Source organism: Symsagittifera roscoffensis, chromosome 7 (assembly GCF_963678635.1).
Source record: "Symsagittifera roscoffensis chromosome 7, txSymRosc1.1, whole genome shotgun sequence".
Lineage (NCBI taxonomy): Eukaryota > Metazoa > Xenacoelomorpha > Acoela > Convolutidae > Symsagittifera > Symsagittifera roscoffensis.
In genome coordinates, this window is record NC_087068.1 from 1,682,160 (window position 1) to 1,754,248 (window position 72,089).

The following is a 72,089-nucleotide window of genomic DNA, read 5'->3' on the forward strand; positions in this document are numbered from 1 at the left end:
GCATTATGACAATGTTAAATAGACTTTTCAGTATTGAATTTGAAAGGGGGGGGGGAAACTGGAAAAGAGCCTTGGCTCTTTTCCAGTTTCCCCCCCCACCTTTCAAATTCAATTTTGAAAAGCTTATTTAACGTTGTCATAATGCAATGAAATTTGGCGTGGTGAACAAATCGACAATTCTGAACAGATTTGTTCTTCATACTTAACAGCGTAACATCACGCATTTAGCCGTAATAACACGTAAAACAAACATAAAACTCGGTAATTTGAAAGGGGGAACTGGAAAAGAGCCGCTTTTTTCTACCCCCCACATTTCAAAATGTCCATTTTCTCAGTTGTCTTAAGTGTTCTTATGGCTGAATGCATAATGTAACGAGGTAAAGTTTGAAAAACAAATGTGTTCACAATAACTAGTTTGTTCAACATGCAAAACTTTATTACATTTTAACATTTTAATAATATAAAATTAGTTTGGCTCTTTTCCAGTCCACTCCATTTCACAATACCGAGTTTTGTGTTTGTTTTACGTGATATTACGGCTAAATGCGTGATGTTAATCTGTAAAGTATGAAGAACAAATCTGTTCACAGTTGTCGATTTGCTTACCTCGCCAAAATTCATTGCATTATGACAACATTAAATGGACTTTTCAAAATTGAATTTGAAAAGGGCGAAAATGGAAAAGAGCCATGAGTTTTTAAATGTGAAATTCAAATTGTGGGGGGTGGGAGGAAAGGATGAGCCTATTATGGAAAGGGCTGCAATCGAACCCTGATCGAACCCGAATTTTGATTCGTTTTTTTTGTTCGCAATTGTTGAAATTCACCAACTCTAGTGGTCGACTACTTTCTCACACACTTCTGCTGTGACGTCACTACAATAGCAACAAAAGTAGAAGTAAGAGTTTTATAATGGGTGGGGAGGCTGTGAGTGTGCGGGTGATTGCGAGGATCAGACCCATCAACAAAAACGAGCAGAAGAAGGGAGAGAAGAGCGTCATCATCTTCAAAGGTCACTTCAGCTACGCTGAAAATATAATATCTACTATCTAGATCTAAGTAGATTAATTAGTTCCCGGGTCGAGGTCAGCGACTTGTGTCCAGAGCTTCGCGAGTTATTTTGGACATGTCCAGACTTTCGCGATTTCCTGTCCCGATTTAGACTCTCGGCGCAACTGTACAATTTGAGTCCGGACTCGGATATGGGGCGATTTTCTTACAAAGTCTGGACTTGAGTTTGGGACCTCGACCCGGGTTATCCTATTGATGTTCAGATCATTCAGATATTATTAACTGATTTAGGCTTCTTTTCCTGAGCCTTTGCTATGTAAAACTAGGATTCGTTAGCAACAGCAACCCCTCCTTCGCTAATTTTGCCAAAGAAATTCGCCATGCAGGGTAATTTTCATTAAAAAAATTGCAGATGGGCGGATTGGAAACGAGCCAAAAACAGGAAATCTAACTTTTTTCCAGTTTCCCCCTGTCAAAATACGCAGTTTTATGTTTTTTTACGTGTTATTACGGCTGAATGCGTGATGTTGCGCTGTAAAGTATGAAGAACAAATCTGTTCACAGTTGTCGATTTGTTCACCACGCCAAATTTCATTGCATTATGACAACGTTAAATAAGCTTTTCAAAATTGAATTTGAAAGGGGCGAAAAGGGAAAATAAGCCGGAAACTCAGCGACAGACGATGAATGAGCGAGTTTGAGCTTGAAATTATTGAAGAGGAAAGTCGACAAAAGCTTGCAAAAGCAGACAGGCTCCTTTTCTTTTGCTGCTCCACCTGCGAAATTTTGCGAGTAAATATTTCGTTCACATGGTTCGATTTTTTTATAAAAAGTTGCCATACTACTACGTTAGCATTGCTTATGAACGTCGGAAAAAACGCTTGCTAGTAATATAAGAACTTTCTACTTTCTATCTTAGAAAATAAATCTAAAATTCAGTGGAAAAACTTTTATTAGTAAAAAAAAATTAGTATGAATTTACTACAAATTGCCTCGATATTTTTTAAGAGTTGGCTTTGAGATGTTTTTTCGTTGAGATTGGTTAGTATTTTTAGAGAGAATGGTTAGAGTGGCTTAAGAGAAAATTGTTGGAATGAACCTCCATATTTACTTTAGTTTCTATTTATACTTCATTGGAAAATCTCCCAATTTACCGTAGCAAATAAGAAGTTAATTTTTAACTTCGTTATCCCTCGTAATAGTCATTCGTACATTCGTATTTTACGAGAAGAGTAGTTCTTATTCCCATTACTTTAAACGTTATACGAGTTATTCCAAATACTTTAAGCATTAATTTATATTCATTTTGCAAAGGGATATAAACAGGTTGATTTTATGGTGGCGGCAGCGTCACGCTTTGTGAGCACAACAAATTTTGGCTCTTTTCCAGTCCCCCCCCACCTTTCAAATTCAATTTTGAAAAGCTTATTTAACGTTGTCATAATGCAATGAAATTTGGCGTGGTGAACAAATCTGAACAAATCGACAATTCCGAACAGATTTGTTCTTCATACTCTACAGCGTAACATCACGCATTTAGCCGTAATAACACGTAAAACAAACATAAAACTCGGTAATTTGAAAGGGGGGAACTGGAAAAGAGCCCAAATTTGGCTCTTTTTCCTTTTCCCCCCACCTGCAATTTTTTTCATGGAAATTTGTTGACCACATTGTCCGATCGTAATGAAAATTTTCATACAGACTAATAAGGCCACGACAAACATATTTGGTCTTCATACTCAACCCCGTAAAACCACTCGTTACACTAATATATTGAAGCTCGTGAGGTGGGGGGGGGGGGGGGGGGAAGGAAAAAGAGCGCCAAATTTTTTGTTTCTGTTTCAATATGAAATCAGAACAAAAACGACTTATAAAGCCATGACGAACATAGTTCGTCTTCATAACCTTGTAAAAATATTCGAATCACCATAAATGCATGTGCATCCACAAGCATAATTGATGCTTGTGCCAGGTGTGAGGCAAAAGAGCCCAGGCGAACCTCAGTGTCTGCTTATCGAACTCAATTTAATATATTAAATTCTTACTGACTGTAACAGCTCCTTTTATTTTTTGAAAAACAGTTTGAATGAAAAAGATAACGTTGTTGCTTATAAAATTGAAACGCTTAAAAAGTTAAAAAGTACGCGATGCTTTTATTTGGCTGGATTGGTTTCAGTGTCAGCTCAAGTTGATGCTCTGCAAATTTTGTAAACAAAAAAGCACAATAATCTCTTCGATGTGCGCTCAAACTGACCACACACACTGATAGTTGATGGATGTTTTTAACTATTTTCTCCCAATGGCGCAACTATTTAAGAATTGCAAACCCTGCGAACAACTAATTCACAGTACACTAAGAGGCCAAACTGCGCATTCTGTACATTGTAAGTGTTCTAGATTGAGGTTCTATTCAAATCGTATCCTGATGTTGTGATTCTAATTTTAGACTACACGTATTTAATTAATCATTGACAGGTTTTAACATGACCTTCACCATCACCATGTGTCCACTCTTCTAACGAGTGGTTTTACAAGGTTGATTACGAAGACCAACTATGTGTGTAATTTATCTGCATGTCAATTTTCATAACAATCGGAAATTGTTAACAGTAATTTTAATTATAAAAAATTGCAGGTGGGGGGAAAGGAAAAAAAGCCAATAATTGAGTCTCACTTTTTGCATAGTGACCTCTTCGTTCAATCAGTGATATCTAAAGGCCTATGAGGAGAACTGTGTCTAGGGTCACTCCTATTAACTTGATGAGGTTTCTTCATTAAATCGATCAAAATAGATTTCATCAATTTCGAAATTTGCAAGTTGTTGGCATTTTTCGAGTTTTGCCTACTCCCATGAGTTCGGTCTTGTCTTTCTTGAGGTGTATGTATTCGACCTTGCGACTCATTAAATGGTGCGACCGGCGCGACCAAACTCAGCCATTTTCACACTTTCTAGATCGAGATGGAGACGGCGCAACCAAGAGTCAATTCTAAGCATGCTACTATCTTTGAATAGTAACTATTAAACAGCATGAATGTGAAATTTGACCGAAATCAAATCCAGCCAAATTGATTCTACCCAATGCAAAAAACAGTTGTACAGAAAATATCAGTTTGCTTTAGTGGTTTCAAATTTTGGACGCTATTACCGAATAAATTAGAATCGAAAACTCAAAAAAAAGTTTTAAAATTAGTTCAGGGCTAAATCTAAATCTTTTTTTTTGAGTCTTAGATTCTAATTTATTCGGTAATAGCGTCCAAAAATTGAAACCACTAAAGCAAAGTGATCTTTTCTGTACAAGTTTTTTTTTGCATTAGGTAGAATCACTTTGGCTGGACTTCTTTGACTGGATTTGATTTCGGAAACAATATAAGCTGGCACTTCATCTGGTGAGTAAATAATTTTTCACAGATTCTAAATTAATTGAAAAGGCATGCTCTCTTCAACTAGAAGCTTGAAAAGGGTAAACTGGCGTATATGCTAATGGATTAGTCAATTTGTGATGAACCATAGCAATTATTTTACTGCTCTCAAAAATCAAAAATTTTTGCAATTTTTATAGTGTTCTTAAATGATTGTAAAAGCTTCTGCAGAAAAATTTATCTAAAGGCTCATGCAGAGAACTGTGTCTAGGGCCACTCCCATTAACTTGATGAAGTTTCTTCATTAAATCGATCATAATAGATTTCATCAATTTCGAAATTTGTAAGTTGTTGGCAATTTTCGAGTACTGCCTACTGCCATGAGTTCGGTCCTGTCTTTCTTGAGATTGACAACCAGGAACTACTAGCCAGTTCACTATTTTCTTATATTGTTTTTTATATTGTCACTGTTTCTGTCTGATTTAAGTAGGACAACCTAGAGCAACGAATCGTCAGTAAAAGTAGGCGGTTCTTTTTCCTTTTTCCCCACCTCACATAAGCATCGATTTCAAATTTAACGAGTGGTTTTACAAGGTTGAGTATCGAGACCAAGTAAGTTTGCCATGGCCTAATTAGTCCTTATGCCAAATTTTATTTAAAAAAAATCCGATGATGTGAAAAGAAAAATTACGGATTTGTAGGAAAAAGAGTCAAGAAGGCGATAGAGGAGCGAGCCCTGAGGTATTCCGCATTTTAGAGTTACTTTCGATAAATGGGAGTTGTTTGTTTTGACCCTCTGGGTTCTGTTACTTATGTAAAACTTTATCAGTTTGTCTCATTTGACTCATCAGAAAATGCATCAAAATTGTATGGTTCAACAAATCAAAAGCTGCCAATCTAGTGCAATAACTACCATGAATACATTTTGTTCATTGCTTTCATGACGTCAAATAATTTGTTTAAAAGCGCTGTTTCGTCAATAATTTTTTCCTGTACGCAATTTGTCTATCGAATAAGGGTTGATCTTTCATTAGATGCCCGAGTAGACCAAAACTTTTTATCATACAATTTCCATATATGAGAAACTTCTTGTCATGCAATTCCATACGTACAGAAAATTGTAAGAAAACTCAATGATAAAAATTTTTCCATATATGGAAATTGTATGACTAAAACTTTGTCATTTATGAAAATTGTATGACCAACAGTTTTCGGGAAAAAAAGCAGATCTAATAAGCCGTGCAATCTACGAACAGAGAAGAAAACCTGAGAAAAAACTTTTCTTAGAAGTTGCAACCTCAGTTTCATAATTTTCTGCAGGATAACTTCTCAACTCTTTAGATAGCAGCAAGGTCCTAATCTGATTCTATGGGGACAATACTGAGGAGGGTGTTAGTGGTACCTCAATTTTTTTTTTTTAAAAACCTGTATTTCTTGGGGGGAGGTAGGGACAATATCCGGCAAACTCTGTGACTCCAATAGCTCTGACATCCACAAATGCATTTCCTATAAAGAACCTTATAAACTGTATAAAAAACAGTCATCATCGAATAAATATAATCATCGATTAAATTTAGAGTCGTTTGTTGTGCGTTGGGTGAAGAGTGAACTATACCAGCACGGAAAACGTTAGTGAATATGACATAATCGACAACTGTTCAACTTAAAAAATGAAAAACCAATAATAAAATTTTTAAACCAATTTCAAAATTTGTTCTTGAACTAAACTTAGTACATTATTTAGATTTTAAACACTCTCAACAAATGAAACATTTTTTAAACTCTTTTAAACTAAATGAAAAACGTTGAAAGACTCTCGAAAAGAAATGCTCGTCATACAAAAATCATAAATGGAAATTGTAAGATAAGCATTTTTAGATCCAAACTTTTTTTCGAAACAAAAAAGCTCTCAGTGTAGCGAAAAATGCTCTTAACGAATTAAAACTTGATTACAAACGATCTTCTTAAGTTTTTAAAAGTTTTAATTTTAATGGAAAAACGCTTATCAAACAATTTTCCAGAATGGAAATTGTATGATGAAAATTTTTGTCCAAAGAAAAATCTAGCTTTCTTAATCGTCAGACTGTTTTAATTGGTTCACATAGCCGCAGAAATTAGTTTAAAAAAATTTCCAATGATTTTTCAAAATTGTCTGAAAATTGTATGACTATCATTTTTCCATACATTCGGTGTATGCAATTGTATGATGACCATTTTCGGTGTATAGAGGTCAACCCGGGTGCTCAATTAACTGTTGATTATCTTTACGAAAAACCATGAGAAAATATTTGAATTTGAAACTGAGCGATTTGAGAAATTACCAGAGTCGATTGTTTCAGTTGTGATATAATGATTGCTTGCTTAAAACAACTAGAAAAAATTTGCGTTTGCGCAAAATGGGTGGGTAATAGTTAAAAAAGTTTTGATGGATTCACAAGGGACAGTTTATTTGCAAAAGTTCCAAGGTGGTTGCCAAAGACAAGCAACGCTAATCAGCCGTTTCAGGTGAGAACGGAGTTACAACGAACTCCCATCCAAAGAAGTGTTTCAACTTTGATGCGGTGTGTCAGCCAGAAGCTACACAAAAAGAGGTTTTCGACGAGGGCATGAAACCCATCATAGAACATGTGCTCAAAGGTAAGTGTTGAAAAAAAAATTTGGTTGTGAGAAAAAGAAACCTTTTTTCAAAAATTTGCCAATGTTTTGGTGCATCAGTTATTGATATGATTTTTTTTTCCATTTCATACTCGTCAAAAATACAAACATTAAACAATCAGAATCGAAATAAGATAAAAACTCACGCTAAAAAATTTCTTTCACACTTTTTGTTTCTTATCTTAATTTTTTTTTTGGTTGAATTTTTCAACTTTCTCCTTCAAATGTTCTAAGTTTTAGTTTGTTACGTGTTATATAACTAAATTAGGGTTTGAAAATTGGGGGGCAGAGAAGTAGAAAATAACCCAAATTGCTTCTAGTTTACAAAAATCAACAGTTTTTCACTCATGTTACAATTGATGTCATCACTTCTCATGCAGGCTACAATGCGACAGTGTTTGCATATGGACAGACTGCTTCTGGGAAGACATTTACCATGGAGGGCGCACTCAACGACGAGGAGGGAAAAGGTATCACTTTTTTAATTACGCCCATCTAGTTAAGCTCATTTTTGCAAGTTGCAGGAAAAGCAGCGCAATTTAAAATATGTGTTGATTATTCGAATAAACAAAAAAAAACAACTGAAAAGACTTTATTTCGTTAAAAGTATAAAACTTGGACTATTTCGGTTGAAATACAAACTTCGTTGAGAAATAATTAATGACATGATAGAACAAAAACTGTTTTTATTCAGGAAATAGGAAGAAAAAATATTGGTCTAAGAATTGCGTTCAAAATTTTTACTTTAGTTGTCGATATCTAAAATTAATTTAGAAACTATAAGATAAAAACTCTAATCTAAGATAATTAAAAACTATTCTTTAAACTTTAACAAGACTGCTGGTATCAGGGCCTTATCCTGAATCATCAGTCTGCCCTTTTATTCATCCCGACCTCTTTTTGGTTATTGAAACTATGATAAATTAAAAGTTCTGAAAGTTTGTATTTACTTTTTCCTCCCCTAACAGCTAATATCAACTTATAGGTAAAGCAATATGAAACTCGTTTTAGGATCTCAGACAAAAAAATAACTCACTTCATTTCAGTTTGGGTTAATTTTAAGTGCGGGATAATTCGTCAAAGCATAAATATTAGAAAGCGCGCATAAATTATACCAAAATATGGCAAATATGGCAATTATAAAATCATCAGAATTCTATCAAAACGAATCGCCGCTAAGTTATCTCGAAAAGAAAAAATATCAAGGAATCATTTTTTTGGGGTGAACAATCGTTTGCTGAAGACTTTTCTATTGATTGCTAAAAATGGTCGAAATAAAAAACACACCAAGCATAAAAATTCCCGTACTTAGAAAATTCGAAAAACAAAAAGTTTCTAAAATTTTGGACTCTAAGCACTCACGTGGAGCTATTGTAGGACTAGCTGCATGTTTTTAAGCAATAAAAACTCTGTTTGTAGAAAGTCTCAAAATGCCTTTTTTCTAATCAAAATTCGCAATCCCAAAAAACTAGTTACAATAAGGCAAAAAATTGTTTAAGCCAAAACCCAAAAATGCCCAAATGGTATCAACTTGCACTCAAAACGTCGAAAATTTTCAATTTTTATTTGGAGGTTGATCTTTTTAAGTGTTTTTTTCTTCATTTCCGAAAAAAAAATTCCAAATTTATTTTGAAAGTTGTTTTGGAATAGATGTGTTTGATTTAAACTGAAAGTTTTTATTTTTTTTGCTGTTTATTTGTCATTTTTAATTTTGTTGCATATTGGTTGATACTGATTTAAATACTTTTTGGTCAATATAATTTTGGTTTTTCAAAAAAAAACAATTTTCAAGTTTTCCAATCACATGTTGAACTAAAAAATATTTTTTAAGATAAAAAAATTTATATTATATAGCGAGGTCTGAAATTTGAAAACTGAAATAAATATATATTTGATAACTTTTTATCAATCTTGATTGGTTTTATCCAAACAATGTAAACAATATTTGGTTCTAGGAAAAAAGGGAGCTGTAGTTTAAGAGGTGTTTTTAGCTCCCTAAAGCTCAAAAACTTGAAAATTTTGTAAAAATCAAATAAGTTGAGTCAGTTTCCTAAAGATCATTAACATTTTTTTATATAAATATAATATATACAAAATGATCTTTTTGAGATTTTCGTCCTGTATGATTATGTACGTTTATTAAAATTAGTGTATGTATATCTTCAATTATTCAGCTGAAACTAAATATACTTCTGTGGAGTTTGTTCCTCTCTCTTTCAGGAGTGATTCCGCGAATTGTGGATTCTCTCTTCAGCAGTGTGGATGACGCTAAAGAGAAGACTGAACTGTGCATTAAGTTGTCCTACTTTGAGATCTACAATGAGAAGTTGCAGGATCTTTTGAAGCCAGAGAATGACAACCTCCCAGTACACGAGAAAAAAGGATCTCCTTACGTCAAGGTAAGATTTAATTTTTTCTGGTTTTTTCTTCATTTATCATCCGGCGTACGGATGATAGAATTACAATGATTTTGAAAAAAAAGAAAAAGTCCAAATGAAAAAAGAAAAAGCTTATGAAAAAATCCAAAAATGTTCTTCAGTTTTCTGTTTTTTTTTAAAAAAAAACTAATTTATTAAAAGTTGTCTGAATTAGGTGACAAAATAATGAAATAAGATGTAATAATAAAAAAACAAGATTAAAACATTACGAGGCCAAACTGTGCACTGGATAGGCCCAATATTTTGTGTTTGCATTGTCCTGGATTCCAGAGACAAGTCTTAAAACATGATAAAAAGTTGTCGGAACGATCAAAGAGAATGAAAGAACAAAAAAAGAACAAAGGGAGTGTCCTTGTTGCAGAATCCGCTTACAAAGATCAAAATGCACAGTTTGGCCTCGTAATGAAATCTAGTAGACTTAAGTTGTCGGAGGTTAGCCTCAAGTTTTGTCAATTTAGTCTGAAAACGGAAACACTGACCAGTTTTTCTCGACAACGAGACAATTTTTTTGGCATCTGAGTCAAGACCATTGGAACTTTAAAATGAAACCCTTTGAGGTTACAAAGTTCTGGAAGAACAAAAGGGCATTGGTGCGAATTATAAACATTTGATTAACACTGATATCAGAAAAAAGATCTAGTTATTTGCATGGAATGAGTGCTGTTATTAATATCAATTGTATATGAACAACAGGAAAAAAATCACATTTTTTGTTTTAATCAAATTGGGCCTGAACGAGATGATGGGTTTTCAAAGTTTTTTGGAAAGATTTGTCAAACTTTTAGTTTTTCGACTTCATTTTTACAAAGTTGGTTTTCTGAATTAAAAAATGACCAAAAATTCCGTTTTCTTTTTGCGCGTGTTCCCTCTCACAGTTATAAAAATTGACACTGAGGGTCAGTCGATCGGAAATATTGTCGTAAATAGTAGCAAAGGGTTGAATATCTCTGAGGGATTGGAATCTCTGAGGATTTAGCATTTAGGTTTGTCTTCTGACCATTGAAAATGGGAAGGAACTTTGTATTTCGGTGTGTTTTAGTTTTTTCTTTTTTGTTTTCCGTGGTGAGGGGTTGGAATCTCTGAGGATTTAGCATTTAGGTTTGTCTTCTGACCATTGAAAATGGGAAGGAACTTTGTATTTCGGTGTGTTTTAGTTTTTCTTTTTTTTTGTTTTCCGCACAAAATCAGGTACCACAATTTTCTATTAAATTGGGCAAATAATTATCGGAATGCTATCATATTAAAAATCATTTAGTCGTGATTCGAACGGCATTAAAAAACTATTTTGATTTTTGGTCAAACTTCGAGCGAATTAGTTGAGCGAATTAACGAGTTTAAAAAACTTTCGAGACATTTTTTTTGAAAGTTTTTAATTTTTTTTGCAATTTGTTTATTTTGAAATGACTGTTGAATATGCCTAGGCTCTAGTTTTTCGTTTTAGAGAAAAAATGTTGGTATTTTTCTAAGACTATGGTCGGAACATTCTGTGCTACTTGCACAGTAACCGGCTATCCTTGTTTGAGTTTGTTTTCTATAAGCAAAACAATAATTTTTTTGAGGAATTGAAACGACGGGTGGAATGGCGTGTATATGTTTTTGTTTATATTTGAATGGTTGCCTGGTATGTGATTGTATTTAGGGTCTGCATGAAGAGTCTTTGGGCTCACCGAAGGAGGTGATGAAGTGCATTGAGAAGGGCAAGAAAAACAGACACACGGGCAAAACAAACATGAACGAACACTCCTCAAGGTCACACAGTGTAGTACAACTCAAGGTTGAACAGGTACGTGCTTCTATCTTTGGAACTATTTATTCATGGGTTGTATTCAAAATCTAAAATTGATCTACTAATGTACAGTCCTGTCTCTGAAATAGAGATAGGAGCTGCGACGCTCACCCTGATCGATAATTTTGTAAGCAGTTCGTCAGTTTCTTTGTATTTATTAAAAATTTACGCTTATCTGAATCCCAAATCACATCAAAACAATAAAATCATGATTAAAAAAATTGAAGTAATTCTAATACTAAAGTTGAGAAAAGGACATAATTTATTAATATTTAACATTTGTGTTTGTAGTCGACGATGAAAGGGAAAAGCAACAGTCTCCTCTTCCTGGTGGACTTGGCCGGGTCAGAGAAGGTGGCGAAGACGGGGGCCACTGGAGACCGTCTGCACGAGGCGAAGAACATTAACAAATCCCTCTCCTGTCTGGGAAATGTGATCAACGCCCTCACGGAGAAGAAGAAGGCACATGTGCCATACAGAGACAGCAAACTAACTCGTATTCTACAGGTGATCAGCCTTCTTCTCATCAAGTCTACCATTATATCCTGGTAGCTTTCTTTCATTCTGAACCAGACTATTCTATCAATTTTTTGAACTTTTTTATCAAAAATTTCTGTAAAATATTCATTCAAACACAGGAAGAAATTTGTAAATTTTTATTTTTCTATCTAAATTCTTCATACGCCTCAAAAACCTATTTTAATTGTCGAATTGATATCAATGCAAGCGACAAAATGAAAAAATCTTCAGTTTTTTGGCAATATTTTGCCTTTCTTGAAATCTTATCTGTCAAAAATGTAAAAACATTGATCGAAGCTATCCCAGCTAAGCTAGTCAAACGCAACATTACCTACCCATCCAATATTTTTAGGAGAGTTTGGGAGGCAACGCTAGGACCACCATGGTCATCTGCTGTTCTCCCGCCAAAATGAACGAACAGGAGACACACTCAACACTCATGTTCGGCCAGCGAGTGAAGACTATTAAAAATAATGTGAAGGCCAACACTGAGAAGTCCAGTGAGTACTGGATGAAGATGTACAACAATGAGTGCAACAAAGGAGCCAAGGTGAAGAAACTGGTGCTCAAGTTGATCAAAGAAGCCGAAGAACATCGAAAAGGTAACTTGATTCTATGCCGAAGTCAAGTCATGCTCGCGATTGTCACTCAGTAAAAACCATGGTTTTTTTTCGACTGATAATCAGGTTAATAAGTTAAGAACAAAGAGCGTTCAGATGATATAGGTAAAGATGGGACTTTTAGCCGTATTTTCATTTTAAAGTGATTTTCATTGAAACTGATTTTCCAAGCTTTCATAGAGAGACAAAGTTTTCAAAAACTCGGCACTGCTCAATTATTGCTCAATTATTTTTTCAAACTGTACTCAGAAGAGGTTTGCAGGTTCGCAATGTCTGTAGAGTTTCACAGTTATAGTGAGTTTTTGCATTTTTTGAGAAACAATGCCAAAAATGATTTTTTTTTTGCAATATTCCAGGTGGTAAGCCGAAACCAGACGTGGACCTGAAAGAGCTGAAGAAACTGCTGGACGACTTCGGAAAGGGAGACGCGGATGCCAAAATAGAGAAGATGGGCGACGACGATGGAGACTGTTAGTCTTTTTCACTTCCCGTCAACCATTAGTTTCATTGTCCTTTTTGAGCAAATACCGAAATATTTTGAATACAGAAATGACCCAAAAGACCGATATTAAACTGCAACATCTTGGTGCAACCTTTTACGACTATATGCTTCGACTGCTTAGTTAATACTTTTTTGATAACATCTTTAAGAAACGTGTCCAAACTTTTTTCGATTCTTTTTCGGCCGCTTAAGATTATTGAAAGTTAATTAAAGAAAAGAAGAACTTTTTGAAAGAAAAAATTTTGATTCAGCGGGCTGATCTCCATAAAAAACGAAAAACTTCTGCTCATTATGTTATAATAGGATTTTCGTCAATATTACTTAGAGAAAAAGTTGTTTCGACTTGTTATGCAAGATCACATAAGGATACAAATTGGAAGCCAAGCGGTAGAATTGCAGTTCCGCTACTAAATCCATCTAGCATATCTAGGCTATATAGAACTAGTAGTTCAAGTTGTTCTTCTGTTGCAGCACCTGATACGCCAGCTGGACAGAAGAATAAGGACTCGGAGAGACTGGGCAGCAAACTGAGCAAGACCTCGGCCGCCAAAGGCAGCAAAGCAGGCAGCAAGGCCGTGAGTAGACTATACTACATGCACACTACCTGACTTGACACATACACACACTACAAATGCTAGCGATACAAGATTGTGAATGGAGCCTATGGAAAGAAAACATTATCATACAATTTACGTTTTCATCAAAACTGTATGATAAGCATTTTTACTAATGCAAAAAGTCCAAAATTGAAGAAACAAAAGTTTTAGTTTTCATTTTTGTCGCTAAATCAGTTCCACTCTCAAACAAACAGTTTTTCGCCTTTTTAGCTATCAAAGTTTCAAAGGTTCGCTCAATACGTAGACCAGACACATTCTTTTTTACAGAAAAAAATGAATTGCATTTAATTGTCTGCGACTTGACTTTGTTCTTCCGCGGCTAGACTTTTTTCGTCACTCACTGTGCTGGAAACTAAGAGCTTTTTGGGCAGACCAACTTATTTTTGATAGGTGCTTTTTCTTGAGAAACAAGTCGGTAGTTTTTTCTGTTTCTTTGCCTTCTTTGAAATGGCGGTGTATCGACTGGCATGAAGCTCGACTAGCATAAAACCTTCAAAACTTAAAATGGATTGACAAGCATAAAAATCGAAATACAAACTTGAAATGTTGAATACAAATAAAATCATTAGGATCTTGTTAACTATTTCCCCCTATTGGAACTTGCTAACTATTCCCTCTATTTTTGACAAAGCAATTATGTATCAAATATAGATGCCAATTGTAGGTTCGATCAGCAAGAAATGGAGGACGCTAAATAGTACCAAAGTGTGGACTATTTATGCGGCTATGGGGTCAAATACTGGGGACAATGTGTTGGGTCATATGCTTTCTCTTTAAATCTTTTACCGGTTCGAAATGTGACCAATCAGAATTTATCCCCTACTGGTCCCAATATTTGATACAAAATTTGGATAAAGTTAACATCCTATAAAACACCCAAAATTAAGCAAGTTAACATCCTCTCCCTAAACAGAATGGGGCGGGTTGAGGATGTTAACTTGGTCTCAAAATGTCATCGCTTGTTTGCCTAATTTCACATTTCTGTTTCTTTATGCTAGACAATACATTTTTCATATTTGAAAAATTTTATGCTAGTCGAGCCTTATTCTAGTCGAGCGATAACCATTGACACTTTTCGAACCATCTGTTAATATTTTATTTTTTTATTGAAAAATAGGTCAGTAATTTTTTCTGTTTCCTTACCTTCATTGAAACTTTTGCATACTTAGAATTGCCCAAACATCAGGCCACGGTTATCAACCTCTAAATTTTTTGAGTTTTTTTTGTAAGAGTTTTAGGTTTTTCAATCAGAAAGAAATTTCGCATGAAATAATTTAGGTCAAAGTAAATGCCTTTTGTAAAGACAAAACAGCACTAGTTAAAGCGAGCTCTTTTTTTATTGGAACGAAAACGGAACTGCCAGCGTGAAAATGATTACTGCATCAATATTTCAACAGTACTGCTAGATTTCAACAAAAATTATCGAATCTAAATTACTTCTACTTTTTGTAAGAAACCACCTCAAATCTACAGGAGGTGTAAATATATAACATGTTATTCAAAAAAAAAAATGAAAAACAAACTTCTAAAGCGTTTTCTCTATTTGAACCTTGACCCGATGATGTCAAATTCCTACTCACCATTAACGCAATATGGTGAAATTAGTTAAGTTAGAAAAAATGAACATAGTTGGCTCAGAGTTTCTCTCTCTGATCGATTACAAATCTGCACTCCAAGGTATTGCTGGCCTTTTTATGGCCTTCAAAATTTGCATGAGGATAAATGCGGTTTTCAAAAAAGCTACCTTCAAAAAAAGTCTCTTCTCAGGTTTTTTTTGAGAAAAACTTCATTTGTTTTAAAAACCTTCTAAGATATCAACAAAAAAGTTAATTAAATTATGAAACTATTAGTTTTTTTTTCGAAGTGCCCGATTTCGGCTCTTTTGCCTGATGCCATCTTCAACTATATTCTAACTTAACTGTTGAGTATGTTTTTGAAAGAGCCCGGAAAAGTGCGCGAAACTATGCAAATGATTCCTTTTTTCAATCATGCGTTCTAATATTTCATTTTTGATTCATGCCTTGCCGTGAAAGAACATATGTGAAAGAGCAAAAACATACTCTTCTTCAGAATCACAAATAAGTTTGAGAAAAAGTACTTTATCTTTTTATAAAGAAGAACCAGTCACTGTTAGAAGTCATTGCAAAACATTTTTTTCTTTTGCTGACTTATGTTAAAAATAAGTAACAGCTATATATTGCATCGAGAAATTTTGTGAAAAATCGAGACACGCAGTGTCGAGAAGTGAACCATTTTCGAGATGCAATATAAGTTGTTGCTTATCTGGTATGAAACACGCGAAAAAATTGAACACGACGCACGCATTTGAAAAAATTGTCACGCTAACACTTGATTTTTTTCTTCTAAATTGTTTTGGTTGATTTTTCTAAGAAAGATTTTGCACTATTGTTTCAAATATTGCATTTGTTTTAAGTTTTGTTCTATTTTTTTAAAGTATTGCACTACTGTTCTTAATAATGCACTAGTGTATCGAATATTGCACTACTTTTTTGAATAATGCACCGAAATATAGTAAACACCTGTGTTTTATAGCCAAATAACTGAACCACAGGCTGGTTTGTTGGTCTCAGTAGAAGCCAACTTGTAACGCCACAAAATGTTTGTTTTGTCGATACGAGCGACTGACAATAGCGAAAACCTTTGATTTAAACAAAGAGCGCAACAATTTAGGCTTTTTTTGCCGCTACCTGCATCCGATATAATCCTCATTTTTATGGTCTAACTGTTGGCTTTACAGGGTCGTATGAGACGAAAATTGTATTTACAAATGATTATTATACTCTCATGCCAATTTTCTTGACAATTGTAGAAATTGAACAAAAAACTTATTGCAGGTATAGGTGGTGGCGGGGGGTAGGGGGGTTTGATTATGGAAGAGCTCATAGTTCTAGGTGAAAAAAGTGCGAGAAAGAGCTTTTGTTTTAGTCACATTGGCTGATAACATTTAATTGGGAAGGTAAATTGAGCCAATATTCATCAATCAACTTAATTCGAGTTCCGTTTTCTGATAACTAAATTTTCAACAGGTAGATGTTTGCAACTATAATTCGTTTTATGCAAATTCTTATAATACTCATTTCAATACTTGTAATAACTATTTTGCGTGGCAGGACTTTGTTTCAGTTGAATTGATAATAGGGATTTCATTTCAGGGCAAAGACGGAAAGAGCAAAGGTGGCAAGGGGTCCAAAATGAGTGGGATCGAAGAGGGGGATGAGGGGGAGGAAGGGGAGGATGGAGAAGGGGGCAAGAGTGGCGATGGAAGCAAGGGGGGAGATGGTGGGGAGTCAGGTGACGATGGGGAGGGAGGGGAGGACGGGGAAGGGGGCGAGGGTGGGAAGGGAGAAGTGCCGGAAGATGTGAAGGCAGTTCTGGAACAGGAGGTCAAGCTGAAGACAGAAGAGTATGAACAGGTAAACTGCGAAGTGTTTTTTTTTGTTTAATTGAGAGAAGATTAAAGCAGAGCGTACATTGACTCTTTTTTGGCTTTGCACTATTCTCCTGCGAGTTCTCATGTAGATAAGAGATCAATTTTGCTACGTTCTGCTAAATATTTACCATTTGTGTGGCATTTATTTGCTCCATCCTCAAATGTCTTACAGTTTGCCAATATGTTAAGTATTTTACTTGAAATTTGCTGAGATGTCAAGGGGGGGGGCGAAGTTTTTGTGGATATCGGAAATTGATTTTGTTAGAATTAAAAAAATGACAATAATTAGAAAGTTCCTCACGCTTTAGATTTTGGCACGGGGAGCGCGCAAATTTTCTTGATATTTTTGTAGATCTAACAAATTCGAAATCCAAAACCCTCAAAACACTTCACGATCCCCAATTTACCAAAAACATCATTATTAAAACAAAAAAAAAACAACCATGGTTTAGAAAAAATCTTTTTTAAATGTTTTCACTCATAGAATGAAAACTCTCAATTATGAACCAAAAGCAGAATTTTGCTGCAAGAATTTTGTCCAGTTGACGGGAGAGAAGACGTATAAAGTTAAGCCTTTTTGCATGTTTCAGGAAAGAAACAAGATGGTGAAAGAGATGGACGCTAAAGACGACAAGATAGCAAAACTCACCCAAGAAAACAACACCTTGAAAGCACAGATGGAGGAACACGGGAACAAGTACAAGTCGGCCGCCCAGGACGGAAGAAAAGCCATGGAACAAGTCACAGAGTTAAACAGGCAGGGACAGTCTCTTGCTGAAGAATATGACAAAATTCACCCTTCTTACTTCCTTTATTTAAGTTTAACGATCAATTTGCCTCTAAGTTTCAGCATAGAAAGACTCTTAGGGCGTGAGGCCGAGTTGAGCTCATATCAAAATCAGCGCTGAGTCAGTGTTTTAATTTTTACAATAGTAAAAACTTGTTTGGTATAGACTACTTTTCATGCTTGTTTCTAGCAACTTGGTCGTGTTTATGTGTAGAAATGTGGACCAGTACAAAGAGCGGAACAGAAGACTGGAGCAGGAGTCGAAGCAGCACCAAGGAGAGGTTGAGAATGCGAAGGCCATGGTGAAGCAGAAGGAGGAGGAGTCCAGGGGCAAGGACAAGCAAGTGGAGGAGGCCAAAGCGGTGAGAGGATTACTAATAGCAAGTCGTAGAAATGTCTGGACCTGTCGTTAATAGACTATCAAACAGTTTTAAGGTTTCAACCATAACAAGGGGCTTCTATGATGAAGGAGTTTTTTCAATGGCTTTCTTATTGTTCTCCTGAATTTTTCTTATTTACATGTCTAAATGAAAGAATCTTTTCTGCCTTTGGTTAATTAAGTGATTGAGTTTTCTATTATGGTGGTTTTCACGAAAATTGTTTGTATGTTTTCCGATGAGAAATTGCGATGGCCAATAAAGAAGCTCTTCAATTAGCTAACATGCAAAATTTGTTTTGTGTGTAGCAAATAGACTCGATGAAGCAAGAGATGGAGAATGTGCAGCAGAAGATGCAGACACTCTCCACGAAATATGGAGAACAATTGTGTGTTCTAGCAGAGGACATCTCTATGGTTGGTTTATTTTGGTTAATATTTTGCAAAAATAGACAAAAAAGTACAATGAGCCTGAAAATAGGTGTAAAAATTGACAACTTCAATTCCCGATTTCGGAGCAATCAGTTGAATTACAGTTCACATTACGAGGCCAAACCTTGTATTTTATGAATTGTGATCCCATTCCGCCACAGGCTGAAAATAGTTTTTGTCATGGAATTTGCAGAATGGCTTGCTTCCTTCGATTTTTCTGCTCTTGTGGAACCCACTGACCAATAGTTTAAATTTTATATGGCTCAAAATTTCTCTTAAAGGCAGCTAAACTTGCGGAATCTTGAACAAATTTGCCTATTTAGAGTATTTTGCGGAACCCACAAACAAATAATCGTACATATGTGTTGTGGATTGCGTTTTCGCCAAATCCGTTTTTGTAAAAAGATCCGCATATTGTAAGCAGAGCTCACATTTTGAAATCGTATTCCGCATTTTCGCGGAATTCATATTTTAATTGCGGAATGCGGTGACCTATGGCTACAATTTTATCATGGCTACAAATTTTATCATATACAACATATAATAAGAAAACATAAATACATTCGTTTTCAAAAAGGGAACAGACTCGGTTGTGTGAACTTTTTTAAGACTTATATCTATAGTAATCAGCAATCCAGTAAAAAATTCAATCAAACGTTCAATTTGAATTAAAAAAATATACATTAATTAGAAAGTGGTTAGGGAAAAGGAGCGTTTATGCCAAAAACTGAAAAAACCGATTCTCAACCCTCCTCTCCTTCTCTAAATGTTTTTTATAGGGATATATTTATGTACGCCCATGATTTGAGTTAAGCCTATTAGTCTTAAGGTTCCACAAACAATGGTAAAGTCCTCGCGCACTTAGTTTTCTCTAGTCATAGCTCTTAATAGTTTACGCTCGCTCTATACTTGTCCTAATTTTTCGAATATCTTTGGTTGAATACGTTTGCGGAACCTGCTTACAATTACGATTTCACAACATCTTGCCATTTTCACTCCTTGTGGGTTCCGCGACACAACTAATGTTTCGACAAATTTAAGTCTTATGTTTTCCCAAACAAATTCGATGGGTTCCACTACTTACAATTTGGGACACAATAAGCGGGCTGACTCCGAATTTTAAAGAATGAACGAAAAATAATTCAAAACCAACAATTCGTTTCGGCATTAAACTTTTTCGATTTTTTTTTGTAATTTGTATAATGGCTGATTCCAGGTCGGCAAGAACTTCGTGGGTGAGTCAAATGCAGCTCAGTTTGAGTACAGGAAGCCAGACCCTCAAAGACCCAATGAGGGCTTCGCTGCTTCCAGGGCACTACTGGCCAAGGCCAAACATTATGCTGTGGGCGGTGGTCGAAAACAACGAGAGTTAGAAGAAGAATTGAGAGTTCGTACTTTTAGTTTATTTGGTCAAATTTACAGGTGTTGACAATTTACTGAGTTAAGTTTTCTGATCCACTCCTTCCCGGGGTTAAAATCAGAACCTGTTTGAGAATAGTTAGTCTTTGAAAAATAGCTGCCTCAAAAGATTTTCGAAACAAGTCTGAAAACGGACTTAGTTTGTTCAATCAAGATCTCTCAAATGATTTTTTTTTCACCAGTTAATCATAAATGAATTAGAAAACTTGAAAATAGACCTGCACTGCGAAAAAGTTGCGATAATAGTTATGTCTAGGTGCAGCTTTCTTTTTGTACTGTAGCGTCTTCGTAATGACAAGGAGCAGCGGGAGGCGGCCCAGATGGAACAGGTGATGATGTTGAGTCAGGCTAAACAGCAGATGGACCAGATGAAGGAGGCCGCCCAGGACCTCAAGGACGACAACGCCAGACTACAAGCCAACATCCAGAAGAGAAATGCACAGATTGCTGCCATGGGTAGGAACTGTCAAGTAAAACATAGGGTCCAAAACAGAAAGCCATAGCTTAATAATTAACAAGTTCCTGCAAAACTATATTTGCAATAAAAAGTGGGCAAAAGTTTTATTAAGTTTTAAAATAATTGTCCCCTATTTGCTGAACTATCAGACCCCTTCACCTGGTTGCTCATCGAAAGGATAAAAGAATTGAGAGACAAGGAATGTTAAATATCCACAACAGGTTTTCTCGACACAGAGCTTTTTTGAAATATATTTTGGCATCTGAATTTTAGCTGAAACGGATATTAGCTTCTCTACTCTCTAAGATTTGTCCAAGAGGTGAGCAGGTTATTATTATTATTATTATTATTATTATTATTATTATTATTATTATTATTATTATTATTATTATTATTATTATTATTATTATTATTATTATTATTATTATTATTATTATTATTATTATTATTAATTACCATTCCAAGGGTGGTCCGAGCAATTATTCATTCAAGGAGTTTTTTGACGGGCCTGCTTTTGTTAGAGGTTCTAGTGAAACCCTAGAATGATAACACTTGGCAAAAATTTCTGCTCCACAGGCAGTTTTGTGGAATAGGACGATGTTTTGAACCTTTTTCAGCATATTTATAAAATTCCAGATTGCATTTTCAGGGAAATCAGGTGCGGATGACATTGATGACCCCGATCTGAAGATGTTGAACGACGAACATCAGGGCCAAGTGAGTGCACAGTTTCCAGAGAACTAAGATTTCATTTTGTAAATTTTTTGAAATCCTTCCGAGTAAATTAAATACTTACCTGAGTTTTAGTACAGAGTGTGAATTAGTAGTTTTCATCCATCTGCACAATTGTTTATATCCAAAAACCCTGACTCAAAATGAACCTCAACAGGTCTGTTCTAAATTCTAAGAGATTGTTGAATCCATAGTACTGCAAACTCGAACTGAAAAATGTGTCCAACTGACCATTCCATTCAACTTTAATTTCTCGAAACTACTTCATTAGATTGCTTTTTCCCAGAAACTTTCGTGAGCAAAACATCTGCAACCATTTATTATTTGTTGAAATGTATGTGTGTGTGTGTGTGTGTGTGTGTGTATGTGTGTGTGTGTGTGTGTGTGTTTGTGTGTGTTTGTGTGTGTGTGTTTGTTTGTTTAGATAGGGAAGATGAGGGCGCAGCTGCAGGAGGAGAATCGGAAGGCGGAGAGGGCGGGCAAGGAGAGGGATGACGTCATGCAGCAGGTGGAGCGACTGAAGAGTGAGATGCAGGCCCAGAAGGAGAAGTTCGCCAGGGAGAAGGCGGAGGTCAGTACACACTTCAATTACAAGGTTGATGGTGAATAGCATACTAGGGTTAAAACTGGCATTGAAAACAGTTAAGTTTGCTGTTCTCTGTTGGAAGGAAGGGAGGTTCTTTTAATCCATTTTAGAGGAAATTGTTCACACGGGACTGAAACAGGATTTGGAATTTTTTCTATCTGTTTTGTAAAATTTCATTTTGTTTGTAGCTGGAGGCCGGAAACTCAGTGCTGCAAGGCTACGACAACGACATGAAGGAGTTTGAGAAGAACCCGCAGGACACTCTCACGGGGCCGACGGGGGAGGGGGAGACAGACATCGGACCCACTGCCCAGAAACAGATCAAGACGCTGGAGGGACAGTTGGAACAGGCCAATGCGAGGAACAAGAGTCTGGAGGAGGAGAACCAGCAGCTCAAGTCACAGGTGCAGAACTTAAATGGAGAGGTCAGTTGGTTCCAGTCCTACACGCTCGTCTTCAGGGCTCTTTAAAACCCAACTCCACCACCCCACCCCCCCCCCCCCGTACTCGCCAGATTTAAACAATCATTTTACAGTCATTAGTTTTACAGAATTGAATGTGCAGACAAATAGTTTTTTTAGCTATATAAAATCAACTGGAAAAATGACATTTGGACAAATTGAACAAAAGATCAAGACTATATAACGTCGGAAGGCTAACAATATGCAAAAGCATTTTCGATCTCAATTTGTTTTTCTCAAAACCTGATGTGTAATTGTGCTCTAAATTGTCACACCAAGAATTCTCTAGCCTTCAAGTTGGTCTTTATTCATAGAAGTAATGATTGGAAAGAGTATGAAATAAAAAAGTTGTTATCAGCTAGCTAACACAAAAAAGGTTTCACGAATCTAGTCGGACGAACTTTCATTACAATTTGAATTTTAGTTTTATAATTTTAGTTTTATAAAGTTTTATGCTAAAAATTTAAACTTATTTGGGGTTTTGTTTTAGTGGAAAACATGAAAGAAAGAACTTGTCAAAAAATATTACAATTGATTTTGACTTATTATATGCAATAAGTTATAGAGTAGTGTAGTGATTGAGGGACTGCATGAACAGAGTGTCTGTTCAGGTGTCTGTGGCGAAGCAGAGTGCAGATGCAGCAGACTCCAAGTTCAGGAAGGCCACTGAAGACCACCTGAAGGAGAGGGCATCTCTCAGGAACTCCATCGACAAGGTCCATACATTCATACATCCATGTATCATTCCAACCCGCCTTTTCCATTCATGTTTTAAATATCTATTGGAGGTAAGACCAGTCAATGCTATATCATGCACGTTGATAAAGCTTCTTTCAACTGTTTTGTAGCAACCACTCTCAGAAAGTGAGAAGGGACTGACTTGAAATGTGAACCTAACTTGAACAAAAATGATTTTCATGTAAGGAAAAATGGTGGTCATGCAGTTACAATGTATTTCGGTAGGTGCACAAAGTAACATGAATCTCTATGAGTACTTCGTGTTATTCCCACTTTCGTAACGAAATTAACGGAATATTTGTGCTCGGGGTGGGTTTTTTTTTCTTCAGACAAATTTCGACTTTTTAACTAGTCATTTTTGACGGAATTTTTTTTATATCATCCAGAAGTATTGTTGTATTGAGCTTAAATTTGAAAAGATATTTCACCTGTGATAATTTTTCGTAAAGTTATGGGGGTTTAAAGGCTGCCATTTTGGCCCATTTGGTACAAATAAGCGCGATTTTTTTTCGCGATAGTAACGCGTAAGCGGAGATTCAATCCATCTTAGAAATCGTTCCAACAAATTGATTGAAGGAAGTTTATTTGCCAAAATTGATTAAAAACTAGTGGCGAAATTTATCACTTCGTTCTTTATATTGCATATGGGGGGATGATTCTTACAAAAAATTTCAAATAAAAAAAAAACACTTTTTTGTTACATTTGATTTTTTTATGTTATTACTGCTCCATAGACCTTAAAAGGCAGTCGAAACATTTAACGAGCAGTCTTGTTCTTGTTTGGAAAACGTTGGACTAAAAATTTTCCCAAGAACGAGCTGAAAGAGAGGCTCAGATTCATGCTTCACCGTTGACATAGTGCAAAAGTATCCAAGAATCAAATGATTTTAGAGCAAGAAATACAGCGGTGCAAAATAAGCCAATATTGCAATGGGACTGGTACATGAATTGAGGGCTTGCTAGAGCCGGAACACGAACTGTTTATGATATCGCCTGGCACTTATCGACCCAAGGTGATCTCATAGCCAGGCCTCATCTAATAAGTCGACCATTTAACGATTGTTAACGGTTCTCATTCGCTAAAAGAGTTCCACCATCCGAACCCTCAATCATGAGAATAGCCTCTGAGACTTGCCGCCTGACTTATTACGTCATACAATCATATTATAACCGTTGAATGTAGATGACCATTAGACAGATGTTTTTCTTTCCAAGGCTTTACCCGGTAAACTTTCCAGTTTTCCTTCATTCAGTCAGTCCATCATAAGGGATTTCCGCTCAAAACTCCAACCGAAAACTATATCAAACAGGATTATGCATAACTTTTCATCAGAAATCAGCTATCATTTGTGTTTGTATAAGTATTGAAGTGGGTTGATCTTGCAGTTATAATCATCCCTGATCCAGCGGTAAGTCAAGATAGTGTAAGTTGCTGCACTGAGTCATAAATAATCCGATGACAAAACAGCGATGCATCACTGAAAGCCCAGTTATTGATAATCCAGCAGAAAAACTTTTTGAAATTGAGTTCAAGATTTTCTAGTAGATTCTTTATTTCCAAACTAAAGTCTATTTGAGCACGTCTGAGAGCAATTTGACTAAAATTTGCTTTTGTCTTATAAATGGCAGATATTTATGTGGAAAGCATTTTAGGAAAGTTGGAAGAATAGTCATCCAGAAATTGCCCGTGTAAAAAGTTGATAGAGTTTTAATAATGACTACGGTAGGATAAAAACACTCGTAAGGAAACAACGTTTAAAAAATGGATATCGTACAAAAGCACCAGAGCAAAAAATGGGCCAGCAAAACTAACATAGTAAGCAAAAAGCAAAACGAATAACTGTATACGATATTTTTCTGCAAGTAGATCTAGTTTATTACCAAAAAAATTGGACTAAACTAGCTAAAAAAAAAGTGTGCGATAACAGCTTTTTCTGAATTATTGAAAGCGTATGAGTCTATTGATCATCAATTTTTTCAAAAATTTATGAAATGGGTTTTAATGATACTTTGCTAGACTTGAAAAAACCTTTCTAGGCCCTCGATTTTTTGAAAAGCTGGTTAATGAATTTAGATCAATAACTGATGGTACTTTTTTGGTTTTTTTCTGTTTAAGACTAAGATTTTTTGATTTTTTCCTGCGCGAATGCTTTTCTGGAATGTTTCAAAATCACGAAAGACAAATCTTACAATAAATTAACGACATTAATAGTTAAAAAAATACTTTTGTGTTAACTTTGGTGTAATACATGATGGTATGTTAACAACAATTCTCGAAAAATAAATAGATTAATTAAGGCTTAAATTTAATTGAAGGATGAGTTCTTGGCGGGAATGAAGTGAATGCTTATCAATGCCTTCGTACTAAACCATTTACAAAACTTATGTGTGTTTCTTTGAACAGTAACCTCATTGTTAAAGCCTGCCTTCAAATGGGCCGTCAAAGCCTGCTTTCAAAAATTACATTTTGGTTGTTTAGCAGATTTTGAACTAAAAGTTGTCATTTTCCCAATAAGAGTTCTTCTAAATTACAGAAATTATACATACTGTACACAAATATTGCATTAACAAAAACCCGTTAATCTGAACAAAGGCCTGAATTTTATCAATTTTGTTTCAAAAAATTATGCTCCAATGAAACACAGTCGGATTCTCAGTCGGATTTTTGATAAAAGTGTAGAATAAAAAACATGTTTGCTCATGACAATATTCCTTTCAAACATGTATCTGAGTTTAGTGAAAACACAACCAGAAAATGAAGATGAAAAAAAACTTTCCTTTTTACTTTAGGATGAACCGAGTTCAAATTGCATATTGCAAAAAAAGTTTCTGCTCTTTTTAGGATGACTGAGTTCAAGTTACATATGGCAAATATTGAAAATAATTTTAGCTCAACTATTTTTACCGTAAATAGGTATATTTAACACCTTATAGGAGAGTTCGTATTTCTTCCGACAATTTAAAAAATGGGAAGGAACTTAAGGTGGTTTTTTTGGTGTGTTTTAGTTTTTTCCTTTTTATCTTTTTTTAGTTGGTTTCCACGCAAAATTTGCTAGAACAAATAACCATCAGGGAGAGATGAATGAGATATCATTATAAAATTCATTCAGTCACAATTGGAACAGCAATAAAAAGTTCAAACCATTTTCCCAGTCTCGAGAAAAACCGGTTTGAAATTTTTTTTATTTTTCCTCTTAATCCGAGTGAAAAAGCGAGCAAGCAGGCTTGCAAAAAATTCCATTTTGATAGTTTAAACGCTTACAATAGCTTAATTTAGGCTATGTAAATTTAGTTTCATTCAAACAAAAGTAGATAAAATTTTCATGAGAGTTTTAGCGATTTTGCGACGCAAATAAAAAAAGAGTATAAATGCATATAAAATAAGCACAGTTGGCCTAGCGGCCTAATCCAAATGTACTACATACAAACTTGCCAGTAGGCGTAGGTTGGAGTCCCCCAACTGATCATGAATCAATCTACTAAAAAAGGGGGTTACATCCTATTTTAACTGATTTTTGGTTCTAGATCGGTTCAGCCATGATTAAGGCTGACCGCCAAAAAAAAAACAATTTGTCTCAAGGACATTACTGAAAGGTTTTTCTGGCTAGCTTGCGCCAATTTGATTCGTTCGGAGCTGATTTTTGGTGAACTTATGAACTTGCTTAACAACAAATTTTGGATGAAATTATCAGTAATGCCGATGAGTTTTGTATTGCCGAGAATACGAATTTATTATTGATTTTTCGGATTCAAATTCATCCTACGGAGATTGAGCGCGCATATTTCGTCCCCCCACAAGGGACACGATAGTTTCCCCGAAACGAGTGCAAATAGAATTTGCAGTTGTTCCAATTGGCAGTCAGTCAAAAGAATTTGCAGTTGGCAGTCAGCAGTCGGCCAATAGAGTTTGCAGTTGGCAGAGTTGTTTCTCGGACAATTGCCCCGACACGGGTGCAGTTGGCAGAGTTGTTCAGTTCGCAGAGGAGCCCGCAAAAATTGTTCCCGAGTTGTACGAAAGCAGTTGGCCAAAAGAGAAGGCAGTTGGCCGGAATTGGTCTGTTGCAGATCGCTGAGTTGCAGATACTGTAGTGCAGAGTTGCAGATATTGCGTAGCAGACAGGACAGAGGCCTTCATACAGGTGTCGAGTCAAATACAACGGAGGCCTTCATACGGGTGTCGAGTCAGACACAACACAACATAGGCCTTCATACAGGTGTCGAGTGCAACTGAAACGCTTTGTGTGCGCGGACGTCAACTGCAGACGTTTTGTGTGAGCTAGAGAAGTGGTTGCTGAAAAATTTCGCTGCAACTGACCAAAATTGCTTTTTTTTCGACAATACAAAATTTTGAGACTCGGCTAGTCTTACAACTTTACCTTCGTGTTATAACTTTATATATGATGTCATACATGTTGAAATATTTCCCGCTAAATAGCACCCGGTAGTTTTTCTCAATACTCAAAATTTTTGGACAGTTCCGTTGAACTGAAAAATCTTTACAATCGGAACATAGACAAACAAATTATGCGCGCTGAATCTCCGTAGGATGAATACAAAACCAAAAAAATCAATAATTTATTCGTATTTTCGACAATACAAAATTTATCGGCAATACTGATAATTTCATCCAAAATTTGTTGTTAAACAATTCATAAGTTCACCAATAATCAGATCCAAACGAAACAAATTTGCGCAAGCTAGCCACAAAAACCGGTCAGTTATGTCCTTGAGACAAATTGCTTTTTTTTGACGGTCAGCCTTTATCAAGGCTGAACCGAATTAGAACCAAAAAAGAGTTAACATAGGATGTAACCCCTTTTCTGGTATATTATTTAATGGTCAGGTGGAGGACTCGAACCTACGCCAACTTGCAAGTCTGTACATTTGGATAAGGCCGCTAGGCTAATTGTGCTTATTTTATATGCATTCATACTCTTGTTATGTTTGCGTTGCAACATCCTCCCCCTGAAGAAGGGAGAACCGGAGCGAGGTTATCCTTCGGCCGCGTCACTTCACGGGTTGCGGTCGTAACAAGAGCGGATCGGGCGCAACCGTCCTGTCCGTAGTTTAGCTTGACGATTCGGGCGAGGGGGTAGTACCCACGCGGACTATCGGGCTCAATCACCTATACGAGATCACCTGTCTTAAGAGTGAAGTCAGAATGAGTGTGCCACTTGACACGTTTATTTAGTGAGGAAACATATTCTCGAAGCCAACGAGACCAAATAGCGTTAGCATACGACTGCGCTCGCACGTACTTTTTCTTGTGGTCTAAGTGCTCCCCAGGTGAAAGTGAAGGGAAGCTTGTGGCATGTTTTCCAATCACAAAGTGGTTTGGAGTTAACAGTTCTAGCTCTCGTGAATCAGTACTAACGGGAGTGATTGGCCTCAAATTCAAAGCCTGCTCAACTAAGCAGAGTGTTGCTCCTAACACCTCTTCGGTGACTCGCCTACTGCCTAGTATATTATGAAGCAAGCGCTACACGATTCGGACGAGGCGCTCCCAGGAGCCGCCATGAGGGGGTGCGCCTGGCGGGTTAAGTTTTCTTTGTGTGCAAAAATGGTCCGAGCCATGCTGTTCCAACTCTTAATTCCTTTTCCGCACCAACAAAGTTCGTGCCGTTATCCGACTAGATCGTGCTTGGTGTACCACGACGTTCAATGCCCATGATACAAGAACTATGTCCAGAGATGGTACGAGGCAAGTGAAAGCCCTGGTGGTGAGGCAAGTGAAAAGGAATTCGCATCTTTTTTCAGTGCTTCTGCGAACCGGAACGTAAAGCGGTCCAAAGTAACCCACACACATATGATTAAAGGGTGGTTGCTTATAGCGAGTGGTTCGAAATGTAAGTCGGACATAATTGCCTGGATGGTACTTGCTTTGCGTTTACGGCATTTTTCACATTGATTTTTGCTAGATCGAAATAGTCGACGCAACCCAAGTATTGTATGTTTCATATTTAAAACGGAGCGCATGTAATCTAAGACTTGATGAAAAAGCTTATGGTGGAGGCTGCGGGCCAACAAACGAACTAGGGTATGTCGGTCGTCGAGTAAATTTGGGTGCTTAGTATCAAACTCGGTATTCACTAAGCGAACAATCCGGCCGGGATACGTTAGTGTGACACCTCCTCGAGTGGTGTAGTTTTTTGCGGTGGGGTCCGCAGTAATCGGATCTACCCCGGTGTATTCTGGGGATTTGGTCTGAGCTTTTGGGCTGTCGGGCAGGTATTTGTACTTCCTATTACCTGCGCGATGTATTGGATCACGTGCTTCCAATATGTCACCGACGGTTCATCAAACGAGGCCATTTCTGCAAACGTCACACGCCGCATTGCCCAGTGCTCAAAGACGTAAGTGCGAACCTTGGGGAGCCTTGCTTCCGCAAACGCAAGCCTTGGGGTCACTCGAAACTTTTGTGTTGCGCATGCCCCGGCTGGATCCGGCCTTGTAAGCCACCAGAACAAGTACCATTAGTTGTCTCGCATGTCCTCGGATAGAGTCGACTTTTGGTACAACTTTCTGTGTTAGTGGAGACCAGAAACGGGGGACTGTGTTCTACAGATCCCCTGATGTTGAGAAAGCTATTTGTGGAAAAAGGGCTTTACCGAAGTTGCCATGAATGGTAACCGCCACAATGCTTTTAGCACTGTGGATCCTATGATGTAATCTTAGAAAGGGTTCATACCCGGTGATTTTAAAAAGCTCGAATTCGTAAGGTGGGTAGCTAGGCAACTTGTTACCTTCTAAAAATAGTGCATCTTGGTGAAACTAACTCTCAGTGATGGTCATTTATGACTATGAGAAGACTGAGGACTGGCGGGACCGATAAATGGAGAGTATGTGGCAATTTTACTACTATTCTTAATAGGTTTGAAAGCGGTGAGTGTTCTCAACTCAACGGGAAGGGTTTCATCTGAGCAAGATGATTTAGTTAGTTTTCGATAGTATCAAGTTCAGTGGGGTCGGTGATCTGTCAGTCCTTACCGCGAAAATGCTTATGTGAAGGCAGCATCCTCAACTTAAAGGCGACTACTCTTTTATATCTCGTAAAGGAACTAAACTTTTCCCAAATGAACCCGTATTCGTGATATTTGATGGATTTGACATCGGTGACGAGGGAAGATGATGTTTCCAATCAATTATCGACATCAAAAGAAGGGACCTTCAAACAAGTTTTATTGATCACACGTTCGTCGGGTATAAACGGCCAATCAGTAGTCTGGAGAATGCTCGGAGCAATAACCCAGCTGCTATCCTTGAGGGTTTCCAAAGGAATCCCCCACTTACCGGTATCAGCTGGATTATCGCCGCTCAGAACATGGTGCCACTCATCAACTGTGGTCATTTCGAGGATTTCGTCGACACGATTAGCGACGAATACAGGTAAATTGTCACTGGAGTTTAGGTACTGCAAAACTGTATTATTATCTGTCCACATGTAGACATGATTAATGCTGACAGCATATTATCTGTCAGTCATTTGGCGAGCAGATCAGCTTGAAGCTCTAGCTTTGGTATAGAAAGCGCTTTCATGGGCGCAACGCGAGCTTAACTAAAGATGAAGGGTATTTGAGTTTTGTGCGAACTCGAGAGTGGCGCACGCAAAAACCCAACCGCATATAAAACATCCTGCGCGCTATCACCGAACATGTGGAGCTCAACTTGATCCACAGGTTCTATGAAATAACAGCGGGGAATAGTCAATTGGTCTAAGAGAGGGATACAGGAGTGCCCACGAGAAATTTACTTCTCATGTCTTCCGGCAATTCGTCGTCCCAACTTTGATCACTGATTTTCGAAATATTCTTAAGCAAAAGACGGGCTCTAACTGTGTATGGAGCTACTACCCCAACAGGGTCCAACACAGAAGAAACGAAACTCAAGACGATTCGTTGAGTTATTGTTTTATCGAGAGGACGATTCACGCCTCTGCTAGCAACCAATGTGTCTTTCACATGGTCCCACTTAAGACCTAAGTCGTGTAATGATTGTTCGGTACTGTTGCATAATTCTTTGATGGGTGAAGACGAGGTTTCGCAATGCTCGGGGTTCATTGCTAAAGTAATTTCATCAGCACTACTGCCACATTTAGTCAAATTAAATCCTCCCAACTTGAGTAACGAAACGAAATCACGGCTAATTTTAATTGCATGGGTAACGTACTCGGACAAAATCAAGTAACCGTCCATGTAAAATTTTTTGCTTACAATTGATGCGGCCTCAGTGTATCAGGACATATTACCAGTGTCTGTTTTTCGCAACGCGAAAATGGCGCACGTTGGCGAATCCCGTGCGCCGAATATATGGCGAGTGTACTGATGAACTACCACATCGGAAAAGGTATCCTCCCGCCACAAAAAACGGAGCAAAATTTTATCGCGGGCGGGGACTCCTACCTGGAGGAACATACCCTCCATATCCGCGGAGACGGCGCTCTTGTGTTGAAGGAATCGCAAAAGTACACAAATTAAATTTTGGAGTAGGAAAGGACCCACCAATAAGGACTTATTTAAGGATGTGCCGTGAAACTTAGAAGCCCCATTAAAAACTTGGCGCACCTTACCCGACTTGTTCGGATTCACGACGGGATGGTGCGGAAAATACCACTCGCGATCGGAACGTTTACGTGGATCAGGCGGTTCGACAGTAACTACATAGCCTTTCCTAATGTCCTCTCTAATTGGGTCTGCGTATCTTTCGCGCAGTTAAGGGTCCTTACTTAATCTTCTCTCCAATGTTGTAAATTGGACGAATGACGAGTAATAATTGTTTGGTAGACTGACATTACTATCAATCCAAGGCACAATGTATACTTCGCCAAAGCAATCCAAGGCACATTGTATGAAGGCGAACGGAACACGGTGAGTTATTATCATCTCCCAAGAGGAAATCAATGGGTCTAACGGCGTGGTAGTAGTCTTGTCCTATAATTACTTCAATGTCCATATAAGTATTTTGAGTAGGCTTAATAGGTGCTAATTATGGATATTTGTTCTGCAAATCAGCAACATTGATTAATTTGGAACCAATCTGAATATTGTCTTTAAGATATGCACACAGAGTGAATACGAAATCACTATCATTCGGATCGGAGGAAACTGTAAACTTGACCCTCTGAGTCTCAACAACGGTAGTTGCATTGAAACCACTAATTGACAAGTTAACGGCTCCCCTACTAAGCCGAGACGGTTAATGAGTGACGAAGACACCCAAGAGTGTAAGAATGTGCCAATGCACTATCACAAAGAACCAACGTCAGGAGACTGGTTACATCCGAGGACACACCAAGTGTTGCAATTGGCAACAACCCTTTAGACGATTCAATGTCATGTACATCACTAACGGCGGCGTTGGTGGAAGTGTTTGTATTCTCCTTGGACTTGTTTGCTCCAGCCTTATTTGAGACATTCAAATTTTCCTTCGAAGGAACTTTTTTCTCGGCTCCATGGAGCAAGACATTATGTGTGCTATCTCACTGTGGCTTCGGGCATTTCTTAGCTCTAGAACATTGCCGGAAACTATGATTGCCATTGAGGCAAGAGAAGCAAAACATCTGTTCAGTTACGTGTTTTGCTCGCTGAGTAGCATTATTTTCCCTGAATTACCCTTTCCAAGGCAATACTACCATTACACAAAAAGCACGGCGGATACTTAGACTTATCCTTGGTATTTCACTAGTTACCTTGGTATTTGCTGTAAAAACTATGGTTGTTTTTGGCATAACTGGTTCCTCGTTTTTTGCCTAAGAGTTAAGTGCACGTAATCTCTCATACCCCTCGAACTTTTCTTTCAACCAGTTTTTAAAATCTTAGAGTGTTGGGCGCTGCCAATTATGCCTAACAGTATGCATTGACCAAGCTTCCTTGAGGTTAGGCGGAAGCTTACTAAGAGCTTGGTTTAACAGGTTAAGACTCTTTAGATCATCGTTGAATGGCAATGATTTGAAAATTGCTAAGTGGCCAGATAAAGCAGAGGAGAAATTAATGACATTTTCTGACTTGTGCATCTTAAGTGGAGGAGTAGTATTTAGCTGATCAAGATGCGCATGTCAAAAAAAGCATGCGGCTGCCAAAGTTTCCGTTGCAAGGTGGCCAGTACATCTTTGTACTTAATAAATAAACTCCGCAATTGCGGTTTCTTGCTTTGCTTGTGACGAGTGCTTTTAAGTATGTCAGTTTCGTATCATCTGTGAGAACAGTGGAGTCAACGGTGGACTTTAACTGACCAAACCATACGTGCCAGCTTAACATGTTGCCGTCAAACTGGGCTAATTTCGACTCAAGAAGATGATCTTTGCGGCTATGCATTACTATTTCCGCCAATTTACGAGCAGAGAGAGGTCGATCCGATAAAAAAACTTTGGTGCGTAGCCTTCGTTGACTGGCTGATAATCAGTATTGATATTATTGACAAAATGGGGAACAAGCTGAGGATTAACTGTTGGAGTATTAAAATACACAGTCCCACCACTAGTTACGGGACGGCTGTGTTACACGGTGGGACAACAGTTGTCACATCAGAAAAATTGTTTCGTGCATTACAACACTAAACAGGCTTGACGATTGGAGTTTTAGCTGCTAATCGCCATAAGTTTGAATCACTTGTGTAGTAGTCGTTGATATTGGGTGACACAGTATAAGGTACAAAGGGAATATTATGTTGCGTCTGAACTGGCACCGCATGGCAATGAGGTGCCGAAAGAAAGACCTGCGTTGGGTTTACTTCTATACATGAGAAGCCACCACCAGCAAATGCAGGTGACAAAGAAACAAAACCAGTACCGCGTTTTTGCCGGTAACGATTCCGGTTGCCCGTTGGCAAAACCACCATAAGTTATGTTTGAACTCATCGTCTGTAAAGGAAGAGCAGATGGCGGTGGTAATATGTGTGCATTAAAATGCATATTGCTAACTGGGAATGAAACAGATGGAGCAGAAGCTTGCAATGGCAAAAGGCTTGCACTGCCAAATTAAGGCATAACCCGATGTCCATGACTATGGATTCCAGCATCACTCAATGCTGTGTGCCCGTGATTATGACCATTACTGGTGATAATTGCATGAGCGAGGTTGGCGGAAGTCGTCGATTCTAACGAAATTGGTACATGAGTGAAGGCCAACAAAGCTACCGCACTAGCACCGTCAGGGGGTGCGTGTGAACTAACAGAGTCTACCCAAGCGTTAGTCCGATCGGTGCAACTTTTGAAATAGGTTGACTTACTCCGGTCGAGTTTCTTTTCGCTACCTTCCTACTAACCTCAGATGAATTGTCCTCAAATTCCAATGCTTTCATTTCCCTTTCTATTATTTGCTTTTTATGACTTTCAGCCAAATGCTCTAGTTCCAGCTGACTTTGTTCAAACTTAAGACAGTTCACTTGCTCTCTAAGCCCTATAGATACTTGATACTGCCTTTCCAGCTCCTCGTGGCGTCGTTTCAACAAAGCTAACTTACTTGATGACATAGTGTGAACAATCGAAGTATTACGAGCAGAACTTTACGAGCGGATTTATCAGACTTATGTGACCCATGTTTCCTACTTTCCTTAGACATATTAAAGACCTTAGACCTGTTTTCGGATACTCGTGCTTCTGAATCTCTTGTTTTGTGCAAGCGTGAGGATGTCTCTGACCTAGTTAGTGTAAAGATCCCTTGCTCCATGTAATGCTGTCTTGCTGAGCAATAATTTGTTCAGGGTTTTACGTTTTTCCCACTAACCTAAACAGTCAACAGCTTTTTTCAACGCAATTTAACATTTGTAAACAGCATTATCAATTTTTGCGGTTCGACTATTATTCTCAATATACTCAAGTAATAATGAGTGAAGTTTAAGCAGCTTTAGACGGGTTTCAATTATCTTGCGTAACTTGTTTTGGAATTTTTCGTTCATGTTTTTTACAAAGTGACAATATTTTAAGGATGCTCACTAAATTGGAAACAATTATTGAATTGACATACTGTTTTGCTAATATTGTTGTAATTAAACTTACATTAATGTATCAACTTTAGTTCGCAAGATGGGGGAACTTGACGTCTCAAAGATTCTGCCTGAAGCCTATTTTTTACAGCTTTTCGCGCTTTGAATAGTAAGCGGTTCCGATTCTTACCCGTCTTACGGATGCTAAGAATACCGCTATGACGTCTTAGAAAGAGGAGATTTTTTAACACAAGGGAAGGAGGCTGGTGAAACTCTTCGTATTTTTCAATTAGTACCTAGTCCTTAGCCTTACGCTTAGAGAAAAAGTCTTTGACGACGTTCAGAACGAGAATACCTGTTGAAACTAAATTTTCCTCTATATCCTCGGTATCTCGGTTCCTCGGTTCGTCGTCTCCTCTATATCCGCGGTGGCTACGTTTTGAGTAATTAATGGCGTCGCGCCAAACTACAAGGTCGTTGCGGTGAGACAAGTAGTGATGAAGGTAGTAGCGTATTGTTTTCTGAAATTCCCTAGCGTTGAAGTTCAAACTTAAACCGGGCTTTGTAAAGCAAGTATCTTTGAGGCGCTTCTGGGACGGAGCCGGAAAATTTCCGAAGTGCGTGATCCAAGAAATTAGCTCGCGGAAGTACTACCATACACTTAAGGAACCTATGCGACAGCTATGTTAAGCATAAGTACCAGTGAGGTTGGGAAATTAAGTAGGTTGGTTGAACTCCAACAACACACACGGAGTAAACCTTAGGATGAAAGAATTCAACTTAACCCACTTAATATCACCGTACCTGACCACCTAACTTATACGGTCACGCAACGAAGTCAATATTTGGACGGGCAAAATCGGCTACACTTGAAAAATGGCTTTCATTTTCACCAAAGGTGGGTGGGGGATCAGGCAAATTGGTTAAGTTCCAACAACACACGCGGAAAGGAACCTGAGGATGAAAAAACTCAACTTAATTTGCCTGATATTTTGCTACCAGAGCACTTAATATAAGGTTGGTGTCATCTTACAGCACAGTTTCGCAGAATTCTTGGGACGTTTTTAGAATTTTTTGACTATTTTTTATTTTGTCACAACTTTTTTCGGAAAATTTTGATCAACGGGTTCGAGTCATAAACCAATCAAAAAACTAGTCCAGTACCTCTTGTCTTCGATCCAATTTCTTAACGGTACCTTTTCAATAAAAAAAATTCTAAAAAAATTCAAAAAACTACAAAAAAAAACATTTCAAAATGTTTTTGTTCCTTTTTCTGTCATGTTTCCATAAAATTTGATTTGCAGTTTGCTTATTTTGCTATGACTGTTGAATATGCCCAAGCTCTAGTTTTACTTCAGATAAAAAACGCCATAAAACGACCCTAATTTGAAAAAAAAACTACTTTGTTGTATTTTTTAAGACCATAGTCGGAATATTCTGTACTACTTTGCAGAGTAACTGGTTATCCTTGATTGTTTTTTTTTTGCTTTTAATTGATCCACTAGTTTCAAAACCTGATATAGTTTGTCTTAATGAAGCAACCTCAGTAGTGACTCATGATTATAGGCGAGCCAGTTGAGCAAGCAGCCGTCGATGGGGAGCATCAAGCAGGTCACCACCAAGGGTAGTCTCAAGCGATCAGCACCTGGCGACTTCTCGGAAGAAGACGACAGCAAATTGACAGGAGACGGCAGTGCATTGACTGGAGATGCCAGCAAGCCAGGAGATGCCAGCGCGCTTTCAGGAGATGCCAGCAAACTAGGAGATGCCAGCGCACTGTCAGGAGATGCCAGCAAGCCAGGAGACGACAGCGCATTGACAGGAGATGCCAGCAAGCCAGGAGACGACAGCGCATTGACAGGAGATGCCAGCAAGCCAGGAGATGACAGCGCATTGACAGGAGACGACAGCGCATTGACAGGAGACGACAGCGCATTGACAGGAGACGACAGCGCATTGACAGGAGATGACAGCGCGTTGTCAGGAGATGACAGCAAACTAACCGAAGATGACGACGACAGCACCAAGGCCAAATAGACGAACTAGGGAAGAGAAGAATCTTAGAATGATGTTATTGTTGTTTTTGATATTTGTTTTAGGAGAACGAAAAAAATATATATTTCGATTGCTTTGTTTCAAAATGATTTTCAGAAAAAAATGAAAACACAAAAATTGTCGCAATTTACTGTTTTGAGTAGGAATAGCTGTCAGTAGCGGAGCAAGCAGTCGCCAAACAAGCAAATTAGGACAGTGTCTACTTCACAGAGTTCACAAAGAGGAATGGTCTACAAAGATTATTTTTTTGGGACTCAGTTAATGTAGATTTCGGGGATTGCTTCTCTAGGTTCGCTCTCACTTTCTAATTTAAAGGCACGGCAAAGTGGTCTCTTTGGTATAGAAATTCAGCGGGGCAATCGAGATTCACTACTATCCACAATCCCGAAAGGGTTAAGTTGGTGGCAACTATTCTGTACTGTATTCTGTTACTTGCCCCCTTTTTGTGCTGCTCTTGAGGCTGTCTCGCCCACTTTAACCCATCGCAAGAATTTCCACCTCTAGTAATTAAATTCAGATAAGTTTTAGTCCAAATACAGAAGGCGCTAGACGGCCCGAATATAATCTAGTAATCTAATCAAAAGGAAAGGGTCCGCGATCAATCAACACAATTGCCTGATTGCAATTCCAATTCCAACTAACTTAGCTAACAATTCTCTGTCTTCTAGAGAATCCTAATAGTAATTCCGCTGAATCGTTCAGTCTGACCTGCTAACATTAATAGTGTCTCGATGGATCACTATTCCTTTGAGGTTCTTTGACTGATCTCTTAACTTCGCGATTCCCGGTCTCTATTTCGGAGAGCTCACTAGACTGTAAATCTTTATCAATTGCTCTCTAACTATTGAGAACCCAGCTCCTCTCACTTGTAGCTATCACTATTCTCTAACTAACTGAGAACCAACTACTCTTGATAGTAGCTCCAACTGTTCTGCCTAAGAAGAGGCTATTTGTTGATCCCTATATGTTTTTCTATATGAGTTTTAGTTATAGTTAGAGTTACACCGTGCTTACAAGTCCTGACATTTACTTTGGTACCCTTTTCGTAAAGTTTTAACCGAATTCTTCCTCTGACGACACCATTCCTAAATTCCAAGTTCATTAAGGGTAACTAGTTGTGCAAATATCAAGTCCACTTCCACCTCTAAACCAAGTTATGTTTAATTAACAATCTTCCCAAGGTTTTTTGTTTAAATATCCCATTAACGTTCCAACCTCTCAGGGGTAGGGGAAGAACCTTTTTCTGAATTGCTAACTCTTTCTAAGCATCTAAAATGCCGATGTATACTCTATTCCAATCCCAACCTTCTAACTATCAGAGGAACGTAATTCGCTTATTAGGGGTCAAATCGTGCCAAAAAGCCACCTCTAGGGAGCTAAGTAAAAATCTCGTCCCTTCATGTTATTTAGTAGTCCTATTTCCCATGCTATTCCTCTGTTATCGCTAATTTCCTCTGGGACTACTTTTCTTTTACCCTGATTAATATTCTATTAATAGCGCATTCACCAAATTAAATTGAACCCAATGTCTGCCAAGTTCACTTTAATTGATTCCACTAATTCAATCATACAATGTATAAGCTATATCTTTTTCAGCTTCTCATTTATTAACCAATAGGTAAGTTCCCTCCCAAATGTTAGTAAGGTGACCAATTCTCATTCCCAAGGGTTGGGGTCGAATGAATACGCCACTTTCCGGTGTTAATCCCGAGGTTTTCTATACAAGTTTGGTCCTAAACGCCCAAAGGTCAATTTGGGGTCACCCGGAGTCAATCTTCTATATTCAGTTTTAGAATCCCGTAGGGTCCTACCTAACAAGCGTCGTCCATCCCGTTAATACTGCCCAAATTATCCCATTTCTAAAATCCATTATCACTTTTCCCGGGAAAAGCTATTAACACCGGAAGGAGCCGTCGAGGGGTTTTAAACACCAGAGTTTATTTTTCGGGGTTGAGTTGTAGTGTCTGATACCGCCATGAAATCGATATGCCACCGCTCATTGTTTTGCGCAAATTGCCCATTTCCGGTTTTTGGGGTGGTTTCCCAAAGTGCTAAAAACTTACGGTTCAACCACTGGATTTGGCTCAAATTATGATACCTGATGTACCTCGGCTCTACCTATGCTTTATTAGAGCTTTAGCTCCCTGCGTTCAGTGGGGCCCGAGAATCGATCCCGGAAATAGGGGTGGGGTCCATTTGCATAGGTAATGGCACCGGAAGAAGGGGTCCAGGGTGTCTGGGGTTGTAAATTTAAGCTTCCCTCGACTGGGTCTACAACATACTATGTTTTGGTTCCATTCCAACCGCTAGTTAGTGAGTTCTGATAGGGCTATTTGCACTTCCGGAAACCGTCATCACTTGGGGCCAGGGTGTCCGATGGGTCTTGATTTTTGCATGCCCGGGTCAAATCATCTCTTGTATCCGTCCTATGAGTTTCATAAAGTTAGCGCCGGTAGTTTCCATGTGGGAGGGTTTGCAAAACCGTTACCATTTTAAAATCCTGCTTAGTGTTTGTTTGGGTCGGTTTTGCAACTTAACCAATTGTTTACTTTTCTCCTTATCTGATTGACTAAACAATCTTCATAGCACGCCTTCCCCAATTGCTTTACAATACTGCATGCACTTGCCACAGTAAAGCTCCCACTTGAACTCTAAGTTAAGCAAAAAATGTTAGGATCACCAATCCTACAGATAAAAAAAAAACTGCTTATCGCCAGAATGAGCAATGTCAACATTTGCGACAGCAAGTCTCTTGTAACTGGGTACTAGATTTTTCCGATAAACAACTTTTCTTAGAAAACTTGCTTTATTATTGGATCTTAATAACGCTCTGGCTGTTTACCTTTTGATCTTGAGGTAGTGCAATTGTTTTTGCACCTTAAGACCTGGGGTTTCAGTCGTTGTCGGACCTTGTGTTTTTTCATTAAATATGAAAACGAACTTTTTTCCTGGAAAAATCAAACAAGATATTTGCAATTTTTTCGACCTTATTTTTTTCGTCACATTTTCTATTCGCTAGCTTGCCATATAACGCTTGTGTTTTATTGCAAGTGATGAGAAGCTGCAATTTACCCCTGTTTCAACTTAGTTGATCACAATCAGACCCTTTGAAAACCATATTAAATGGTTTTCAAAATTTAGAAAAAATGAAATGAGTTAAAAGCATATTCTCCTTAAAACAGTTTTTCGGTCAATAAAATATTTGTTCTATTCGATTTAAAATTAACTAGGTTGCAAGTTTTTTTACCTATAAGTGAGAATTTTGAGCCCATCACATTTAATCAAAGAATTAAAACCCCATACATTGAACGTTAAAGAATCATAGATGAAGTAACGCTATTTTTTATTATGTCAAAAATATTTCACAATTCATTAAATCAAAAGAATTATAGTTCCTAAACAGGTTCAATCGGCCTACCGCTTGCTAAAAATTTGATGATACTCTCTCATTATCATAACGTCATTATTGAATGAAAGCTTATCATTGTGGAAAACAAAAATCAGCTATCTTGATCACCAGTGGGTATATTTAAACTAATTATAGTCTTTCTTTGTTTGTATTTGGTTTCATGTCAAGTCATTAAAATCTAAACATTCTAAAATAACAGTTAAAATCAAAACATTCTAAAATAACGTTTAAATTTTTCTTTAATAAACACTCGAAACATTGAAAAACCGAAACATTTTAAAGTAACAGTTAAAAGTTTCTGGAATAAAAACTTTTCTGAAAACATGAAATGAGTTGAAAGAATGTTCTCAATAGAACAGTTTTTTGGTCATCAAAAAATTGGCTCAATTCGATCTAAATTAAATTAACTTGTAGATCAAAGTCAACAAAATAAATGAAACATCATATATGGAACGTTACAGAATCATACATGAATCATTGCTTTTTTGTATTATCAGAAGTAATTAATAATTCACAAGGAGAGAAAAATGTAGTTCCTAAACAGGTTCAATCGGCCCTACGCTCGCTACAAAACGAAGTAATTCTCATTATCATAACTTCATTTATTAATTAAAGTTAATCATTGTGAAGAACAAATATCAGCTATCTTGAACGCGTTAATTTCTTCCAGTGGGTATATTTAAAACAATAAAAAACTTTCTTTGTTTTCATTTGATTTTGCACCAAATCATTGAAATCGAGACGTTAGTCATCAATAATCCAGTATGTTTCAATCTCCTTACATACAAAGCTCAGAGAGTTCATTTTTGGTCCCCAATTTGGCACATTCTAGGACATCCTTTTTTTGCTGACCAGATTTAAATTTTAGCTAAGGCGCTTTTGGCCCTAAAATATTCTAAGTTCTAGGGAGGGGTGGCGAGCCTTATCTGATTTTGAGATGGGGATGAGGGTCTGCGCCTCAAATTTCGGGATGAGGGTTTACTAAATTTGAGTTGAGAGCAGTAGGGTTCGCTGATGAGGGTCTTGCAGACCATCCGTAAAATTTTACGTAATTTGCCTATGCACGGCACCAATATATACACAAAATTTGGTTTGGTGGTGAGGGTTTTTTGGTAAAAGGTTTACAATAATTTATAAATTCCCCTCCCCCCACTTTCTCTTTTTCTAGTTGTTTTACGCGTTATTTGGTTAAATGCACGTTTTGTTACGATTTAAATTTTGAAAAAAAACTTTAAGAAATTTTAGTTTAAGTTAATGCAGAATTTGCATATAGAAAAAAAACTTTGATTTGGTTTTTTTTCTGCAGAGATTAGTTTGAGTATTTCTTCTTTGTTGCCTTATCTAAAGTAAAGCAAGCTGATCTGAAGACCTCTGGGAGGCTGAAATCTAGTCTCCCAAAGGTTGCAAAAACGACTGGTTTCTAATATCCCTTCTATTTCGTCTTTTTTGCAGTTGTTTTCTCGTCAAATGTGACTACTTCAGGTTTCCAGGTTTTCAAAGACCAAATCCAGGTTTCTCTGTAATATTAAAAAGTGTAAGATCACATCTCTATATTGAGACTTTCTGTGGATTTTGTAAGTTGGTATCGTTCTGCCGAACAAATTGGAACTGACATGTCCACTCAAATTTTGTCTCAAAAACGCCGAAAATATGACCGATTGGTACAGATGTTTACTTGGCTCAATTATTGATAAAACTTCTTACTAGTACTCATCAATTATTGTTTTTGAAACATTTTACTCATCAATTATTGTTTTTGAAACATTTTTTAAACCTCTTGTCTACATGTCATCAACACATATTTCTTGTTGCTGTTTTTGCATTTACGTTTTGAAAAATTCACTGGACAAAAATAAAAGAAATTTTTATACGGTATGAAAGCGTTGACTAGCTCGTACAAATTGTTTTCACTCGCTGTTGTTCGAAATTAGGGCTCACTCGAAAGTTTTAAGGATTACACTGGTTCCTTCTAAAATGTTGCTTTATAAATGTTTTTGTTCCCCTGTGATAGAGAAACAGCTCAGCTTAAAAGATCAAATTGACAAAGTTCAATTTCACTTCGTGATCTACCGGAAACAACAGTTTTTTCTCTGAAAACCTGCATTTTAAAGTTAAGAGACTGATTTATGGACACTTATTAATTTGCAAGGTTTTGTTGCATTCAGCTCCACTATATCTTAAAATTGTTTGAATAGATTTTCTGCCTACAAAAAATATTTAAAATCGGTAATTTCGAACAATTTTTTCCATTTTTTTTGGATAACCTAAGAAACGTGATCTGCCGACAATTCAGGCACCTGAAGACACCTTGTTGTTTCTTTTAACATGTCAAAAGTGCCTAAGGCCTCATCTTTCATAACTAAAATTATTAGGTTTCCCAAAAAAAATTATTGGAATATCAACAAGGCTACGTTTGAAGTTGAATTTCAACTTTTCGTTATTTTGAGGCCATGTTTTTGGGAAACAACGAAAATTTACGAAGTAGTGCTTTTATCCACTAAGCAGGTTAGCAAAACCTGATCATACAATTTTTTCTATAGCAAAAATCTTGAGTTGAAGGAACGCGATACGCATTGTTCGCTATTATGGATCAATAGGACTAACATTTTTTCCATATTTGACTATTTATATGACTATGAAAAATAGCCAATCATTTTTGGGCCGTCGCTTTTTTGGGTTTCGCTATAAGCTCTTGATTTTGATCTTCAGATAAATTATAGGTTATCTTAGATTAAATGCATTGTAATCAACTTCTCGCAAAAACATGTCAAGCAAATCGTTATGTTATGCTAATGGCTAGAAAATTTTCAACTTAAAAGTTCGCTACTCGTTTTTCGTTATCTAAAATTACGAGGCCAATCTGTGCATTTTGTGAATTGTTAGCGGATTTTGTTCTTCTGTAATCTTTCTTTTTTTGTGATTATTCTGAAAAAATTTTAAAATGTTCAAAGACATGTCTCTGGAATCCCGGAACAGACAGACACAAAACTTTGCGCTTATTCAATGCATAGTTTGGCCTCGTAATGCAATCTCTTTTTGATGAATTAATTGAATAATTATTTTTCAATTTAAAAAAAACAAGAGAGGCTTACAATAAACTTTTTCATTAGCATATTTGCAAGGAAAATAATTTTGCTGATAAATCTTGTTTTTGGCTCCGAATTTTGTTCAATTTACGAAATACCGCGTTAAACTAATTCAAGAAAATTGAAAGAGCTTTATAGCATTTTTTGAAGAAAAAAACACAGAAAGTTTTTTTTTGCGATTTGCAAACCATCTTAATCCAATTTTGAGATTGACTAGAAAATTTTCATTCTTGTGAAAGCACAAAAATTGTTTTAAAAAAATCAAAAAGAGATTCTTAGAAAATGTAAGCTGTTCAAGTTGCATCGTAAGAAGAAGAAAAATTAATAAATCCAAGGGTTTTAGTTAGAAATCATCATAATAAGTTTAAAAAGCCCTCTCAAATGGTAGATAGTGAGATCAACTAGATTGCTCGTTGTTTTTTACTTTTGTAAAAGCCAATCAACTGACGTCCTTTTGTAAGATGACAAAGCGTGCAATTTATACAACCGTTTTTCAGAAAATAATGAATTTGAAACGACAACCTGTAATTCATCAGAAATCTAAAATATTTGCGAATAGGTTCATTTTTAAGACTCAAATTCATCTGTAAGTTTGAATTTTGCGAGTTTTCAGCGTTTTGTTAACCGGGTCTTTTTACTTATTCCGCCAAAAAAATCAATATTTCAACATCTTGAACTAAACCTATTTTGTTTCAATCTGATTGTCTAGAATTAGCCAATCAAGTTTCAGTACCATCTCAGAATTTTTTGCTCAAAATTTTAATTCTAACTATAAATGAGTCGTAGACCCAAAGATGAAGACTGTTTAAAAGACAAAATTATTTCAAATACGCTCCAGAGTTTAGCCCATATAAGAGCAAAAAACATAGAAAACAACTCTTATCAAGAAAAATTGATAACCTTTATATCTGCTCAAAGCGCAGCCTTGTCAGAAGTCGGCTTAGGAGTATAGTGATTTGTTTTAACCAAATCAAGCAGTGCTCTCATAATGTTGTTCTCAGCATTTATACAATGAATATTACATATCGCAAAACAAAGAAACATGGGCGGAATAAAAAAGAAAACTCTGTTAACCAAACAGAAATTTTCACACTACTTCTTTTTTTTTGACGAGGCCGTCATGTTTGCGCGGCGATCAATTGCATGAAAAAGTAATTTTTGAAACTAAAGTGTTTTTTTTTATTGATTATCATTCAAAAAAAAGAAGTCACAAACATCATCTGGATAGTTGCTTGCTATTGGAATCAAAATTAGTCTAATTGAGATTGGTCCCGTTCACTAAACTTTTGATGTTGCAAATATCTGCGTTAATGGGTTATAAATTTTGACATTGAAATGATTGATGAAAGTACCAGAGTGATCAACCAGACGATTTGATTATTTCAGTACCAGCTCAAAACTGTTCGACTCTATTGCAGCTTTATTGGGAGTAGATTTTTGCAATATCAAGATTTCAATATCCCACTAAAAGCGCAAGACTTTTAGTGCTCATGTTTTCAAGAAAACTTCATGAGCGCCTAATGAATTCAACTTTCAGTTTTATGAATTGTTCTAAGAACTGTACAAGAACTGCTATGTTGGCTTAACTCTCCCCTTAACGCTCCTGTCATTTGTCTTCTGCTTTAGTTGATCTCTGTTTGACAATCGTAAACTCTCACTCTATTAGATCATTATCCCACCTCTTTTGCAGCATGCGAGATTTCTTTTTTTTTCACAAAAAGAATTGAGATAAGCACATTTTATATTTCGTTTTTTTTGTTCCGACTTTCGATACGAAAGTGACGGAATGATTGTGCTCGGGGTGGGTTTTTTTTTCTTCAGACAAATTTCGACTTTTTAACTAGCCATTTTCGACAAAATTTCTTAAATCATTCGAAAGCTATTGTTGTCCTGAGCTTGAATATGAAAAAATATTTAACCTGTGATTATTTTTCGTAAAGTTATAGGGGTTTAAAGGTTGCCATTTTGGCCATTTTGACCAATTTAGGACAATTAACGCGCGATATATTTCGCGCTTTTAACGGGTCAGCGGAGATTTAATCCGTCTTAGAAATCGTTCCAAATTGGTTGAAGAAGCTTATTTGCCATTATTGAATTCTTACAAGGAGCGGCATCTATTGTTTTGTACTTTACATGGCGTGTGGGGTGATGATTTTCATAGAAAAATTTTCAAATTTTAGAAAAAAAAAGCTTTTCATTTTGTTTTATTTTGGTTCATTTTTTATGTTGTGTATGTTATTACTGCTCCATAAACGTTAAACGGCAGTCGGAATTTTCAGGGCTTTGCCCTGATACGAGCAGTCTTGTTGTTCCGACTTTCGATACGAAAGTAACGGAATATTTGTGCTCGGGGTGGGTTTTTTTTCTTCAGACAAATTTCGACTTTTTAACTAGCCATTTTTGACAAAATTTTTTTACATCATTCGAAAGCTATTGTTATCTTGAGCTTAAATTTGAAAAAATATTTTACCTGTGATCTTTTTTCGTACAGTTATGGGGGTTTAAAGGTTGCCATTTTGGCCATTTTGACCAATTTGGGACAATTAACGAGCGATATATTTCGCGCTTTTAACGCGTAAGCGGAGATTTAATCCGTCTTAGTAATCGTTCCAAATTAGTTGAAGGAAGCCTATTTGCCATAATTGAATTCTTACAAGGAGCGGAATCTATTGTTTTGTACTTTACATGGCGTGTGGGGTGATGATTTTCATTAAAAAATTCTCAAATTATAGAAAAAAAGCTTCTCATTTTGTTTTATTTTCGTTCATTTTTTATGTTGTTTATGTTATTACTGCTCCATAAACGTTAAAAAACAGTCGGAACTTTCAGGGCTTCGCCCTGATACGAGCAGTCTTGTTGTTCCGACTTTCGATACGAAAGTAACGGAATATTTGTGCTCGGGTGGCTTTTTTTTCTTCAGACAAATTTCGACTTTTTAACTAGCCATTTTTGAAGGATTTTTTTTATCATTCAAAAATTATTGCTGCCCTGAGCTTAAATTTGGAAATATATTTTACCTTTGAGCATTTTTAGTAAAGTTATGGGGGTTTATAGATTGCTATTTTGGCCAATTTGGGACAATTCACGCGCGATAATTTCGCGCTATTAACGCGTAAGCGGAGAGTTAATCCGTCTTAAAATTGTTCCAAATTGGTTGAAAGAAACTTGTTTGCCATAATGGACTTGTTACAAGGAGCTAGATCTATCTTTTTGTACTTTAAATGGCGTGTGGGGGGATAATTTTCATGAAAATTTCAAATTAAAAAATTTTTTTTCGTAGTATTTAATTAAATTTAATTTTTTAATGTTATTACTGCTCTATAAAACCTTAAAACGCGGTTGGAACATTCAGGGATTCGCCCTGATACGAGCAGTCTTGTTGTTCCGACTTTAGATACGAAAGTAACGGAATATTTGTGCTCGGGGTGGGTTTTTTTTCTTCAGACAAATTTCGACTTTTTAACTAGCCATTTTTGACGGAATTTTTTATATCATTCGAAAACTATTGTTGTCCTGGGCTTAAATTTGAAAAGATATTTCACCTGTGATCATTTTTCGTGAAGTTATGAGGGTTTAAAAGTTGCCATTTTGGCCATTTTGACCAATTTAGGACAATTAACGCGCGATGTAATTCGCGCTATTAACGCGTAAGCGGAGATTTAATCCGTCGTAGAAATCGTTCCAAATTAGTTGGAAGCAGCTTATTTGCCATAATTGATTTGTTACAAGAAGCGAAATCTATCCTTTTGTACTTTATATGGCGTGTGGGGTGATGATTTTCATAAAAAATTTCAAATTTTAGATTTTTCTTTTTCATTTTTATTACGTTTTTTTTATAGGTTATTACTGCTCCTTAAATATTAAAAGTCAGTCGAAACATTCGAGGCTTTGCCCTGATACGAGCAGTTTTGTTGTTCCGACTTTTGATACGAAAGTAACGGAATATTTGTGCTCGCGTGGCTTTTTTTTCTTCAGACTAATTTCGATTTTTTAACTAGCCATTTTTGAGGGATTTTTTTTATCATTCGAAGGGTATTGCTGCCTTGAGCTTAAATTTGAAAAGATATTTTACCTTTGAGCTTTTTTAGTAAAGATATGGGGGTTTATCGATTGCTATTTTGGCCAATTTGGGACAATTCACGCGCGATAATTTCGCGCTATTAACGCGTAAGCGGAGAGTTAATCCGTCTTAAAATCGTTCCAAATTGGTTGAACGAAGCTTGTTTGCCATAATTGATTTTTCACAAGGAGCTAAATCTATCTTTTTGTACTTTAAATGGCGTGTGGGGGGATAATTTTCATGAAAATTTCAAATTAAAAAAAAATTTTCGTAGTATTTAATTACATTTAATTTTTTAATGTTATTACTGCTCTATAAAACCTTAAAACGCGGTAGGAACATTCAGGGATTCGCCCTGATACGAGCAGTTTTGTTGTTCCGACTTTCGATATGAAAGTAACGGAATATTTGTGCTCGGGGTGGGTTTTTTTTCTTCAGACAAATTTCGACTTTTTAACTAGCCATTTTTGACGGAATTTTTTTATATCATTCGAAAACTATTGTTGTCCTGGGCTTAAATTTGAAAAGATATTTCACCTGTGATCATTTTTCGTGAAGTTATGAGGGTTTAAAAGTTGTCATTTTGGCCATTTTGACCAATTTGGGACAATTAACGCGCGATGTAATTCGCGCTATTAACGCGTAAGCGGAGATTTAATCCGTCGTAGAAATCGTTCCAAATTAGTTGGAAGCAGCTTATTTGCCATAATTGATTTGTTACAAGAAGCGAAATCTATCCTTTTGTACTTTATATGGCGTGTGGGGTGATGATTTTCATAAAAAATTTCAAATTTTAGATTTTTCTTTTTCATTTTTATTACGTTTTTTTATAGGTTATTACTGCTCCTTAAATATTAAAAGTCAGTCGAAACATTCGGGGCTTTGCCCTGATACGAGCAGTTTTGTTGTTCCGACTTTTGATACGAAAGTAACGAAATATTTGTGCTCGCGTGGCTTTTTTTTCTTCAGACTAATTTCGATTTTTTAACTAGCCATTTTTGAGGGATTTTTTTTATCATTCGAAGGGTATTGCTGCCTTGAGCTTAAATTTGAAAAGATATTTTACCTTTGAGCTTTTTTAGTAAGAATATGGGGGTTTATCGATTGCTATTTTGGCCAATTTGGGACAATTCACGCGCGATAATTTCGCGCTATTAACGCGTAAGCGGAGAGTTAATCCGTCTTAAAATCGTTCCAAATTGGTTGAACGAAGCTTGTTTGCCATAATTGATTTTTCACAAGGAGCTAAATCTATCTTTTTGTACTTTAAATGGCGTGTGGGGGGATAATTTTCATAAAAATTTCAAATAAAAAAAAAATTTCATAGTATTTAATTACATTTAATTTTTAATGTTAATACTGCTCTATAAAACCTTGAAACACGGTCGGAACATTCAGGGATTCGCCCTGATACGAGCAGTCTTGTTGTTCCGACTTTCGATACGAAAGTATAGGAATATTTGTGCTCGGGGTGGGTTTTTTTTTTCTTCAGACAAATTTCGAATTTTAACTAGCCATTTTTGACGGATATTTTTTATATCATTCGAAAACTATTGTTGTCCTGAGCTTAAATATGAAAAGATTTTTTACCTTTGATTTTTTTTCGAAAAGTTATGAGAGTTTAAAGATTGCCATTTTGACCAATTTGGGACAATTAACGCGCGATATAATTCGCGCTATTAACGCGTAAGCGGAGAATTAATCCGTCTTAGAAATCGTTCCAAATTGGTTGTTAGAAGCTTATTTGCCATAATTGATTTGTTAAAAAGAGCGAAATCTGTTGTTTTGTACTTTATATGGCGTGTGGTGTGATGATTTTCAAAAAAAAATTCAAATTTTAGAATTTTTTTTTTTCATTTTGTCTTATTTCATTTTATTTTTTAAATGTTATTACTGCTCCATATACGTTAAAAGGCAGTTTGAATTTATCTTTTTGTACTTTAAATTGCGTGTGGGGGGATGATTTTCATAAAAATTTCAAATTAAAAAAAATTTCATAGTATTTAATTACATTTGGCTCTTTTTCCTTTTCCCCCCCACCTCACTCAAACATGAATTTTACGGTCTAACGAGTGGTTTTACAAGAATAATTATGAGGATCAAATATGTTTGTCATGGCCTAATTAGCCTGCATGTCAACTTTCATGACAATCGGACAAAGAAGACACTAACTTCAAATATAAAAATTTGCAGGTGGGGGGGAAAGGAAAAAGAGCCTTACATTTAATTTTTTAATGTTAATACTGCTCTATAAAACCTTAAAACGCGGTCGAAACATTCAGGGATTCGCCCTGATACGAGCAGTCTTGTTGTTTCGACTTTCGATACGAAAGTAAAGGAATATTTGTGCTCGGGGTGGGTTTTTTTTTCTTCAGACAAATTTCGACTTTTTAACTAGCCATTTTTGACGGAAATTTTTTATAACATTCGAAAACTATTGTTGTCCTGAGCTTAAATTTGAAAAGATATTTTACCTGTGATCATTTTTCGTAAAGTTATGAGAGTTTAAATATTGCCATTTTGACCAATTTGGGACAATTAACGCGCGATATAATTCGCGCTATTAACGCGTAAGCGGAGAATTAATCCGTCTTAGAAATCGTTCCAAATTGGTTGTAAGAAGCTTATTTGCCATAATTGATTTGCTAAAAGGAGCGAAATTTTTTGTTTTGTACTTTATATGGCGTGTGGGGGGATGATTTTCATAGAAAAGTTTTCAAATTTTTAGAAAATTTTTTTTTTTCATTTTATTTTATTTCATTTAAATTTTTTATGTTGTTTATGTGATTACTGCTCCATAAACGTTAAAAGGCAGTCGGAACTTTCAGGGCTTCGCCCTGATACGAGAAATCTTGTTTATATTTATAATTAACTCCATCTAGGATTAGAGATGCCCCAAAAACATTGTGAAGGCAATTGGAGATTTTTTATTTTCTGTGTGGACCATGCTTCTTCAATTGAGGTTGTTTTAGAGTCAAATATCCTTGCTTTTATGAAAAGAATCATCATGTTAATTGTCTGTAAGTTATAATATCGATATCGAGAGGCTGATTTTAAATGATTGTGGAGAATCAGTAGTTATGCGGCGGGGGGGAAGGGGGGGTGACTATTTTCTTCCTCAATCCTGAGTATTTAACTTTTCTAAAGACATCGTTTTACGACATCAATTTTTGGCGTCATTATATTGCAAAAATATGTCCTTTTAAGGTTTAGGGGATTCAATAATTCATTTTCATTTTTTGATTGACTTAAAACAGTCGGCTCTACTTCATAAAAATTTTGAAAAACCTTCAAAAAATGTTCGAAGAAACTATCATCGTACCATCGGAGAAGTTGGCAAAGCGCCTGCGTTTAATGGTACAAGACCCACTGACGCTAGGCCATCTCAAAAACGGATTTTTTAAAGGGATCAGTGCATTGCACATGCTGATGAAAGCATTGCAAGCATATTGTTTTCGATGTTTTAATTTTTTGTCGGCTGCGATATCAGAAGTCAGAAGTCTTCTTCATCTATCATCCAGTTCTGTGAATTTACTCTAGCGGGCTGTTATCAACTTAAACGTAAATCGTGCTTCCTGATAAACTTTAGAAAAAATGACTGAAAGCTGAATTTGTTGAAAAAAAGGCAACTATACCGGTACTAAATTCAATAATTTTCAAACCTTGATTCCACTGTTCAATTGTTATAGTTTTGAAGCCAAGTTAAAAAGTTAAAATTTCGTAGAATTCATTTTACCGCTTCGTGGTTTAAACCCTCATTTACCTTCGATCAAAATTGTAACAGAAAAATTGTTACGTGGTCAAAAAAGTAGAATTACAAGTTGATAGCAGCCGCGCCCCTTATGCAGAATCTGTTCTGTTAATCATCAAGACGGAACAACTTGGATGCAATATTTACCCACTTTCTGCAATATCTAAGGAGTGATATGTATGTGATGCAATATCTGTCATTGAATATAGAAAAATTTTACATCTTTTCTTAAAACCTTTATACCTCCCCCCCACCCCCCCCCCACCCACACACAATACACACAATGCTACAATGGCACTTATTGTAACAAAATTTCAGTTATCCCCTTGTTAACTAGCACAATGAATGGCGATTAACTTTTGTGAATGGGATTTTAGGGCTGTAGATGTACACTCAATTGGTGTACAACGACGTACGTTGTTAACAAAGAAATGTAAGAAAATCAACTTGAATTTTTTTAGGTCACCAGCGCCAAGGACTAAACGCATAGTTCACGACCTCTACCATGTTGAATTTGGTAGAATGAGATAATACTATAGCTCATAATACGTAATAAACATAAGTTACATAACATTCCTCACTACACTCCCCTTCATTAATTCGAAATCTTGGGTAATCCATTTACTGCCTCAATAACCTATAAGTGCGTTTAATCTTTTGTCAAACGTTTCTATTGATAGTATTCTATCACTCCTCCCACCAACAAGGCGTTTTAAGAAATAAAGTTTTAGTTGAAGTCTTAGTTCATAATTCTTCAACTGTTCCAAAATATGATGATGGTCTTCTTCTGGCGTACTTATCGCCGACAGTTCTTCCGCGATATCCAAATCATCCGTTACCATTGCCCCGCTCGAATCCCCACTCACGTTAGCTATATACGCCATTCTTTGTCTGATCGCTGTTGGGGCTTCTTGGCCGTAACTCAGTCGCCGATCGACGAATTGCTATCCGAAATCACCGTCGGTTCCGTTTTCTTCGGCATCTGCTCGCAAGAAAGTGATGACAATGGTGGCATAACCGTAGGTTGCCCGGTCAACGGCGTAGTCGGAAAAGTTACCACTGGCGTCGGGTCTGACTTGAATTTCTTTCCGGCCCCACTGTCAACTTTCCAAATTTGATGCGCCTGGCACATTGCGTTGGGCTATTGTCACCTTCAGTCAAAACTCTGTTGAATAACTCCTGGCGCGCTTTGTCGATGGCTTCCCGAGTCCGCTGATTTTCGACCTGAGCAGCGTTGACCAATTTACCCAACCCCGGATTCTTGCGACTGTCGCAAATACGGGTCTCTAGTCCCTGATACAGTGATTGCAGGCGGAATCCATCGAGCGTGTTACCATGCGAATCTGTCACTCGTACTAATCCCTTAGAATGATTGTTGATTCTTCTTAGCTTGTCTAGTACATCCTCAAAATGTCCTGAGAGGGGTTTTTCCAGATCGCTGATGCCATCATGAGCGTAATCCTCTCCCCAGATAAACAGACATATTTCTTTATTTAGGAGTCGGCATCTTCATCGGAGTCATCAGTTCTTTTTTCGGTGCTCCCCGTTCTCCAACTTGGCTCACTCTCCTTGGACAGTTGGTCGTTTTAAAATATGACGGCCCTGGGGCTCCTTTTGGTAACTTATTGCCCTCATCCTCCGAACTGTCCTTTGACTTGATCACGTTAACAGTGGTAGCATCCGTTGTAACCACGCTTGTAACAAATCACTCCCTAGGAACTTTGGTGGTTTTGCTTACGTAGTGGTCTCTCTTTATAGTGTACACTCGGTTTTCGTGTTCTAGCCAACAGAGTGCTAGTTTCTTCAGTCTCTTTCGGACTTTCTTTCGCAGCGGAACTGAAATACTTTATTTTACCTGGCTCTGGGGTTGAAGTTAGCCCCTCTTATTTCTTACGAGGAGATGTTACCCCATCCTGTACCTCCATTCCTCAGGACTGTCCTCAGGACTCATTAAACGTTTTGTCCACTTCCTTGGTAGACGAGACGGTAATTTGGCTGTTTTGCTCCCTCAATCCTGTCTCCGTGTCCATTATTAATCCTCTATTTTCTTGGGAGCTCGAATGCAATACTACTCCTACGGTCTTTGGGTTAAATACATTTTTTCCGACTAATGGATTCGTCTCTGTAGCGCTTGGCTTCACCGGATTTCCTATTGGGCTCTCGACCGACAATAGCCCGTCCAAAGAACTGTCGATTACAATTGGATTATCAACTGATCCCGTCATTTCGGTTGTCTTGTTCGCGTTTGCTGTCGCTATCTTTGTCGAGCCCTAAGGAAAAACTTGTGATTCCTCTCACGCCGCTGCATTCCTAGGGTCAGTGGGCTCTTCCACTTGCGGCCGAGTCGTAACCGTTGGCATGCTAACATCAGAACGTCAAATATCAACTTATGAATCAGTTTTCCAGAATCCACATTATTTGTATGATTTGTCTCTCGCACAAATTTTTCTGTCATAATTTCAAAATAAAGTTCAGATTTTAATTGATCCTGTTTTTTTTCGAAATAAATCATTTTTTTCTGAACGCTCAAAATCAGCGCTTTATTTAGCGTGACTCTACTAGTCCCAGTACTGTCCTCTCGGTGGGCCTACAAAAGATGTTCAATTAAACCAAATGTGCCATTCATTGTCTCATCTTCCAGTAATATGTAGTTCTGCATTACTTGGACCGGAAACATCTTCTTATTCTTATCTAAGAAACACAACACATTTTTTGAAACAGACTGCTCGAGGACACAGATTTATTACCGTATGCCAAACCGTGCTTGACTTCCGGACAAAATGGGCTTCGAAAGGCGAACATCCCATTGAGCGATGTACTGTTATTTGAATACTAAACAATATTTTGTTAAAAGACGTTTTAGGAGACAATTGTGTTTTTTAAAAATAACATGCCATGAGGCGTTCCCGTATTGCTTTAGTACACCACTCAACAAGTCCTATTGCCCGATGGTTCTCCACCGGTGCACAGATCAACCGAACAATGTTTTTCGCGCAGAGTTCATCGATGTATTTCAAGATAATTCCCGGCCCTTGGTCTATTCTGATTACCTTTGGTATTGCGTGTTAAAACGTGTAGTTTTCCATAAAATCCTTAATTACATCAGCCATTGTTCTGGTAGTAATTTGAATCATTGGAAAACTACAAAAACTATCTACGAAAATAAGTATATACTTATTTGCACCCCAAACCGACGTTAACGGCCCCGGAAAATCTAATTGAACATCTTGATTCGGTTCTTCTATTAGATCAAGTATCTTAACTTCCCTCTCGGGAATTACCGATTTGAACTTTTCACCTGATTTGCTGCAATATTGAAAATTTGCTGCGGTCAGCTGCATTTGGCGGTTCATATGAAGCCATCAAAAGTAACTATTTGCTACTTATTTAATTTCCACATTTGCGAGTGACGGCCTCATCATCAGTGGAGCCTCATCTGCTGGAGCCTCATCATGAGTGTTACGCTTATTTTGGCGGCATTGCCATTCTATTGTCTTGAAATAATTTCTCATTGGATGTATGTAACTTGTCGAGATAATAACAAAGTAAGGTCCTAAGTCTCGAATTTCATTTAATTTTTTGATTGTAATGCCTCTACAATACATTTTAATATTTCGTCTGCTTTACTAAGAATCGCGATGAATTCATCATCTAGAATCTCTGGCCCATCAAATATTATAGCCGGAAACAATTCCTGTGGAATGATCGTTGTTTCAGCCGACGGCTCTTGCAAGGAATTGCAACCAAGAACGTTTATGCTAGGTAATTCATGGGTCTCCTGCTCGTTTTTAATTTCATTATTGTTAGGATTCATCCGTCTAATTAACCGTTTCTGCAACTTTCTGTCTTCAGCTGCATTTGGCCGTCAGCTGCCGTCAGCAGCATTTAGCGGTTCATATGAGGCCATCAAAAGTAACTATTCGCTACTTCCTTCATTTCCACATGCACGAGTAACGGCCTCATCATGAGTGGAGCCTCATCAATGTCGAAAATTTGCTGCCGTCAGCTGTATTTGGCGGTTCTTATGAGGCCATCAAAACTAACTATTTGCTACACTCTTCATTTCCACATGCCCGAATGACGGCCTCATCATGAGTGGAGCCTCATCTTGTGGAGCCTCATCATGAGTGGTACCCTTAATTGCGGCAGCATTGCCATCCTATTGTCTGGAAATAATTTTCCATTGGATCTATGTAACATGTCGTGATAGTTTGCAAAGTAGGGTCCCATGTCTCGAATCTTATTTTGTTTATTTGATTGTAATGCCTCCACAATACATTTTAATATTTCCTCCGCTTTACTAAGAATCGCAAAGAATTCAGCATCTAAAAACTCTGGCCCATCAAATATTATAGCCGGAAACACTTCCGGTGGAATGAGCGTTGTTTCAGCCGACGGCTGTTGCAATGAATTGGAACCATGAACGTTTATGGTAGGTAATTCATGGATCTCCTGCCCGTTTTTAGTTTCCTTATTGTTAGGATTCATCCTCAATGGGCTTAATAATTTACAGTTCAAGCAACTTTCTGTAGGTACGTGTCCCGCAGTCAAAATTTCGATCGAATGACTACCTAGAAACGCGTCAATGAATGTTTTTGCTGTGCATTCTTTCCGATGACCTAATTCTCGTTCCACTTTTGTTTTACATATTACGTCAAAATTCCGATCTTTCTCAGCGCTGTTATTTTTTAGCCGCTGTTTCAAAAACCCTATTAAATTCGATAATTTGCAATACTACGAAAGTGATATCAAGCTCTGACAATGTCGAGGCTAATCCCAACGGGTAACTAGATAAACAGTCTACCAATCCCATTTTTTTTTACCGGAATCTGTTCAGTTACTTTGCCTCACTTGGAATATGTTCAATTTGACCCTATTCACAACCACTCTATTGTAGTCAAACGGTAACAGCCGGTCTACCCAACGTACTCAACAATTTTGGGTTGTTTTTGTCTTCATCTCTTCTGATAGGCAAGGTCATAATGCTTTATGTTCTGTTATTATCTTGAATGGAGCCATAAACAAATAATTTTGATAGCATGTCACCGCCCAAACAACTGCTAATAGTTCCAGTTCGTTTTTACTATTTTTTAATTCAGTCAGTCTCGTGCATCGTTCAAAAATCTGGATACGTATGAAACTGGTTTCCATCCATATGTGTGTAACTGCTACAATTCCGCACCAGGCTCTGTTTCAAAGCGTCCTATTTCACTCTAGTTATTTATTGAACGTCAAAATGATGATTTCAGACAAAATCACTCACAATTTTTTTCTCGGCAGACTTTCCTTTTCATGTGTTGCTCCCCATTCGAAACGAGAATGTTTCTTCTTCAAATTGTTGAAATGTTCAGTTGTAGCTGCATAAATTGGTATGAAACGAATGAATTTGATAAATGGATCCAATCAATGATCCAGTGTCCACGATTTTTTCAGTTTGTTTCCTTTTTGTGATGGGTTAGACTTTTTGCTCTGTTGGTATGGTTCCTTTATTTTTCAAACGAAAACCCAATCACTCCAGTTTCTTAACGTAGAAGGTAAGTTTGATCCATTTAATTGCCGCATTATTCACACCTGAAACCCCCCAAACTTCATTCCAGTGACGTTCCTCTGAACCCCGGGTTGCAATTAGTATACCAACCAGATGCTCGTGCACCACAGGCAAGTGGAACAATCTGGATTCCATGACTAGTTGGAACTTGTTGGGCATATCCGCCAAACCATATAACACCGTTTTGAACCGGTATGTTCCTGTTAATTGCCTGTTATATTGCCGCTAACAACACTGAAGTTACTTTGCCGACTTGTTGCTTCGCTCGGCTACATTTGAAAGTACGTGTGTTTTAAATCGATGTTAGAGAATCAATTGGCATTGTTGGTATTCCCACTAATAGCTAAGGCTATGTTATGGAATAGTTCATTCATATTGGGTGTCTGGTAGCAATTCTGGTGAATCAATTTTTTGTGATTTTCGAGTTCAACGCTTAATTCAACGATCCGTCTCGTTTGGCGGTTAAAACTGTCGGTAAAACCAATCAATCTTCCTTACATTTTCCCAATTTCAAAATTTGACCCTATTTTACTTTTTTTTAAACTACTGATTGTTTCCTCAACTTCAGGCAATAAATGAATTGGTACTCGTTTCCCTTTATCTGAATTGGACGCAACGGTTCGTGAAAATGCGCCCTCACTTGGCAATTCCTCAACACTCCCTTCCATTCAAATAAGTCCTTGAACGCTTGTCAAGTTTACTTCATGAACTTACGTTGAATTTCAGAATTTTATAAATCCGAGTTGTCGCTCTTTTGCGCATATTCATTAATCAAAATCACTGTCTGTTTCTGTTGGACTTCGTTTCCAATTGCTAAAAAACATTATTACCAATTATGTCCATTTGACCCCGTTTGGTGATAAACAGTTACACTTTTTCCGCAAACCACCGCTAAAAATCTGTTCACAATTTTGAGTTCCTGTAGTTTCGTCTGCGATATAAACGACACCAGTCTTCCGCAATCTATCTAGAATTCCGTTTGCCACCGCTTTTTCCAGTTTTATCCCACACCGTTCGTATCGCATATAACTGAGCTCCTTGCCATCCTTCTCTTCATCCCATATTTGGATTATATTTGTTTTGTACGGTGTAAACTCAAATCCGTGTACTTTAATCACTGAAGCCTTTTTACAATGCTTAGCGAAAAGTCCGCATCCACTACACTTATTACAGATATTGTTTCTTGCAGGACATTTTTCACGATGATTTGATTTTAACCAGTTCCCACAATTCTGGAATTTGTCTTGCCTCTAGCCTTTCACATCTTCCACCGGTTCTCTCTTAGTGTACCCTGACTGTTGAACTCCACGGGTATTCTGTCGCCCTGAGTTAAACTTATTTCTCCCAAATTTCGGTAGGCCTCCACAACCTCTCTTACACATAATTTCTCTATCCTTCACCACTGCAAATTGTAATGCATCCGGCGCCGCCAGCGTTTCCATACACAACTGTTTAGGGATTTCTCCATTACCTATGTTGAAGATAAACACGTACCTTACTATAGACTCCTCGTTCGGGCCAAAGTCACATCTTCGGATTAAATCACTTAATGCCCCAAAGCACTGTTCCATTCCTCGTTTTCTTGCTGTCTTCGTCCAGATGAACCTACAGTTTGTGAAATTTAGTTCGAGCTGAAAAGCGTCTGCTGCCAACTTCCACAACTCTGTGAATCTCATTATTACATCTTCGTACGAGGATGTTTTTGGTAAAAATATCTTTGTCCCTGCTTTACTAATGATAGAAATAAGTTCGACTTCAGTTTTGTGTCCCCATCTCTCCTGGTACTTCCCGTGAACAGCCTTTTCTTTTCATCCAACCGACAGGTTTATTTTCTCCTCCATATTTGCAATGCGGTTTCATTTCGGGTTTCCCTCTCTGTTCTAACTTGAGCCCATTTTTCCCAGGGTACCGACGGATCTTGAGTCGGTCCGTTCCAAAAAGCATCGAGGCCACGATAGCTCAATTCCGTTTGGACTGAGCCATGTAGAAGTATACTCAATGGGTGTGAAACGACTTGCGTTGTGAACAAAGAAACGTAAAAAATCAACTTGAACTTTTTTAGGTCACCAGTGCCAATGGCTAAACGCATAGTTCACGACCTCTAGCATGTTGACTTTGGTAGCATGAGATAAAACTACAGTACATACTACGTAAAAAACTTAAATTACATAACACTCTTCACTACAGGGGCGAGCTAACTTTCAAAGTTATACTTTTTTTTGGTTTTGCGGGCAGTGAACGTAAAAAATGAAAAACAAACTTACCAGATCACAATGATAAGTGAAATAAAAACCATAAACATGATTGGAAAAAACTACTGGTTCGGCCTGTAATTTTTGTCCTTCAAGACTACAGAATACAAAATTTAACAAATATAAGTCGGATGCTGTGCAAGTAGCCACCACCGGATTTAGGAGCGGTGGGGGCGTGGGGCGGGGCTGGACACCTTTACCTTCCTTCAGGAATTCGACCCCCTGCCGACCGTTTGTACTTCTCTGAGTTTGAGTTGTCCTTTTTTTTGGCTGACTGACCGCAAAAGTTTTTTAAATGCGACCTCGGCGCTAAAGTATTTATATTTGAGCGCGGAGCAATTTTTTGGTCAAAATTTTCCAAAAATTGCCAAAAAATGCCTTTTCTGGCCTGTTTTTTTTGAACAATTTTCATGAGGAGCTCAAAATTTGGTCCAATTGAGGTCTTTATAGTGATGTGGGAGAGCTCATAAAATCATAAAATCAATTTAGTCAATTTTTTTTTTGAAAAACCAAAACCACCACCGCCCCCCGCCTACCCCCACTAGAGTTATCAGACCACATTCCTAAAAATACAATTTTTTTTCTTAAATTTTATTCATATTTTTTGTGTGCAGTGTGATAAAAAGAATTGAACGAAAGACTAGGTTTCATGCATTTACGATATTCATAGAAAAATAGAAGTAGTGGATATTAGTTGTTTTTCGAAAAAGACAAACAATTAACTTAACAAATTCACTGAGCGATAGCTATTAATTGAGCTTCGAATGAAATAATTATTCCTTTTTTGAAAAACTTCTCTTACCAAAATTTGAAATGTTTGAGATTTTCATTTGACGAAGTATGCTTCACATTTTTAGTTTATTTTGTGATACTCTGCACAAAATCTGGCGTAACACTAACAGATTACCAAAATCCGGCTCTTTTTCGTTTCCCCCCACCTCTCACGAACAAAAATTTTATGGTGTAACGAGTGCGGTTTTACAAGGTTAATTATGAAGACCAAATATGTTTGTCGTGGCCTATTTTGTATGTATGTCAATTTCAAAACAGTAGCACATTGCGAACAAAACTTTCTTGTGAAATGATGCAAGGGGGGGCAAAATCCAAATGAACTTTTTAGGTACTCACTTGTAGAATCTAGTTTTAAATTTCCACATTTCTCTCATCTGCACCAAGTTTGCAATGGCTCTAAAATGCAGGCTTTAACGATACGATCGAATAGTTTTAGTTATGGCCAGACTTGTTGTGTCTACATAAACTGAGTGGAGTTCTTGTTTAAGACCTTTCCCAGGTCCAGTCATCTTGAAAATCTTGCCAAGATCCTGAAGATTCTTGAAGATTTATCAAAGATAGCAAAGAAAAGTTAAAATAATTCCGGCTTTTTCCAAGGTACCTAAGCGTCCAAACTACATGAATACGACCTCAGAAACATGTACAATCACTCCGGCATCAGAGGAATTTGATTTTTCGAACAATCTTCAAGATTTTTCGAAGACTCTTCAAGATCTTCAATGATATCAAAGAAAACTTCCTTATTTTTTTTCGAAAAAATTCATAGCAAATTAATGAGCAAACACTTAGTCAAGCTTCTCCGAAACTACATTAAAATATCATTAAAATTCTTTAGGGAAAATACAACAGTTCTTAAAAAAATTGGTTGCGTTAGTTTCTTCCTCCAGTATAGGCTAAAAATCAAATACGCCATGCTGAGTTTTCTCAACACTAGGAAAGGGTTTTAATAAAATATATCACACAACTCAGTCCGATGACTATTTGGGGCAGCTGATTTTGCAGGGAAAACAAAAAACTAAAACAAATCCATAACAAAGTTGCTCCCCATTTTCAATGAGAGGCACAATGCACAAAATTAAGTTACAGAAGATAACATTAAACTAACCTGCATCTAATGGCTTTTAAAGTATGTTTATAATTAGCATGATGATTTATACGTTTAAGGCGATGGAGTTCTTCAGGATTGTCATAACTTTAGCTGGGCTGGGAGTTATTTTTAAAACCGAAGCGCGATTTCAAAATTCAGCTAGAAAACATTTCGTAGAACCAGCAAAATTTGACGCGAGCGCCATAGAACAGCTGGAGCTTAAAAAATTTCCTTATGGGGGCTTGACTTACAAAAAAGACAAACAATCGCGTGACATAAACCCACTGGAAAATGCAGAGAACAGCATAACTGGTGTCAGCGAAGCTTCCGAGGGATCTGATTCTGGAAATGAAGTTGAGAATAAGACTTCAGGACCAGAGCAGAGTGCAAAATCAGCTGACGTTTCCTCCAAGCAGACTCTTTCAGTAGCAGATGATGATGAAGCCAAAATACAATCAACCGAAAGAGTGACAACAAACTTTGATCATGAATTGTCCAGACCAACTGAAGACAAAGTCACAGAAAATTCCGATTACAGCGCAGCCTCTTCACCTGATGACCATGAGATCTCTTCATCTGACAACGGCGGAGCACCTACGTCTGATGAAGAGGTGCCTACAGCCTCTAATGACAGCGGAGACCCTCCTTCTGAAGATGATGTGCCTCCATCTTCTAATGACAGCGGAGTATCTACGTCTAACGAAGATGGGTCTCCACCCTCTAGTGACAATGGAGCTCCTACATCAAATGAAGACGTGCGTTCACCCTCTAACGACAGCGGAGACCCTCTTTCTGATGATGGTGTGTCCCCACCTTCTGGTGACAGCGGAGTCTCTATGTCTGATGAAATAGCGTCCACACCCTCTAGTGACAATGGAGCTCATACGTCCGATGAAGACGCGCTTCCACCCTCTGATGACAGCGGTGCCTCTCCTTCTGATGATGGTGTGTCTCCACCTTCTAGTCACAACGGAGTCTCTATGTCTGATGAAAATGCGTCCGCACCCGCTATTGACAATGAAGTTCCTATGTCCGATGAAGACGTGCTTCCACCCTCTAATGACAGCGGCGCCTCTCCTTCTGATGATGGTGTGTCTCCACCTTCTAGTGACAACGGAGTCCCTACGTCTGATGAAGATGTGTCTACAACCTCTAGTGACAATGGAATTCCTACGTCCGATGAAGACGTGCTTGCACCCTCTAATGATAGCGGCGTCTCTCCTTCTGATGATGGTGTGTCCCCATCTTCTAGTGACAACGGAGTCCCTACGTCTGATGAAGATGTGTCTACAACCTCTAGTGACAATGGAATTCCTACGTCCGATGAAGACGTGCTTGCACCCTCTAATGATAGCGGCGTCTCTCCTTCTGATGATGGTGTGTCTCCATCTTCTAGTGACAACGGAGTCCCTACGTCTGATGAAGATGTGTCTACAACCTCTAGTGACAATGGAATTCCTACATCTGATGAAGACGTGCTTGCACCCTCTAATGATAGCGGCGTCTCTCCTTCTGATGATGGTGTGTCTCCATCTTCTAGTAACAACGTAGTCCCTACGTCTGATGAAGATGTGTCTACAACCTCTAGTGACAACGGAGTCCCTACGTCCGATGAAGACGTGCTCGCACCCTCTAATGATAGCGGCGTCTCTCCTTCTGATTATGGTGTGTCTCCATCTTCTAGTGACAACGGAGTCCCTACGTCTGATGAATATCTGTCTACAATCTCTAGTGACAATGGAATTCCTACGTCTGATGAAGACGCGCTTCCACCCTCTGATGACAGCGGCGCCTCTCCTTCTGACGATGGTGTGTCCCCACCTTCTGGTGACAGCGGAGTCTCTATGTCTGATGAAAATGCGTCCACACCCGCTAGTGACAATGGAGTTCCTACGTCCGACGAAGACGTGCTTGCACCCTCTAATGATAGCGGCGTCTCTCCTTCTGATGATGGTGTGTCTCCATCTTCTAGTGACAACGGAGTCCCTACGTCTGATGAAGATGTGTCTACAACCTCTAGTGACAATGGAATTCCTACGTCTGATGAAGACGTGCTTGCACCCTCTAATGATAGCGGGGTCTCTCCTTCTGATGATGGTGTGTCTCCATCTTCTAGTGACAACGTAGTCCCTACGTCTGCTGAAGATGTGTCTACTAGGTCTAGTGACAATGGAGTTCCTACGTCCGATGAAGACGCGCTTCCACCCTCTAATGACAGCGGCGCCTCTCCTTCTGATGATGGTGTGACTCCACCTTCTAGTGACAACGGAGTCCCTACGTCTGATGAATATCTGTCTACAATCTCTAGTGACAATGGAATTCCTACGTCTGATGAAGACGTGCTTGCACCCTCTAATGATAGCGGCGTCTCTCCTTCTGATGATGGTGTGTCTCCATCTTCTAGTGACAACGGAGTCCCTACGTCTGATGAATATCTGTCTACAATCTCTAGTGACAATGGAATTCCTACGTCTGATGAAGACGTGCTTGCACCCTCTAATGATAGCGGCGTCTCTCCTTCTGATGATGGTGTGTCTCCATCTTCTAGTGACAACGGAGTCCCTACGTCTGATGAAGATGTGTCTACAACCTCTAGTGACAATGGAATTCCTACGTCCGATGAAGACGTGCTTGCACCCTCTAATGATAGCGGCGTCTCTCCTTCTGATGATGGTGTGTCTCCATCTTCTAGTGACAACGCAATCCCTACGTCTGATGAAGATGTGTCTACAACCTCTAGTGACAATGGAGTTCCTACGTCCGATGAAGACGTGCTTCCACCCTCTAATGACAGCGGCGCCTCTCCTTCTGATGATGGTGTGTCTCCACCTTCTAGTGACAACGGAGTCCCTACGTCTGATGAAGATGTGTCTACAACCTCTAGTGACAATGGAATTCCTACGTCCGATGAAGACGTGCTTCCACCCTCTAATGACGGCGGATCCCCTCCTTCTAATGATGATGTGTCACCACCTTTTAGTGACAATGGAACTCCTACGTCGAATGAAGATCTGTCTACGACCACTAGTGAAAAGGTAAATCCTACGTCTGATGAAGGCATGATTCCACCCTCTAATGACAGCGAATCCCCTCCTTCTGATGATGCTGTGTCTTCACCTTTAATTGACGATGGAGCTCCTACGTCTGATGAAGATATGCCTCCACCCTCTAATGACAACGGAAACCCTACGTCTGATGAAGATGAGTCTACAACCTCCAGTGACAATGGAATTCCTACGTCTGATGAAGACGCGCTTCCACCCTCTAACGACAGCGTCGCTTCTCCTTCTGACGATGGTGTGTCTCCGCCTTCTGGTGACAGCGGAGTCTCTATGTCTGATGAAATAGTGTCCACACCCTCTAGTGACAATGGAGCTCCTACGTCCGATGAAGACGCGCTTCAACCCTCTAATGACAGCGGCGCCTCTCCTTCTGATGATGGTGTGTCTCCACCTTCTAGTGACAACGGAGTCCCTACGTCTGATGAAGATGTGTCTACAACCTCTAGTGACAATGGAATTCCTACGTCCGATGAAGACGCGATTCCACCCTCTAACGACAGCGGCGCCTCTCCTTCTGACGATGGTGTGTCTCCGCCTTCTGGTGACAGCGGAGTCTCTATGTCTGATGAAATAGTGTCCACACCCTCTAGTGACAATGGAGCTCCTACGTCCGATGAAGACGCGCTTCAACCCTCTAATGACAGCAGATCCCCTCCTCCTGATGATGCTGTATCTCCACCTTTTGGTGACAATGGAGCTCCTACGTGGAATGAAGATGTGTCTACAACCTCTAGTGACAATGGAGCTCCTACGTCCGATGAAGACGCGCTTCAACCCTCTAATGACAGCAGATCCCCTCCTCCTGATGATGCTGTATCTCCACCTTTTGGTGACAATGGAGCTCCTACGTGGAATGAAGATGTGTCTACAACCTCTAGTGACAATGGAATTCCTACGTCTGGTGAAGATGTGCATCAACCTTCTAATGACAACGGAGTACCTACGTCTGATGAAGATGTGCCTCCTACCTCTAATGACAACGGAATACCTACGTCTAACGAAGATGGGTCTCTACCCTCTAGTGACAATGGAATTCCTACGTCTGATGAAGACGTGCTTCCACCCTCTAATGACAGCGGATCCCCTCCTTCTGATAATGATGTGTCTCCACCTTTTAGTGACAATGGAGCTCCATCGTCGAATGAAGATGTGCCTCTACCCTCTAATGACAACGGAGTCCCTACGCCTGATGAAGAGGTGTCTCGACCATCTAGTGAAAATGGATTTCCTACATCCGATGAAGACGTATTTCCACCCTCTAATGACAGCGGAGCCTCTACGTCTGATGAAAATGCTTCTCCACCCTCAAATGACAGCGGAGCACCTATATCTGGTGAAGATATGCATCCAACGTCTGAAAACAGCGGAGTCCCTACATCTGATGAAGAGTCTCCACCTTCTAGTGAGAATGGATTTCCTACATCCGATGAGGACTTATATCCACCAGCTGGTGTCACCGGAGCCTCCCCATCTGATGAAGATTTGCCTCCACTCTCTAATATCAGCGGGATTTCTCCGTCTGACGAAGATGTGGCTCCATCATCTGCTGATAACGCAACCTCACCTTCTAATGAAGATTTACATTCATCTTCCGCTGACAGCGGTCTATCTTTGTCTAACAGCAGTGGGTCAACATCATCTGATGACAGCAGAGAATTGCCCTCTAGCGAAACGGGGATTGACAAGCCAGTGAGCCAACCATCAATGACTGATGCAGTAACTCAAATCAGTTCTAGTGACGACAAAATAATCTCAGAATCGTCGAAGGCATCTAGCGAAGAGTCTGGGGATGCCAGTTCCACTGGAAATGACAACCAGGAGAGTGAACCATCTATGAATGACGCTGGAACACAGACTGGCTCGAGCGACACGGAACATGACTCAGAATCGTCGCGAGAAAGTAGCGAGGAACCCAGTGACAACAGCTCCAGTGAAACTGAAAACCAGGAGAGTGAACCATCTATGCATGACTCTGGAACGCAGACTGGTTCCAGCGACAAGGAAAGTGACTCAGAATCGTCAGAAGAAAGTAGCGAGGAATCCAGTGACAACAGCTCCAGTGAAACTGACAACCAGGAGAGTGAACCATCTATGAATGACGCTGGAACACAGACTGGTTCAAGCGACACGGAAAATGACTCAGAATCGTCAAGAGAAAGTAGCGAGGAACCCAGTGACAAGAGCTCCAGTGAAACTGACAACCAGGAGAATGAACCATCTATGAATGACGCTGGAACACATACTGGTTCAAGCGACAAGGAAAGTGACACAGAATCGTCAGAGGAAAGTGGCGAGGAATCCAGTGACGTCAGTTCCAGTGAAACTGACAACCAGGAGAGTGAACCATCTATGAACGACGCTGGAACACAGACTGGTTCAAGCGAGAAGGAAAGTGACTCAGAATCGTCAGAGGAAAGTGGCGAGGAATCCAGTGACGTCAGTTCCAGTGAAACTGACAACCAGGAGAGTGAACCATCTATGAATGACGCTGGAACACAGACTGGTTCAAGCGACAAGGAAAGTGACTCAGAATCGTCAGAGGAAGGTGGCGAGGAATCCAGTGACGTCAGTTCCAGTGAAACTGACAACCAGGAGAGTGAACCATCTATGAATGACGCTGGAACACAGACTGGTTCAAGCGACAAGGAAAGTGACTCAGAATCGTCAGAGGAAAGTGGCGAGGAATCCAGTGACGTCAGCTCCAGTGAAACTGACAACCAGGAGAGTGAACCATCTATGAATGACGCTGGAACACAGACTGGTTCAAGCGACAAGGAAAGTGACTCAGAATCGTTAGACGAAAGTAGCGAGGAATCCAATGACGTCAGTTCCAGTGGCAGTGATAGCCGGGAGAGTGAGCCATCTATGAATGATGCTGGAACCCAAACTAATGACACGGAAAGCAGCCAAGACGTTCCTGGAGAGTCTCCAGGATCCGAAAGCGGCAGTCAAACAAAACCAGTCGAAAGTGGCCCTGACAAAATATTGACGAACCATAGTAGCCCAGAACCAGAATCTGGGGAAAAAACTTCTTCTGGAAGTGATGATGAAAAAATGGATCCAACCGATAAGGACAAAAACAGTTCTTCTACGTCAGACGCAGAAGCTATGAAAAATGTTACCACTGAAAGTAATGCTTCAAACCCTGAAAACTCCACAAAGTCTAGTGACAAAAACTCAACTGATAATTACAGCAGCACCATATCTGAAGAGTACATTGCTTCAGAGTCGGAGAACACCGCTGTCCCGAATAATGGCAGCGGACAAGAAGATTATGTCACTGGCGAAGAAGGAATAATCCGAACAACACTTAAGCCCAACAACGAAACTGGAGGAGCTAAGTACCCTGTCCCATGGTAAGTCACGTAGGAGTCTTTGGGAAACTTTTGAGCCAGTATTTAATCTTGCAAGGTTAGCTTTTGATAGAATAGAAAAAGCTATCAGTAATTTACCTTTGCGATAAAAAAGGGTATCACAACCTGGTCGAAATATTTTCTTCTTCCCGTAAACAATTTTGCTCTTTGTTCACAGTCTGACAGAATTTGGTGACATCTTTGTATCTATTGTTGGTCGAAGCGCGCAGCGCGGAACACTTCTCCAGATGGATGCATCTGATCCGTACTATGTCTGGTCTCAAGTAACCGGAGAGGCGATAACAAAATCAATTGATAACTGTAGTCATATATCAAATCGTCGACAGTGGTATCGCTCATATGAAGACGTATTAACGTCTTCTCTGGTGCCGTCGAGATCACCGTATAATTGTGGTCTTCAAGATCAAACAATAGAAACATAATGCTTGTCTAGTTTTTGTTAGGAATTCCAGGAATGCTTTTACCTCTCTTTGGTCAGTTCCGCCCTCTTGAATAGCCATTGGCCCAACTAGCCGCGCACGCTGATCTTGTGACGGATCTTGCTTTTTTTTCTGGTTCTAAGGGAGTTAGATCCATGTTTTTGCCTTGTTTGTGTTTCTATATTTTTGTTTTTTTCTTCTGCTTGATCATAGTTGTTTTTTTTTTCATTCTCAGGTTTTTGTTCCTATTGAATCCAATTTCACATTTCTTCCAAATGACTGTCCCGTCGGCGTTTGTGATTTTTGTCTCGTGTTTTCCCATGTGTTGATCAGTTTCAAGTATGATGGGTGGTGTGTTTGTATGGCGTGGACGCTTCCTCTATTGATTGGGTGTGTTATGATTCCACTATTTGTTGTTAGTGTCTCTTTTTCTCTTTTTCACTGTTCCCTTCTGATTGCTCTTTCTACCAGGTGTTGGCCCACTCCCTGGTGCTCCCCAATCATTCGTAAGAAATCTTCGATTGTTGTGATGTTGTGATCGCTTCTGGGTGGTCTTGTACCCTCGTGGCGTTTGTGCCTTCGAGTCTTCCTTCTGATTGTACAATTTCGGGCCAAATTCGTTTTGTGTGTTCATTTCTTTGAGGATGATTGGTAGTCAAGCAAACTTGTGTGGTTTCTGTCTGTTTTTTTAGTTTGGACTTTGTGAGTTGTGGTGGAATTAGAGATCAGATGTGTTAGGGCGGAGTTAATTTGCTAACGATGTTTGTTTTGATTGTCACTCAAACTTACAGGCGATCGTTTCCTATTGGCGGATTCATTTAGCACTATATTGTTCAAGTTTTCTAGCTTCAAAAGAACGCCGTCATTTTTGCTTTAAAAATATCCATCATAACTGGATGCTGGTAGCGCCGGATTGACGGGGTTTTTTAGGAATTAGTCAATTAAGCCCATTTTTGTATTCAATTAAGCTCCATTCGTTTAATCATAGCAAGTCCAAATTTTCCGTTCTCTTAGTTTCCAAGTCCTCGTCGCGCAGATCGAAGACTACACAAACTTGTGTGGTTTTTCTCTGTTTTTTTTCAGTTTGAACTTTGTGAGTTGTGGTGAAATTAGAGATCAGCTGTGTTAAGACGGAATGAATTTGTTTACCGCGTGTGTCTCGCTTGTCACTCGAACTTCGAAACTTTGAGCTGTTTGTAAGTTTTTGTGGGTTTATGTTTTCGATTGCCTCCGTTTTCTTCATTAGAGGTCTACTTCCATCTGCATTGATGATGAAACCCAAACATTACACTTGTTGGCAGGCGAAGTTACACTTTAGCCAAGATATGGCCAAATTTTTTGTTTAGCATTCAGCTAGTAAAAATTTGAGCGCCACTTGGTGCTCCGCTTTTTTGTTGCGACCAGGATGTCGTGCAAGAATGCAAAAGAATTCATGCAACTTGTTAGTGTGAGGTCGATTGCCTGCTGGAAACTGGCTGGCAGGTCTGTGAGCCCGCAGAAGTCTGTCTGAAACTGAAATTTTCCTTTCGTTTTTCCCCAAATCACTTTAAAATTGCCTTGTTCTTGTGTTTTTGGGTCCAGTGGTAGTTGTGCGTTCGCGTGTCGTAAACCCAGTGTAGAGGAGAACTTGTCTCTCTCTGTTTTGCCTGGGCTACACTATCCAGTAGTAAATTGATGTTTCGCTTCTGGCCTTTTTTCATATATTTTTACGGATTTAATTGTAATCCAGTGCAAATTTTTTTTATTGAACTTTTTTGACTGTAATTACGATCGCGCTGATGAATTTTTTGTATCTCAGTTGGGTTGATATGACGAATTGGTCATCCAGTACCAGGCATTTGCCGCGCTCGCTAAGTTTGTGACGAATTTTATAGAACATCTGTTTTTTTTCTAGTTCTAAGGGAGTTAGATCCATGTTTTTGCCTTGTTTGTGTTTCTACCTCTCTTTTCGTTGTTTCCGTCTGCGCACCATTGTTCTGGTATCTCCATTCGTTTGGTCATAGCAAGTACAAATTTTCCGTTCTCTTAGTTTCCAAGTCCTCGTCGCGCAGATCGAAGATTACACAAACTTGTGTGGTTTTTCTCTGTTTTTTTTAGTTTGAACTTTGTGAGTTGTGGTGAAATCAGAGATCAGCTGTGTTAAGACGGAATGAATTTGTTTACCGCGTGTGTCTCGCTTGTCACTCAATTTTACAGGCGATCGTTTCCTATTGGCGGATTCATTTAGCACTATATTGTTCAAGTTTTCTAGCTTCAAATGAACGCCGTCATTTTTGCTTTAAAAATACCCATCATAACTGGATGCTGGTAGCGCCGGATTGACGGGGTTTTTTAGGAATTAGTCAATTAAGCCCATTTTTGTATTCAATTAAGCTCCATTCGTTTAATCATAGCAAGTCCAAATTTTCCGTTCTCTTAGTTTCCAAGTCCTCGTCGCGCAGATCGAAGAATACACAAACTTGTGTGGTTTTTCTCTGTTTTTTTTTAGTTTGAACTTTGTGAGTTGTGGTGAAATTAGAGATCAAATGTGTTAAGACGGAATGAATTTGTTTACAGCGTGTGTCTCGCTTGTCATTCGAACTTACAGTCGATTGTTTCTTATTGGCGGATTCATTTAGCACTATATTGTTCAAGTTTTCTAGCTTCAAATGAACGCCGTCATTTTTGCTTTAAAAATACCCATCATAACTGGATGCTGGTAGCGCCGGATTGACTGGGTTTCTTAGGAATTAGTCAATTAAGCCCATTTTTGTACCTGCTAAGTGTTTCATATCAAAATTGACAGGTAATAATTGTCCCATCCATCCATTACGCTCTGATTGTACTGTCTTAGTCTTGAAATTGTCCGATGAATTCCGGAAACTAAAAAAACTTTGTTACCACAAAAGTTTTCACGTAGAGATAAAATTTGAATTGTTCTACTGCCCAAACTACCCCAAAACATTCAAGCACATAAATAAAATATTTCTTTTTGTTGGAACTCAAAAATCCTGAGGCGCACAAAAACGGCTAATATTTCCAGTGCCATTACCAGGCCGGTTGTTGATGCATCGCATACAATTTTTGCTTCATGTTTTTGGTCAAAATGACGGGTTTTTTGTTACGTTTGCGAACAATTTAATTATTTTCTCAAAGCGATCTCATGGCAATCCAACCAATTAGAGCTAAACTTCTTACTGTTTTTTCAGCAGTGGACGTAGTGAGGCTGTTTTTTTTCTGCCAGATGAGGTCTATACTTCGTTAAGTGATGTATTTAACCCATGAAACTTTGAGCTGTTTGTAAGTTTTTGTGGGTTTATGTTTTCGATTGCCTCCGTTTTCTTCATTAGAGGTCTACTTCCATCTGCATTGATGATGAAACCCAAACATTACACTTGTTGGCAGGCGAAGTTACACTTTAGCCAAGATATGGCCAAATTTTTTGTTTAGCATTCAGCTAGTAAAACTTTGAGCGCCACTTGGTGCTCTGCTTTTTTGTTGCGACCAGGATGTCGTGCAAGAATGCAAAAGAATTCATGCAACTTGTTAGTGTGAGGTCGATTGCCTGCTGGAAACTGGCTGGCAGGTCTGTGAGCCCGCAGAAGTCTGTCTGAAACTGAAATTTTCCTTTCGTTTTTCCCCAAATCACTTTAAAATTGCCTTGTTCTTGTGTTTTTGGGTCCAGTGGTAGTTGTGCGTTCGCGTGTCGTAAACCCAGTGTAGAGGAGAACTTGTCTCTCTCTGTTTTGCCTGTGCTACACTATCCAGTAGTAAATTGATGTTTCGCTTCTGGCCTTTTTTCATATATTTTTACGGATTTAATTGTAATCCAGTGCAAATTTTTTTTATTGAACTTTTTTGACTGTAATTACGATCGCGCTGATGAATTTTTTGTATCTCAGTTGGGTTGATATGACGAATTGGTCATCCAGTACCAGGCATTTGCCGCGCTCGCTAAGTTTGTGACGAATTTTATAGAACATCTGTTTTTTTCTAGTTCTAAGGGAGTTAGATCCATGTTTTTGCCTTGTTTGTGTTTCTACCTCTCTTTTCGTTGTTTCCGTCTGCGCACCATTGTTCTGGTATCTCCATTCGTTTGGTCATAGCAAGTCCAAATTTTCCGTTCTCTTAGTTTCCAAGTCCTCGTCGCGCAGATCGAAGATTACACAAACTTGTGTGGTTTTTCTCTGTTTTTTTTAGTTTGAACTTTGTGAGTTGTGGTGAAATTAGAGATCAGCTGTGTTAAGACGGAATGAATTTGTTTACCGCGTGTGTCTCGCTTGTCACTCGAACTTACAGGCGATTGTTTCTTATTGGCGGATTCATTTAGCACTATATTGTTCAAGTTTT

At 38.2% G+C, this 72,089-nt stretch overlaps 4 protein-coding genes across 4 annotated transcripts in view; all 4 read left to right on the forward strand.

Moving 5' to 3' along the window:
• The first annotated feature begins 911 nt into the window (after positions 1-911).
• LOC134851331 (kinesin-1 heavy chain-like) lies at positions 912-21,656 on the forward strand. Its single transcript, XM_063867367.1, has 17 exons — positions 912-1,011; positions 6,876-7,007; positions 7,406-7,495; positions 9,246-9,424; positions 11,103-11,246; positions 11,541-11,756; positions 12,121-12,370; positions 12,745-12,858; positions 13,362-13,465; positions 16,681-16,941; positions 17,549-17,715; positions 17,960-18,107; positions 18,431-18,538; positions 19,770-19,940; positions 20,254-20,428; positions 21,079-21,150; positions 21,586-21,656. Exons 1-17 carry the CDS (start codon positions 912-914, stop codon positions 21,654-21,656), a joined length of 2,502 nt encoding a protein of 833 aa, XP_063723437.1.
• Positions 21,657-22,798: 1,142 nt separating this feature from the next.
• Positions 22,799-36,902, forward strand: LOC134851333 (autotransporter adhesin BpaC-like). Its single transcript, XM_063867370.1, has 2 exons — positions 22,799-22,924; positions 36,432-36,902. The coding sequence occupies exons 1-2, from the start codon at positions 22,799-22,801 to the stop codon at positions 36,900-36,902; spliced, it is 597 nt and encodes a 198-aa protein (XP_063723440.1).
• Positions 36,903-60,985: 24,083 nt separating this feature from the next.
• On the forward strand, positions 60,986-66,764 carry LOC134851334 (mesocentin-like). Its single transcript, XM_063867372.1, has 2 exons — positions 60,986-66,692; positions 66,736-66,764. Exons 1-2 carry the CDS (start codon positions 60,986-60,988, stop codon positions 66,762-66,764), a joined length of 5,736 nt encoding a protein of 1,911 aa, XP_063723442.1.
• Positions 66,765-66,821: 57 nt separating this feature from the next.
• Positions 66,822-72,089, forward strand: part of LOC134851618 (clumping factor B-like) — an 11,276-nt gene continuing 6,008 nt past the window's right edge. The window contains exon 1 of the mRNA XM_063867773.1: positions 66,822-67,323. Coding sequence (XP_063723843.1) covers positions 66,833-67,323 — 491 coding nt within the window. The 5' untranslated portion in view covers positions 66,822-66,832. The remainder of the gene's footprint in view (positions 67,324-72,089) is intronic.

What these genes read in the sequence shown, in the direction of transcription:
- LOC134851331 (XM_063867367.1), top strand. Translation starts at nt 912, where the DNA reads ATGGGTGGGGAGGCTGTGAGTGTGCGGGTGATTGCGAGGATCAGACCC. An exon ending in CAACGACGAGGAGGGAAAAG is followed by an intron (nt 7,496 to 9,245) that starts GTATCACTTTTT and finishes TCTCTCTTTCAG; the next exon opens with GAGTGATTCCGCGAATTGTG. An exon ending in AAGTGGAGGAGGCCAAAGCG is followed by an intron (nt 18,108 to 18,430) that starts GTGAGAGGATTA and finishes TTTTGTGTGTAG; the next exon opens with CAAATAGACTCGATGAAGCA.
- LOC134851333 (XM_063867370.1), top strand. Translation starts at nt 22,799, where the DNA reads ATGAACAGAGTGTCTGTTCAGGTGTCTGTGGCGAAGCAGAGTGCAGAT. An exon ending in TCAGGAACTCCATCGACAAG is followed by an intron (nt 22,925 to 36,431) that starts GTCCATACATTC and finishes TCATGATTATAG; the next exon opens with GCGAGCCAGTTGAGCAAGCA.
- LOC134851334 (XM_063867372.1), top strand. Translation starts at nt 60,986, where the DNA reads ATGGAGTTCTTCAGGATTGTCATAACTTTAGCTGGGCTGGGAGTTATT. An exon ending in TGAAACTGACAACCAGGAGA is followed by an intron (nt 66,693 to 66,735) that starts GTGAACCATCTA and finishes GACTGGTTCAAG; the next exon opens with CGACAAGGAAAGTGACTCAG.